Source organism: Triturus cristatus, chromosome 4_1, assembly GCF_964204655.1.
Source record: "Triturus cristatus chromosome 4_1, aTriCri1.1, whole genome shotgun sequence".
Classification (NCBI taxonomy): domain Eukaryota; kingdom Metazoa; phylum Chordata; class Amphibia; order Caudata; family Salamandridae; genus Triturus; species Triturus cristatus.
Genome location: NC_140585.1, coordinates 1,182,084,126 through 1,182,156,214, shown reverse-complemented (window position 1 = coordinate 1,182,156,214; position 72,089 = coordinate 1,182,084,126). Strand labels below are relative to the sequence as shown.

Here is a 72,089-nt window from a genome sequence, read left to right as displayed (position 1 = left end):
AATCTGCTGGCATAGAGTTCCATAGTTTCCGCACTAAATGCGTAAATGATCTTCATCCACATCTGGATTTCCCAATACTGGTGGTTTGGGCCAGGTGCTCTGAGGAGGATCTTAGGGCTCTTTCTGGTATACAGGGTGTGATCAAGGTCCTTAGTACGGTTGGTTCTTTTCCATTTAGGGCCCTGTGTGAGATGCACAGCGTTTTAAACTTGATCCTGGCCTGCACTGGCAGCCAATCGAGTGATCTCAGAGCCTGATTTGTGTCTTGGTGTGTTTCTAAGTAGTCTGGCTGCCGCATTTTATACGACCTGTAGTCTATTCAGCACATACTCCAGTGAACACAGGAAGAGAGAGTTTCTGTAATTGAGGCGCAAGACCACCAGAGCTTGCATCACGATTCTCTGGGCCTCCTCTGAGATGAGGTCCATGATTTTTCAGAGCATCCTCAGGGTCCGAAACAGGTGGCTGCTAGTTTCATGGCTTGGAACTCCATTGTGAGGGTGCAGTCTTGCCACACTCCTAGGTTTTTTATGGAGTTCTTATGCCCCTGGGGTGTCCTAGTTCTTTTGTCCAGTTCATAGTGTCTTGCGGTGTCAACTTGTTGCCTAGGAATATTAGTTCTGTTTGTCCCCCATTAAGTTTTAACCTGCTGCGTGTCATCCATCTGGCTACCTTTTCCATATAGAGAGACACTAAATTATGCTTAGAGTCAGAGCCCTCTGTTACTGAGAATATCAGTTTTGTGTCATCTGCATATGTTATGATTGACAACCCAAGTTCCTGGACAGTTTTGGCCAGAGGTTGCAGGTACAGGTTGAACAGTGTGGGGCTGAGGGAGGAGCCCTGTGGCAACCCACACGTGACCTTGAAGTTGTCCGAGAAGTGTCCGCACTCTGTGATTTGGAAGTATCTGTCCTTCAAAAATGATACTATCCACCTTGACACTTGGCCTTGGATCCTTGCTCTCTCTAACCTGAGAGTGAGTGTCTCGAGATCCACCGTGTCGAATGCTGCGTTCAGGTCGAGCAGCAGGATGGCGGCATCACCCTCTTGGTCAACAATTCTCTTCAGTTTATCTGTGACAAGCAGTAGGGCAGATTCGGTGCTGTGTGCTGGCCTGAAGCCCATTTGAGTCTGGTGAAGAATCTCATTCTCCTCTAAGAACTGAGACAGCTTTTTCAGCCATTTTTCCCAAAATGGGAAGGAGTGATATGGGGTGGAAATTCCCTAGATCTTTTGGGTCTAAGGGCCTTATGTAGGTGGGCTTGCATTTACCACTTCATAAATACCGAATCATACCAATTCGGTATTTATGAAGTGGTAAATGCTATGTAGGTAATGAGTCGGTAATTATTACCGATTCGTTAAAATTCGGTAATTACCGAATCGGTATTTACCGATTCGGTAATGAGGCATACCTTCCCATTGATGGGAAGGTATGCCTCATTACCGAATCGGTAAATACCGATTCGGTAATGGGGGGAACACATGCAAGGGTGGCAGGGTGTCACAATGACACCCTGTTGCACCCCTGAAACGGCCATGTGTGCACATGTGGCACACATACATGCCCTAAGGGCATGTATGTCTGCCACATTGCACACTTGTAGGCGCTTTGAAATGCATTTCCACATCCATTCTTCATTTACCACCAAGTATTAGTTGGTGGTAAATACCGACTCCAAACATCACCCACACACTCCCCCTACATCTCATTTCTGTATTCGGAATTTACCGAATCGGTAAAATTACCGAATCGGTAATTTTACCGATTCGGTAAATTCCGAATACAGAAATTGTCCCCCTACATACCAAAAGCCTAAATACCGGTCGGTAACGGTATAATTACCGAAAATCGGCCGTTACCGACCGGTATTTGGCTACCTACATGAGGCCCTAAATGAGGCTTTTTGAGCAAAGGGCGAACTATGGCTTGTTTCCAGGATTTCGTCACTAACCCTTGTCTGAGGGAAAGGTTAAGTAACTCTGTGGCTGTTGTCGGGATGGTATCTCCCCCCCTGTAATAGGATGTGGGGGGGAATGGGATCTACCAGGGACCCTGATTTAATGCCTTGTAAGATCTTAGTTTGTAGTGTTTCTGTTCATTTCTGGAAAAGCATTTATTGTAGGTCTCGCTGTGGGCTCAGCAGCTGACTTGTTTCCATGAGGGTCTTGTTTTTGAAAAAAGCTGCCATTTTGTTGCATCTCTCCTTAGAGGAAGAATTTGGGGAGGCCTCCGGTTCTATTTATGTGAGGGATTTCACCACTTTAAAAAGTTCTCTGGAAGAGTTAGTGGATGTCTTTATTTTTTCCTTGAATTATCTAACTTGAGCTATGTTGATCTCATTATGGTAGTGTCTGATCTCTTTTTTGTATTGTCCCTTTAAGGTGATATCATGTGATTTCCTCCAGGTTCTTTCGTTTTTTTACAGGTTCTTTTTAGGGAGGCCAGATGACTATTAAACCATTTTTTCCTTTGTAGTTGGTTTGTTCCTATTCTCACTTTATTGCCACAGTGCTCTACCGATTTCGTAAGCCATTCGTCCCAGATTGCATCTGCACCCTCCCTGGAACGGAAACAAGCATCCTAGGACCAGTTTCGGGGTTTCACCCCTCTTCATCCAGGATAGCTTGATTCCAGTGGCACAGTGAGCCCAGGACCCACGTCTGGGCATACCTGGCGCACTTAGGGCGAGAAAGCAAAAGACACACAATTAGTGGACGGAATGCAGAACAAATCAAAACATTCACCCCAGTCAAGAGATCTGGGTTAAATCCATCATTTTTTTGCTCACCATGCCACCCCAGTTTAGTCCTGGCCATATGCAAATCAGTCTTGACCCTGTGCCTCATGGAAACAGTTCAGCCCGAACTGCCAAGCCAGGTCCTCCCTGGACCGGGAACAAGCATCCTAGGACCGGTTTCAGGGTTTCACCCCTCTTCAGCCAGGATAGCTTGATTCCAGTGGCACAGTGAGCCCAGGACCCACGTCTGGGCATACCTGGCACACTTAGTGCGCAAAAGACACTCAGTTATGAATAAAGCATCCAGCTGCTCTTCCTCAATTAAGCATCTTATCTCGATTTTATGTGCTGGGATGGACCTACAATTTATGAATCCCATTTTCCAACTAGCTTTTTCCTTTAAGTTCATCGGGGGCCCTATGAGCGGTCATTTTCCTCCCTTATTGACCATCTACAGTGAGCACATATGGCCTTGTTGCCTATCAGGTTTTGCAGCGTGATTGAGTGCTTACATAGGGGGCTGGGAGCTGGTCTCAGCTCTATCATGTCTAGCACTGTGTATCTTATTGCCCCCTGGGCGTCTGGTTGAAAATGGGCAGGATTTGTGGTCCCTTGGCCCCGGCCAGATGCGGACGGGCGCAGACGGGCTTGCCTTAGGCGGGCCCACTACACGCGTCTGCTGCATGTCCGCACCTGCATCCAACTAAGTAGGTAGCCGGTCCGCACAACTAGAGGGCTACCTGCTCCACGTCCCCCGCCGGAAATGCCAAAACGGAAGTGGGAAGGTGGAACGTGCTCTCTACCTTCCGCACAAATGGCACATCAGCTGCGACGGACCAGAGTAGGGAGGACGTGAATGCTGAGAAGTAGGTAGGTGTTTGCAAAAAGTCCTGAATAACTGTGTATTAAAATACCAATGTTGGTTGCTAAAATCACTTTAAACAATTTAAGAGTCACCTTCGCGACTGGCTATGGTGTCAAGATGCCGGCAGACTCTGCTCCTGTCCGCTGCGCAGCCGCATCTGCATCCGACTAAGTAGGTAGCCGGTCCCCACAACTAGAGCGATACCTGCTCCCCTTCCCGCGCTGGAAATGCCCTTACCTCCTCTGTGACGTTAATAAGGGCTGTTTCTGTACTATGCCCAAGTCTAAAATCAAACTAATTTGGGCCAAGAATATGTTTTTTGTGGATGAATTAAGCTAGCTGTGTATTCATTGTTTTCTCCATAATATTTTCCGGGAGTGGAAGACAGGAAGTGGGGCGATAGCTCATGGGGTCAGCCGGATTCAGGCTAGGCTTATTTGTTAGGGGAATGATGGATGCTTTTTTCCAGATAGATGGCCTCCGTTGTAGACCAGGCCCCTTGTTCTGTGTGTGTGTGCACCTTCCACATCTCTCCATAGTCTATTGTGGTGCCACTGTCCCTGTGCTGCCACTTGCTTCCAGTGGGAAACAGCGAACACATCGCATGCGATATATCGCATGCCATTACAATGCGGTCATTACAACGACTGTGTTGTTATATCACAAACCATTACATTGCAAGTCGTTACGACGACTTGCTGTATGGGGCAGAAGGTGTTGGATCTATAATCCAACACCTTCCCTGCTGTTGCACAAACTGGAGTAGGAATAGTAAATTATACTATTCCTAAGTCCAGTGCGGCCCCTACAGCAAGTTATTGTAATGACTTGTGATGTAATGGTTCATGATGTAATAACGCGGTCATTGTAACAACCGCGATGTAATGGTATGCGATGTATCACATGCGTAGTAAAGAGATGTATTCCTTCCATTGCAACCCCTGCCCTCTTCCTCATACCCCTCCGTTCTCTGAGAGCATGCAGCTTACCACCTCTCTCCCTGGTGTCTTTTGCGCCGTTCATTGCTGACTTTGCCCCTGATCCTTTAACCCTGTCTCACCATTCTCCATGTGCCCCTGTACTGCCACTTCCCACCATTACTGTCAGTGCCCCCTGCCTACCACCCCCCTTGTTCTCATGTGCATGCCACTGTTCCCTCACTTTCTTGGTTATTGTGCTGCCACTGCCCCTCCCATCAGCCCTCCATTTATATAGCTATCCCTTTCCCCAGTTCTTTCACCATGTGCATACTATTGCCTCCTCCCTCCCTGGTCTGTTATGCTGCCACTGCCCCTTCTTCCTGCCCTCCAAGTTGCCCTTACCACCCTCACTCATGCCCTGCCATTGTCTGTGTGTGCCTGTGTCACCTACCTCCTTAGACAGATTTACTCCAACTGCTGCTGTAGTGTCATTGCCCTAATTTGCTCTCCCTGTTGCCCTCCTCTGCCTCCCATTTTCCATGTGTGTGCCCCTGCCACCTTCCTTCCTGGCCTATTGTGGAGCCACTGCCCCTGTCCTCTCATACTGCCAGTACCCCCTCTCACTCCCCCTCTTTGGACTTGTGCATGGTTCTGCCTGTTCCCTTCATGTCTATTGTGTTGGTGCTGTGCTGCTACTGTCCTCCATTGATGTCATACCCCGTGCCTGCAGCCCCGACCCCGGTCTCCTTTTTCAAGTCCATGCACCCTCCCTCCCTAGTCCATTTGGCTGTCCCAGCTCCAGTACTGCAAATGAACTCTGCTGCTGCTCCTGCCCCCTCCACCCTGGCCCCGGTCTCAAGGTAGATGCCCGTGACCCCTCCATCTCTGGTCTGTTTCACTGTCACTGCTCTCTGTTTCTGCCTCAACACCTGCCTCACTTCCCCATCTCCCCTGTTATCCAAGTCCATGCCGGAGCCTCCTCCCTCCTTGGTTCTTTGCACTGCTGCTGCACCTGTGTTGCTACTGCCCTCTGTTGCTGTCTGTGTCCCTGCCCCATACACCCTACCCCCATTTTTCATGTGCATGCCCCTAACCATTCCCTCCATGGTCTGCAAACATGCCCTTGTTGCTTCACCAGTCCCCAATGCCCTCTCGACTCTCTTCTTCTCCCTGTGCATGCCCCTGTCCCCTCTCTTTCTAGTCTTTTGTGCAGCCACTGCCATCTATAGCTGCCCGTGCCAACCTCCCCTCATTCATCATGTGTGTGCGCCTCCCCCTCCTTCCCTGGTCAAATGTGCTACAACTACCCTGAGGCTGTCCCCTCTTCTAGTCTGTAATTCTCCATGTGTGTGCCTCTGCCCCCTCCCTTGCTGCTGTGCTGTGCTGCCACTGGCTCAGTACCCAACTGCTCTCTATTCTTGCCACTTCCTCCTCCCTATGACCCCCGTTCTTTGTGCACATCTCCCTGCAAACTCTCTCCCTACTCTGTTATACTGCAATTGCCCTATGTTGCGGCCAATGCCCCTTCCGCTCCCCATCCCCGTGCCTCTGTTCTCTGTGTGCGTAGCCCTGCCGCTGTCTTCCCTGGTCCCACAATCCCCACCTTTCTTCTCCACGTGGATGCCCGTGCCCCCCACCCTTCCTAGTCTTTTATGCTATCTCTGACCAAGTCATTAGATTTCCTTTACGTCTTAAATGCTCAGTAATGGGCACTATAATATCATGGCACCCATGAAATGACTATACACACTGAAATACAGCCCTAAATCTTATGAACCTCCATGACAGAATAGTTTAACCTCAGGACCACGCGGTCGTACCAATTCCTTTTTTTGCATTTTGTTTACACTGGATTCTAATGAGGTTCTCTGGTGGCAGCAGGAGCAGTACTATGCCGCTAAAGAGCCTGAGGAGAACTCAGCATTTTAAATTGTACTTACCTGCTGTATGCCACAGGTTACAAGCTGAAAGTCATCATTGATAATGTGACTCAGCCCGTGGGTCGATTAAGAGACAGCATGGCCTGATTTGGCTGTGAGACAGTGAGACAGTGGTAGGAACATACAGCTTGCTATATCTGGGTGGTTTAGAATGTGAGATGCCAAGATGGCTGCAAGGCTTGTTTTTTTTTCTTCCAAACCCATCATGGTGATCTCGGCTGAGTGCTATGTGTCTTGCCAATCTTCACACCCCCCGACGACTCCTTTTCTAGACTGTTGTGCAGCCACTGCCAAGGTGGCTAACTGCCCTCCTTTGCTGCCCCTCCCTCTGCCCCTTGATTCCCCAATTTGCATGCCCCTACCCCCACATTCTCTGGTCTGTTGTGCTGCCACTGTCCCTGTGCTGTCACTGTCCTCTAATACTGCCCTTGCCTCTTAACTCCCTGCCCCTTGGCCCCAGCTCTCTTTGTGTGTACCCCGTTTCCTCCCTTCCTGGTCCGTTACACGGCCACTGCTCCTGCTCCTCTGCTGCCAGAGCCCTCCCTTGCTAACACCGACCCTGCACCCTCCCCATTCTCAGTGTCCATGTAATTGCCCACTCCCTCCCAGGTCTGTGGTTCTGCCACTGCCCCTGTCCTGAGTAGTCCTCATTTGCTGTCCCTGGCCCCAGCCCTCGCCCCATGTCCATTGGCAGCCACTGTCTCTGTGCTGTCACTGCCTGCGGTTGCCATCCCCGCCCCTACCCTTTCACCGTGTGCATTCCCCTGCACCCTCCTTTGTCTGTTGTGCATCCACAGTCCCAATGCATAAGTGCCCTCTCATGCCCCTCCCTCCACACACTGTTCTCCGGGTGCATGCCCCTGCTCCCTCCTTCGCTGGGCTGTGGTGCTGCCATTGCCCTACATTGATGCCCCCTGCCCTCCTCCCTCCAACTCATTCTGTGTGTTCATGCCCCTGCTACCCTGGTCTGTTGTGCTGGCACTGCCTTAGTGCTACTGCCCTCTGCTGCCCCTGCCCCCTCCATTTCTAGTCTATTGTGCTACCGCTGGCCCTGTGCTGTACTGACCTAATTTGCTCTCCCTGCTGACTCCCTGGTCGCCAAGTGTGTTCCCCTGCCCCATCTCTCCCTGGTCTGTATAACTGCCATTGCCCCTGTGCTACCAATGCCCTCCATTGCTGCTACAACCACCGCCTTCATTACCATGCCCCATGTTATCCGTGTGCATGCCCCTGCCACATCCCTCCCTAGTTCACTGTTCTGCCACTGTCTTCCATTTCTGCCCTTGTGACTTACCCCTTCCCCCTTGACCCCCAGTTACCCTTCCATGTGCCCCTCCTTCCTGCCTCTGTCCCTGTTCCATTGCGCTGCTGCTCCATCTGGTGTGTCACTGCCCCTCCCCCTCCACCCTGCCCCCATTCTCCATGTGCATGCCTTACCCACTCCCTCCCTGTTTTGTTGTGCTGCCACTGCCCCTGTGATGAATTGTACTCCTTTGCTGCCCCGCCACCCTTCCTCCCTGTCCTCTGTGTGCATATGCATGCCCACTCCTTTCCTGGTCCATTATGCTGCCACTGCCCAACACCTGCCCCTGCCCTCTGTCACTGCTCCTGCCTCAATCCCTGGCCCCCGTTCTCCATGTGTGTGCTCATTTTCCCATCCACCCTGGTCTGTTAAGCTGCCACTGTGCTTCCCCTGTCCCCCTTTGGTACCTCCCACTCGTTTTGATTGTGTTACTATTGTGCTGTACTCTGGTTGTTGGTTTGTGTCCTGGGAAGATATTATGGGTTTGTTCTTTTGCTAATTGTATTTGCATTACTGTGTGTGCTTTGTTGCACTCAACACTTACTTTAGAAATGTTATAAATGCTGTTATATTTCAAGGGACAAGCTGCACATTCCTTTAAAGTTCTATTGGCCATCAACCACTTTTTAAAGAGACAGTACAAACCCTCCATCATTTTGGCTGTTTGAAAAACCGTTCTGATTGAAACTGTGGCAGAAATGTATCTTAAATTAGAATCTTCAGTGCATACTTTATATAATATAACCAACCCACAACTTTCTGCTTTTGAGATCCATGCAGGGCCACATGTTTTAAATGCCATCCTGCTGACATAGTCGTCCATCCTCCCAAAGTTGATAAATACCATTCTGCCAAACCTGCTCAATTATACAAACAGATGTTTTGTATTTTTTATTCAGTAACAATAAAGGCCTTCTCCTCCTTTGTACCCTGGATCTGTAAGAGCATTGCCGTGTGCATGAGCATTACCCAAAACTGCACCAATTTCTAAAACAGCTGATGACACAATTCTTTGAAGTAATCTACATTAAAATACAGTCACTGTAAACTTCCACTCATAGAAACTAGCCCCGCTACCAATAACGCATTGAGAGTATCTTTGCCTTTGTAATTGAACAGGGGATTGCTGCCTTTCGGCTAGATTCATGCTGTTCAAATACCACCTATATGCAGTGCTTAATTTGAGGTGATGGTTGCAGGTGAGGCCCACCATCACTCACCTTCTGAGACCCAGGCTTATATTTCATTATTAGACTTTGACCCAGAAGAAGATAGAGAAAGGGAGAAAAGAGAGAAGGAAGAAGGAAGAGAAAGGATGAAAAAGAATGACATAGAGAGAAAGCGAGAATTAAAAAAAATCCTGCAAGAATGAGATAAAGGGGCAAGGAATGTAGAGTAGTGGATGAAGGAAGCATGAGGGAATATCAAGACTGAAATTCTTTGGTATTCCGCATCCCTGGCGCTCGGTAGCACCATCCATGTGCGTCTAACCAAAACTGTGGGCCTGGGAACTTTATCTTTTACAAATTAAGCACTGCCTACGTACACATATACTTACATAAACACATAAATACATAAATGACTCGAACTAGACAGAATGCAAACCTAGCAGAATAAAGTAAGGGCATATTTCAATTTAAGAAGTGTGATTAAATTACTTCTGTTGCTTCTCTCACCGTGGTTTTTCATCCTCCGACATTAGTAAGTAGTGGGACACCGGTACGGGGATTTGTTGAGGATAGGGATTGGACGAAATTTAAGCGGCGCATGGGACCGTTAGTAAGATCTGATGTGGGAGATGAAGAGAAACAGGTAATAGCCAATCAGGCTGCACAGTGGGCCCGTAATCCTATTTATAATGTAGAGGATGTCTGGGCGTCTATGAGAGATTTTAAGCTCATTATATAGCAGCATGCTCTTAAATACATGTCCGCTTCTTTGATTGGTCTTTGGCAACAGTACTTTGAAGCGGAAGCACCTCACATTTTATATGACATTAGAGATCAAGTCTTTGCTAATGTCACAACAATAATAGCTTATGGGGAAGAATACATGAGAAAAGTCCCAGGTCGGTGTCCCAGTTTCCAATGAGAGAGGTTCATCCTATATATTACCCAGGCATCCCAGAGATACCAGAGTTAACGGATGGGAGAGGTAATGTTACTCGAGCGGCAGGAGCAGCCCGGTTTCAAGAACAATGGGTTTATACTCTGTGGAAAAGAAGTGAGGTTTTATCTCTTAAGACTCATTTGCCAGATCCTAGAAAAAATCCTACAGCTTAGTATAAAGAATTGACTGAATCTGCTTCTTCGACGGTAATGACTCTCACTGATATGGAAATGTTTTTCGGTCTTCTTGTTCTGGTTGCTATTTGGAGAAAGGTCCATACTTCGGATCATGTTCCGGAGTTGGGTGGTACATGGGATCAAATTAAGGCATGGGACCATGAAAGAAAGCCAGGTGATAAGCCCCGAGCGGAAATTTCAGCTTTGCCAGGCCGCATTATTACGTATATGCATTCTCTTATTCAGCCGAGAAAGGTAGACTGGGATAAATTGTCGGCTTGTCGACAAAAAAAGAAGAGAGTGTGTCTGATTTCTTCACCCATTTTGAAGATACGTTTTTGGATTACAGTGGGCAGGATTTGTCTATTGAGGGAGGTGTTCGGTTGTTTGTTAATAGAATTGTTTCTAATTTGCTTCCTGAAATTGCGACTCGATTGCAGGTTTCTGAAAGTACTCACTCTACCTCTTCTCCCTCTGTTATTTTGAATATGGCACAGTATTATGAGCATAGGGATAATGAGGAAAAGGAGAGGACAGAGAAAAGGCATAAGGATTTGTAGACGAAGATGTTGTTACAACAGGCTTTATGGGTGAATGGGAGAGGACGTGGGGGTCCTGCCCAACAGCTTCCACACTCTAGTAGACAGCCAACAACCACACCTTTGGGTCCGAATCAGTGTGCGTACTGAAAAGAGGAGGGACATTGGCTTAGCGAGTGTCCTGTGCTTTTGCAGAAGGTAGAGGTCCAGAGAGGACGAGGTTCCTTTGGACGGGGTCATGAAGCTGGTGTGGCTGATAGGGCACAGAACACTGCATCCTCAAAGGGTCGTTCTGATAATAATTATTTTGATGACCCTCATATTACCAGTATTACCATGATGATTATGACATGGAGGAAGTGACAGGAATGTCTTACCAGTTATGATGCCTGTAGACCAGCGTGGTCCTTATGTAACAGCAGAACTGCAAGGTTCGACTACTGAATTTTTGGTGGACACAGGTGTGACAAAAAGTTCTGGTTCTTGAAATATGGTCCCTGGGGTGGCTCTGTCTGGCCATAATAATGTTTCGATAGGTCTTTCTGGTGTACCGGTTGTAAGCCCCATTTCAAGACCCCTTGCGTTTACTATTGGTCCTTTCACTGTGAATTCGCCATTCTTGTTGACATCCAACTGTGGTGAAAATTTGATGGGTCTGAATTTGTTGAAGAAATTGCATGCTACTACTTATTGTTCCCCGGCAGGTGTTTATAGGACAATGTGACCAGATGTAGTACGTGCTAAACAGTGTTTCTCCAAAGATGCGCCTCTTCCTGTTGAATTTGCTGATGTGCCACCCACTTTGTGGGCGACAGGTGATACAGACTTGGGACTGCTGCAGACACCTCCAGTCTCGATACAGGTTAAAAGTGGTGCTATTTTGCCCCGTATCCCTAAGTTTAAAATACCACAGGCAGGAGAGCGAGCCCTATTGCAAATTATTCAGGATTTGATTAAGAAGTGAGTGGTTGAAGAGACGACTACCAATATTTGTAATAGCCCTATCCTTTCAATTCTTAAATGGACACCCTTAGGTTCCCTTGATGAGCATGAAGATGTTTACAGTTTTGTGATTGATTTGTGCAAAGTTAATAAAATAGTCGTTCCTCAGTTTCCAGTGGTCCCTGACATCACTACTCTTTTGACAATAATTCCTTCTACTGCTAAATTCTTCTCTTTCATTAACTTGAAAAATGCATTTATAGTATTCCTATTCATCCAGATAGCAGGTACTTGTTTGGGTTCACACTAGCCGGCAGAAGCTTTAGGTTCTGTCGAGCTCCTCAGGGAGAGTCCAAGTATTTACAGTCAGGCTTTTAAGTCCGAATTGGATTCCCTTTCGCTTTCAGCAGGTAATGCATTGGTGCAGTATGTTGACAATCTTCTCATTGCTTCTGACTCAGAACAGGGTTGTCGAGCTAGTACAGTTAAATTGTTGTTGCATTTGGCTCAACATGGACATAAGGTGTCTCTTTCCAAATTTCAATATTGTCGACAGAAGGTCACCTATTTAGGTCACCTACTGTCGAAGGAGGGTAGTAGATTGACCCCGGTGTGCATCAGTACCATTGTTAAAATGCCCATCCCACAAACTCAGAAACATGTGCATGCTTTTATAGGTATCACTTCCTAGTGCCGGCAGTGGATACCTAACTACTCTTTATTAATCAAACCCTTGCTTGCACTAACCACTAAAGACGTGCACAAGCCCCTACCTTGGACGCCTGAATATCAGCAGTCTTCTAAGCAATTGAAAACTGCGCTTTGTTCAGCTCCAGTACTTGGCACCCCTGACTATAACAAACCGTTTGTGTTGTTCGTCCATGAGATGGCTGGTTGCGCACTTTCTGTGTTAACGCAACAATTTGGAGATAAGCAACAGCCGTGTGCGTATTTCTCTGCTGTTCTTGACCCTGTTGCACAAGCTCTCCCGAGCTGTGTAAGAGCGGTCACAGCCGTGGTAGTCTCCATAAGATAATCAGTTGGACTCGTACTTGACACTGATCTCACAGTCATGGTACCCCATGCTGTGGATACACTTTTGAATAAGACTAAGACACAGTACCTCATCAGTGCACATCTGATTGGCTATAAATTAACATTGTTTGCTAAACACATCATGATCAAAAGATGTGCCAATCTGAATCCAGCCACGTTACTGCCCCTCTCTTCTGAGAATGATGAGGTTGATAAACATGACTATATCTTCTGGATGGAAGAAAAGACGAAAGGACGGGTAGACTTGACTGATGTTCCCTTATCTGACCCACAAGGGGCACTATATGTTGATGGCTCTTGTTTTAAATGACCAGATAGCACTACAACTGCTGCGTACACTATCACCACTCTGCGTACAGTAGTTGAGACATCACGAGTTCCCTGTCAATCGGCCCAAGCTGCTGAGCTTGTTGCCTTACTACGAGCTTGCGAATTGAGTGAGGGACTGGTTGTCAATATTTACACTGAAAGCCGGTATGCCTTTGGAGTTGCACATAACTTTGGGCGACTCTGGGCTGAGAAAGGGTTTCTTACTTCGCATGGCACAAAATTCAGCATGGGCACCTTATATTGAGGCGTTTGTCTGCTTTGACACTCCGTAAGGAATTAGCCATAGTAAAATGTAATGCCCATTGGAAAGTCACTGATGATGTAGGTAGGGGAAATGCTTTTGTAGATCAGATAGCTAAGGAAACAGCCTGGACTAAAATGAAAAGAATGTTCGTAGCCGGTCCCGCTAGGTGGGTGCCTGAAGTTAATATGTGTGAGGATACACTTGAGAATGTGAAAGATATACAAAGTGAGGCCATGACAGAGGAATTAGCAATGTGGCAAGAAAGTACAGCACATCTGAAAGATTACGGTTGCTGGATTGATAGCAGAGATGGATGTTGCCAGATGCATGTGTTCTTCCTGTAGTCACGATGGCCCATGGCCCAGCCCATATTAGTGCTAAGGGTATTTGCAAGTTGTTAGACCCTGTGTAGGAGAGTAGGATCTGCTTCACATGGGCACCCCCACTTTTTACTGGTGTTTCACTGTTTTTCGACCTTAGTCTGGCTGTGGCCCTGCTAATCAGGACCACAGCCTAGCTACTTCCTCTCTAAAATGGTTTCCATGTACATTAGGTACATATCTAATTGGATTCTGGAGTGCCTTATAAGCCCCTAGTATATGGTACACTATGTGCCTAGGGCATAGGTACCTCAGAGGCCTACCAGGGGCTGCAGCATGTATTATGCCACCCCTGGGAAGCACTCCAAAATGACACCACAGGTCTGCTACTGCAGCCTGAGTAAGGGTGTGCTTACACACCTTACTGTGGTATAGGCTACCTATATCACTACCTTATACAGACACATGTAAACCTATAAGCCACTCCTATGGCAGGCCTTGACAATCCTGAAGGCAGAGTGCTTGGTTTTATGTGAGAGGATGCCCAAGCATGAGCTGAGCCCCTCTGCAGCATTCGGAAATACTTCCTTATGGCTGTTCTGTGATACAGCCATACTATATACTCTTAAGTGCATTAGAACCTAGCGGTAAATGCTAACTTTGGAATGGCTGCATCAAAACATGTAGTGTTTGGTGTCAAACGCTTTGGCATACTACCCCCCCCCCCCGCCAGTCGTGGTGGCGGGGTAGCATTCCACCCTTCTAGAGCGAGAGACATGTTCACACTGGCTAAACCCATTTAAAACTTTCCAAAGCCCTGGCATCACAAAATGGATGCCAATGCCACAGACACGGGTCTGGCCTCCTGCTGCTGAGGGAAACTCCGGCAGGGGAGGCCTGGACAATAGGTTTCCTGTCCATGAGCACCTCCTGCACCGAAGATTGTTGGCCTCCACTCCACAAGTGACCCGTGGGCCAGCTTCAAGTGCGACCACTTGAGGCTACTTCGCGATCACTAGCCTGTTGGCTAGCAGGTCCCCACGAAGGCAACTCCTTTTCTAATTGGGCGTTCCTGGTCGCTCCAGATGTGCCCTGACTTACCCTTGCTGGGTGAGTCCCTCAGACCTTGATGGTCTGCACCGCAGTCCTTTCTCTGCATTCCTGTGACTTGCCGTTGCCAAGGCTTGTTGGGTCCTTTTTGGTCGCCGACACCGCAGCACTCGACAGACTTCATGGGATAGCTCGAATCCGGCTCGTGGACTTCGTCGACACCTCCTGGACCTCGTAGCTGAAGAGTCAAGACACCCATCAACTCACCTGAAGCACCCGACATATGTGGGCATTGGTCCATCCTGCACTAGGTCACTGGCAAGTGACCCAGACTCTGTCCCCTCTGCTTTCAGGTTCCTTACATCCTAGATCCAGGCTTGGATCTCTCCGGGGACTTCTCCTCTTCACGGCAGCAGCAGTTCTTAGCAGGCGTCCAGCGATTCTAGAGGCAATAGGCCTAGTGTCTATTCCAGTTGTAGTCCAGTTGTAGTTCTTATACCACTTTTTTAGTATATGGTTTGGTACACCCCTAGGGCCCAAACGTGTATTTGTGCTTTGACTGATGCTTGATCACTTGTAACTTTAGTACTTCGAACTCCAGTCTCATAAAGAGACTAGAGGGGTGTGTTTAACCTTAAATACATATATTTTGAATATATACCTGGTGTGGTTGTCTTTTCATTTGATCATTCAAGAGATTATAGACTGGTAAAACAAGCTGCTTTACATTCCTTCAAGACTCAGCCTGAAGGCTGCTCTCCATAGCTACCACTAGGATAGCTTTCAATAAAGGTTGTCTTTAACCTATCACCATAAGGGGTTGTTTGGACTTATACAAGGTGCCCACTAGAACTAGCGGACATCATATATCAGGCCAACTTCTCACATTGGTGTGCAGCGTGTGGGATTCCAGCTTGCTATTGTTTTACCAGATAATCTCAATTGAATTGATCAACTGAAGACCACTAAAGGTACCTGAGGTACATACAATATCAAGTTTAGCTACAGTAAGTTCTTTTTTTTTAGAATGTTTTTATTGGTTTTATTTCAACAATCAGTCAAGCTTAAGCAATATAAGAAAACAAAGAAAATTGAGGACCTTTTGCATAATGGGTATACTACAGGAAAAAGAAAAAAAAAAGAAACATGGTACATCAGATCCAATTGGTGATTGGATTCCATATTTTTAAGCCTAACATTTTTTTCCTTATCCCCTTAAGTTTATACATAGCTATTTCAATATGATAGCTATACAATAGTTTACATTGCCACTGATGAAAAGTTGGGGGTTCATTATCAATCCAGCGGGAGGTGATGCAGAACCGAAAGACAGACATACAAATAAAAAGAAATGCTTCTTCAGCCCTAGATCTTATCCCAGATTGATCAGTTTGAATACCAAAAATTACCAATTCGGGCGATAATTTAACGACAATACCTAAAGTATGATTGATAAAATATTCAATATCGATAATAAAGCGAGAAAGTTTGTTACATCTGAAGAACATATGAATAGAGTCCGCATCCTCCTCCGCACAACGATTACATCTTGAGTCTCCCCCAACCTTCCATTTAGCTATCTTAACAGGGGAGTAATAAAGATCAAAAATAGACATAAAGTGTTGGCTTTGAAGGGATCCGTTGAAAAGTACTTTCATAGATATTTCAATTGAGCTAGCTATATCAATATTTGATAAATCTAACTTCCTTTGCCACCTGTTCTCGACTAAAGAAAGATCATCTTCAATTAAATTAGTTGTCATTTGATAGACTGGGCCAACTTTCTTTGTTTTCCTTAAGGCCTCCAGTATCTTATTAGCGTTCATACAGGAATGCGTAAGTAGGCCTTTTGATGTTAGAAAACTCCGAATCTGAAGATATTTAAAGAAATGATGTTGTAATAGGCGAAATTGGTTCTGCAGGGCAATGAATGAGGAAAATTGGGAGTCTTGATATAAATCACCAAGAATCTGTATACCTAATGAAGACCAAACTCTTATAATTTGATCGTGAAACACAGATGGTAACGCAGGATTATTGAGCAGAGGAGAATAATAGCTAATTGAACCCAGACCAAGAATTTTTCCCTTAAATTGTCGCCAGATTGCAGCACATGCTATAATAATCTTGAATTTGGTTTTTTTGTAATAACTGGGTTCAATAATTTTAACTAAACATTGAGGGGCCATTTCACCTAATAAAAGTTCATAAACAGATGGATAGAGGTAATTTTCAGTGATAATATCTGGAAAAATAAGTATACCCATAGATCTTATAGAAATGAGCCAATAATACAGCCGGAAATTTGGGACTCCCCAGCCTCCTTTCAGCCTAGATAGGTAACACCACTTAAGCGCTCGACGAGAGCGACGATCCCCCCACAGAAATCTAGAAATCATCCTATCAATTTTCGTAAAGTAGAAAGCAGGAAACAAAAGAGGTATTGTTCGAAATAAGTATAAAAACTTGGGAAAATTAAGCATTTTGATTATATTGACTCGGCCATACAGAGAGAAATGTAAATTATTTAATCTCTCTAGAGTTTTATTAGAAGAGTTCAAGACAGGCTCAATATTCAATCGTACGATCTCGTCAACCCTGGGAGATATAGTAATCCCTAGATATTGGGCCTGAGCATCAAATACTAATTCATTGGAACGGCCAAAATCAGAACGAATTAGTTGAGTTTTAGCCACATTTAACTTGTAGCCGGATAAGAGGCCAAATTCTTCTGCAAGAGAAATAATTTTAGGTAAAGCACGTCTTATATCTGTAGTGGTAACAGCTACGTCGTCTGCGTATGCAAAAACTTTAAATACATTAGCATTGATTTGTACAGGCATGATATCCAGGGCGGAAGAGAGATTGCAAAGATATGGTTCGAGGTATAAAGCAAACAGGAGAGGTGAACAAGGACAACCTTGTCTGGTCCCCCTTGTTATTATAAAACCCCTAGATAGAGAGTTAGTAATTCTAATGACAGCTTTAGGATGAGTATATAAAGATTTTACAGCATTGATAAATACATTGGGAAAACCCATCCCGGGCATAACAGACCATAAGAACTCCCAGGAGACCCTGTCGAACGCTTTTTCAGCGTCAAACAGGGCCACCGCAGCTGGTGATTCAAAAGTTTGAGCCCAATCTAATATGGCTATTATCTTTTTAACATGGTCGGTAGTATCTCTTTTCGATATAAAACCGTGTTGTCTAGGGGAAACAAGAGTCGACATTAAGGGATTAAGTCTATTGGCGAGAATTTTAGAATAAATCTTACTATCGGTAGAAATAAGAGAAATGGGTCGATACGAGCCAAGTTCTTCGCTGTTTTTGCCTTTTTTTTTGAAGATTACAATAGTGGCATGGGACCAAGAGTCCGGTGAGTTGCCTGTAAAAGCAGAGCAGAAAATCTTAATCAACTCCAGCTTTAAGATTCCTTTAAATTTGAGATAGAATTCTAAAGGAATAGAATCCGGGCCCATGGCTTTTCCAACCGCGAGACCATTAATAGCTAGTTCAATCTCTTCCCATGTAATTGGGGTGCTAAGACATTCAAAAAAATCTGATGGCATTCTAGAAACATCGATCTGGTCAAGAAAATTTGTGATCTCAGAGCCAGACACTATCTCAGATTGGTGGTATAGCTGTTGATAAAATTCATTGAATGCTGCTAATATATCGGCTTTAGCAGTTTTAAACTCACCATGAAGATCTTGGATTTTATAGATCTCATTAGCCAAGGATCTTTGACGTAATCTTTGGGCCAAGACCTTCCCAGTTTGCTCACTGAGTTCATAACTTTCAGTCCGATATTGGTTGTGTTGTAGAGCAACATGATCAGCTATATAAGCATACACCAAGCTGCGTTTAATCGAGAGATTTTGTTGGGCTTCCTCTATGTCTTGGTTCAATTTAATATTATCCGCAAGTCGTTTCTCTGCTTTCAAAACCAAATTACAATCGCTTTTAAATTTATTGCGCTTATTCTTTAATTGAAAGTTAGCAAATTTTAAAGTCTCACCCTGTACAACTGATTTAAACGTATCCCATACTATTGGAATTGAGGCCGTGTCATTATTTAAATTAAAAAACTCCTGAATGACATTAGACATAAATTTAACATAATCAGGTTGTAGAAGTAAGTTCCGTTGGAACGTCCAGGTTGGTTTCTGTGTTTGACCAACTGACGGCAGACTAAGCTTTAGACAGAGAGGATTATGATCAGATAGCAATCTGGGCGAGACTTCAATCTCAATTTTATCCAAAAAAAACTGGGATTAAAAAAAAGTAATCAATACGAACACACTTCATATGTGGGGCAGAAAAAAAAGTATACCCAGGCTCGTTAGGGTGAGTCATATACCAAGCATCGAATAGAGCATTATCTAACAATAGAGACCTTAACGCCCGAAAGGACCGTGGTTTCAAACCACTATATCTTAATTTTTGTTGAATATTGCAATCAGCGTCAGAGTGGATATTAAAATCCCTACAGAAAATAATAGGAGTATCGTTAAGCGCTAACTCTTGATTTAAATAGTTAAATAATTCGGAATCATCAAGATTGGGACCATAAATTGAATAAAGTAAGAATCTACATTGAAAGACAAGGAGTTCTGCCCTTGCCCATCTGCCCCAGTTATCGGCAGAAGTTTTAAGGACTGTGCCCAGATTCCGGCGCATAAGTATGGCTACGCCCCGTTTAATTCCTGTCTGCCTAGAAGCAATAAGCAATTCAAATCCAGGAAACTTGAGCAAATCTTTTTTCTCCCAGGATAAATGTGTCTCTTGGAGACAAAGTATGTCAATCTGTAATAAATAAATCATTCTAATCAAGATAGCCCTTTTTTGGGGTCATTAAGCCCATTGATATTAAGTGTACAGATTTTAATTATCTTCTGCATTGAAAAAAGTAAAAAAAAGACAGTATAAAGGTTATGGAATTATGCAGATTATATTCTGACACGAAAAGTTTCCTGTGATATTGAGAATCAGATAAGACACAGTGGCATACCAAAACTTTACCAAATACTGAATTAATAGACAGCCAATCTAAATTGGGCTCCATAAACAAAAAAAGTCCTATATAGCAACCTTGCTCAGCTCTGACTGATGTTGAATTACACCCCCACCACCCCCACCACCATCACCACCACCACCACCACCACCCCCACCACCCCAGCAAACCCTCCCCTAACAGAATCCCCCCACCCCAACCCACCTTATGAGGCACAGGGACAACCAGTCCCTGGGATCAGCGAGTGCCATCCCGCCCCCCTCCCGGAAGACCCAAAGAGAAAAAAAAGGAGTTCAAAAAGTCCAAGTTATCCAGCCAAAAAGAACCGTCTCAAAAACAGTACCAAATTGACAATTTGGCCGAGAAAAAAAAAAAAAAGAAAGAAAAAAAAAGAAACTAGTACATGATAAACCTGAAAAATACAAGAAAGAGAAATACACAAAAGCAGTGCTAAGATAAAGTTAAGATGCGGTTATATAGAGTCCAAATATTCCTTGGCCAAAATTTCAGAAACAAAAAATCTTGTTTGATTCTTGAAAATAACTTTGAGTTTAGCTGGATTTTGTAGGTAGACAGTAGCGCCTTTTTCTTGGAAGCCAGCAATTAATTGTCGTAGCTGCCATCGCTTGGTAACAGTTGATTGACAAAAATCCGGCCTGGCAAAGAAGCAGCAGCCGCTAGCAGAGCGTTTTTTGTTGGGTCTGGCCAAATCAGAAATAGCTTCTCGGGCCAAAAAATTGTTAAATCTAACCAGAATAGCTCTTGGATATTCTCCATCTTTGGACTTGGGTTTGCTTTGAAATGGAAACCGGTGGGCACGTTCAATCACTAGAGGCCAGTCCCAAGAGGTGAGTTCCGGGAATGCAGAAGAAAAAAGATCACAGATAAATTTTCGAGTATCTGTTCCCCCAAGATTCTCGGGGATACCTAAAATACGTAAGTTATTCCTCCTCGAATGGTTTTCCAATTCGGCAAGCTTAGAGCTGACATCATCCCGTTGAGCCTTAACCAGGACAAGTTCTTTTTTGTGAATAGCAACTTCATCTTCCAGAGAAGAAATCCTGGTTTCAGCCTCTGACATTCTAACAGTTATATCAGTGCAGAATTTAGTAAAGTGACGAACAGCGTTTTTTACTTTTTGACAAGTCCCTTGTGTGCGGGCTATCTCCATTTTAGTGTCAGATCTGTGAGCCAGCATTTTTTGGTAAATCATAGAAAGAGTCACCGCCGAAGAGGAGTCAGAAGAAGGTTCTTCGCAAATGACTTGCTCGTTTGATGGATCAGGCTGTACAGAAAGGGAACCCTCGGGACCATTAGATCTGTTCCTGTATGTGGATGATCGCCTGATCCTGTGTTTCTTAACAGTTATGCCGGAACCTGGAGAGGTTTCGCTTGCCCCCGTCTCATCACCCAAACTGCCTTCCTCAGGATAATCGGCCCAGTCCTTGTCAAAGCTTTCGTCGGATGTTAAATCGGACATTGAGAAAAATTTCTCCGTAGGCTCTAGGGTGATATCTTGATAAGATTTTTCAGTGGCGATTGACGCTGATGACTCTGTGGGTTTCATAGGATTGATAAAGGAGTATCCATTATCGCTTAGTGGTTCCAGGGGGGTTTCGGAGCCACCAGGAATATTCACGGTATTAGAAACTACAAGTCCCAGAATGCTATGTACTGGAGAGCCAGATATCGTTACAGAGTCATGAGCTGAGATCATGGCTAATTCAGGATCAGAGTTTAATGCGCTGTCATTAACATGTATAGCAATATTGCCATCTTCTTTTTCTTTTTCAATTGATGTGGGAGAAATAGTTGTAGTCAAAAAGGATTGTTTACTAGTATTTTTGGCAGTATGCTTCTCAAAGAGTTCAGGTACAGTTTGAATGACTCCCTTAATAAAAGACGCTCCCCGTTTTTTTGACTCACCAGCTTTGGCGATCCCATGTAGAGGATTAGCAGATTCGAGCTCCTCCGTCTCGTTAGTTGGAGCATATTTACTCTTGCCGCTCCGGGTGTTCGGGGGTTTCGCTGACAGATTAACATTTTTTGGCGGCATAATGTAGGACCGCAAACCAAAGTGGGACTCCAGATGTCTACCCCACAGAAACCAGGGTGGGGAACGCCGGGCAAAGCAGCGGAGCCAGGGGAGCTGAAGAAGAACAAGCCGCATAGGATAACATTTTGAAACAATCCGAGAATCCGAGAATCAACGATACAAAGTATCAGACAGCGGGGATACAGCTCAACGTCAACTCAGCATCAGCGAGGAAAGGGAGCCAGCCAGCCGAGCACCACAAGCCGGAAAGAGCCCAGACGGCGGAGTGAATACAGCTAAGGTAGAATGGCGTTTTTCTTGCATTAAAGACTCTTGAAACTTAGCCCGAACCCTTTTAGCCTTGCAGAAGCCACAAATCAATCGGTCAGTCCTTCACGACGCCGTTTCTCCTCGGGTCAGGGAGTGGAGGGAGCGGAGACAACTCACACCGCTGCACTAGCGGCCGCCATCTTGCCTCCTAGGTCAGTCAGCTACAGTAAGTTCTACCGAACTTAGAGTTGATTGATTGATTGATAAGGGATTTGTATTGCGCTACTTTTCCCAAGGGCGTCAAGGCACAGATGATGGAAAACAATCAGTCAAATAGCAGGAAAGAGACATTAGGGATAGGCCTCAGAGAAGAGCAGAGTTTTAAGTGCTCGACGAAACAAAATAAGGGATTCCTGATTCCTAAGGTCAGGGGGAAGCTCATTCGAAAGTCTGGGGGCAAGGGCGAAAAAGGCCCTGCCTCCCCACCTTGCTTTCGCAACGCGGGGGACGGTTAACAACTTCAGACTAGTGGATCGCAGGGCCCTGCCTGGGGTGTAGTAGGACAAGAGAGACCTGATGCCCTCGGCCCCTGCGTCATGAAGAGCCCGATGAGTAAGGGCCAGAGCTTTGAATTTTATCCTGGCATACACCGGTAGCCAGTGAAGATGTTTCCTGATCGTGGTTCCAGAGGAGCGCCTAGGGGCATTAACAACGAACCTTGCTGCCGCGTTCTGAACCACTTGCAACCGATGGACCAATTTGTTGTTCATCCCGAGGTAGAGGGCATTACAATAGTCCAGGCGCGAAGATAAAAGGGCAACCGAGACTAGTTTCCGGGCGTCGGGCGTGAGGTAGTGGGTGAGCTTTCTCAACACCCTTAGAACCCCACAGCAGGTGGAGACAGTCCTATTCACCTGCTTGTCAAAGGTGAGAGAGGTGTCGAATAGGACTCCCAAATTACGGGCAGCCAGGGATGGCTGGGGGCAGACTCCCAGAGTCGATGGCCACCAGTCGGCTGACCACACCTTGTTGTTGCTCCCGAACACCAGAATCTCCGTCTTTTCCCCATTCAATTTTAGGAAGCTAGATGTCATCCAGCCTGCCACGGCCTCCATACAGTTCCTAAAATTTAGGGCTGTAGATCCAATAGATTGTGACAGGGAGACCATAATTTGGGTGTCATCGGCGTACGAGAGTACTTCCAGACCAAAAGATCTAACAAGCCTAGCAAGTGGGGCCACATAAACGTTGAAAAGAGTCGGGCTCAGAGAAGAGCCCTGCGGGACCCCACAATGCAAGGGCTTGGCAGTGGAGAGGAAGTCACCCAATTTGACCCTTTGCTCCCTGTTATTGAGAAAGGAGGTAAGCAGACTGAGGGCCAGACCTTCCACCCCCATCTCACTGAGACGGGAGGCCAAGATGGTGGGGGACAGGGTGTCAAAAGCCGCGGTGAGGTCGAGCAGGATCAGCAGCGTAGTCTGACCCCTATCAACCTTGGTGCGGATGTTGCTAACCACCACCGTAAGGGCTGACTCAGTGCTGTGCTCCTTTCTGAAACCATGCTGAGATGGATCAAGCAGGCGGGTTTTATCAAGAAAGGAGCTGAGATGGAAATTCAGATGAGCCTCCAACATCTTGGCCGGGGCAGGAAGGAGAGAGATGGGGCGAAAGTTTTTTAAGGCCTCAGGGTGGTCTTCTTCAGAAGGGGCTTTACAATAGCTGTTTTCCAGGAGGATGGGAAAATCCCACTGGATATGGCCCTATTCATGACTGCCAGCATGGGGGGCATTAAGGTAGCCTTACAATTTTTCAAGATTTTAAGCGGGCAGGGGTCAAGAGGCAAACCTGATTTAAGGGAGTCCAAAAGTCTCTCTAAGTCCAAGGCCGTAAGGGGAGGAAAACTGGAATAGGTGTCCGCAGGGAGAACAGTATTCCCAAAGTCCGAGGAGAAAGGCCGTGTAAGATTATCTGCCTGGAGGGCTGTGTGAATATTTAAAATTTTAGTGTGAAAAAAGGAGGAGATCTGATCACAGAGTTCTTGTGAGGGAACTATAGGGTCTGGGTGATGAATAAGAGATAAGGTGTCCACAATTTTAAACAAGTCTCCAGGGGAGGTAAGAGAGGAGGTAAGGTTGGAGAAATAGGATTGCTTTTCAACCAGCACCGCCGCTTTATAGATCTTAAGAAGCTTTCTATGTTTGGTCCGGCCTTCGGCATCGGGCTGGGATCTCCAAAGCCTTTCTTGCCTCCTGCATACCTGCCTCTGAGTTCTAAGGGAGTCAGAATACCAAGGGGCCATAGGGCGTTTCCTAGCACAGTATACTGATTTAAGAGTTGTCTGTTAAGGGATAGCACACCCTTTCTACAACTCAAGAGAGTTTAGTAGGCCACACTAGTGTAGGTAGTGCAATACACCACACCACATTTGTAATGTCTAACCAGCCAAGAACCAGTGGGTCCCTACCAGGAACCAGTGAGCTCCTTCCCTATAAATATGAGGATCTCTCCTTTGCTCAGCTTAGGGCCTTATGTACCATTAGGAAGCTGAAGACAGGCAAAAGCCCATCCACCCAGCATCTCACAAAGATACTGAAACTGGATGATATCACAAGTCCTAGTGGGCCTGTAGATGGAGACAGTGTGGGTGGGGCAGCACCTGAGGGTGGGTCCAGGGGTGGAAACTCCCCTGACCCTAACTCAAATGCTGACCAGACTGGTGACAATGACCAGACTCTGATGAACACAGACCATCAGGATGAGGATGAGGATGATGACAATAATGCCACTTCCTTCATTCCTCCTGGTAGGCCTGAACACAGGGTTAGAAAGGATAGATCTCTGTCAAGGGGATCTATTCAGTCTAACTCCTCTATTGGAACCTCTGTTTCTTCTCGCAGAGGGAGGAAAATCTCCCAGGAGAGAAGAGAAAGACTGCTGAAGTATGAGCAAGACAAGTTCAACCTCAGAAAGCAGCAGATGGCCTTAGATAGGGAAGCCCTGGAGCTCTACAGGGCTGGTAAAAAGGAGGGACTAGATTCCCTTGGTGGCAGCAATTTCCCTAGAGATAGGGAGAGGTCTTATGACCATAGAAACCTAAGTAAGATTGTCCCTCCCTACCAGAGTGGGCATGACCTCCACAAATGGATAACTGCCTTGGAGAAGGCCTGTAAAGTACATAAGGTCCCTCAAGGTCAGTGGGCAGCAATCGTATGGCTCTCCTTTGCAGACAAAGGTAGAGACCAGCTCCTCACTGTAAGAGAATAGGATGCTGATGACTACAAAGTCTTGAAAAGTGCTCTGATATATGGTTTTGGCCTAACCACTGAACAATACCGGTTAAAGTTCAGAGATACCCAAAAGGCACAAAATCAGGACTGGGTTGACTTTGTTGACTGTGCTTCTAAGGCTCTGGAAGGTTGATTATTGGACAGTAAAGTGTGTGACTTCATAGGATTGTACAATCTGATAATGAGGGAGCAGATTCTTAATAACTGTCAAAATCAGCTGTTGCACCAGTACCTGGTAGACTCGGATCTGACCTCTCCCCAAGAATTGGGAAAGAAGGCAGACAAATGGGTCAAAACTAGGGTGAGGCAGAAAGTACAGAACCAAGGTGATGACCCTAAGAAGCAAGATTCCAAAAACTCTGATAAGGGTGGGGACAAGGGTAAAGACCAGAAGTCTTCACAAGGGCCCTAAACATATTCTTCGGGGGGATTCACAGGCTAACAAAGGGAAAGGCCAAAAGAAGCCCTGGTGCAAAATCTATAAGCAGAAAACTCACTGGACTAGTGACTGCACCAAGGCTAAAGAAAATACTCCAACCACCACCAATGCCCCTAAGGCACTTGTTCCCCCTAGTATACTTACAATTGGTGGTGGGAAGACACATAATAAGGGTGTAGTAGGGTTGACCCTGGGTTCTGAGATGGACTCTGACCTAGTCAGAGTTCCAACTCAGGCTGTGCTTGTCAGTGATGGGGGCATGGATATGTCCCCCTTTGTGTGCCCCAGTAACCTGGGCAAATACAGACAGCAGCCTTTAATTAATGGAGTAGAAGCTTGGGCATTCAGGTACACAGGAGCAAGTGTCACAGTGGTGACAAAAGATCTTGTGGATCCTGGGCAGATTATACTTGGTGAAATGTACCAAGTGACCAATGCTAGCAATGTCAGAACAGACCATTCTCTGGAAGTTGTTAACTTCTCCTGGGGAGGGTTAACTTGCCTTAAGAAGGTTGTGGTAAGTGCGGACCTACCAGTACAGTGCTTGCTTGGCAATGACCTGGAAACTTCAGCTTGGGCTGAAGTGGAGCTCAGGACACATGCAGAAATCTTAGGGATCACTGCACATGTCTTTGCTCTGACTAGGTCACAGGCAAAAATGTCGAAAGCTGGACAGGCCCTGGATTCTGGAATAATGGACCAGGTGCCTCACAAGAGGAGGAGCAGTAGGGTTAAGGCAGAGCCTTCCCACCTGACTCAGGATACTGATCAGTCTCCTCAGGGAGATGATCTTGAGCCTGCAGAAGGAACTGTCCCAGAGGAGCTTGAACCTGACCAGGTTGAGTTCTTGGGGACAGGGGGCCCTTCCAGGTCTGATCTGAGCCAGGAGCAGAAAACCTGCCCCTCTCTTGAAACCCTCAGACAGCAAGCTGCTGATGAGGCTGTTGGGAATGCTAGTGGCACACATAAAGTTTATTGGGATGATGGACTCCTATACTCAGAGAGTAGAGACCCCAAGCCTGGTGCATCCAGGAGGTTGGTTATAAGTTTAGGGGTTTCCTATTGACACTAGCCGATGATATTCCCCTAGCAGGACACTTAGGCCAGAACAAGACTTGGGACAGAATTGTTCCTCACTTTCACTGGCCCCACATGTCTGAAGACACAAAGGAGTTTTGTCGCTCCTGTGTAACCTGCCAAGCCAGTGGCAAAGCAGGTGGCACTACAAAGGCCCCTCTGATACCACTACCTGTGGTGGGGGTTCCCTTTGAGAGGGTTGGGATTGACATTGTTGGTCCCATGGATCCTCAAACAGCATCTGGGCACAGATTTATACTGGTGGTAGTGGATCATGCCACCAGGTATCCAGAAGCAATTCCCCTAAGGACTACTACAGCACCTGTAGTGGCAAGAGCTCTCTTGAGTGTGTTCTCAAGAGTAGGTTCTCCTAAGGAGGTAGTATCTGACAGAGATGGAAGCTTTATGTCTAGTTACTTAACTGCTATGTGGAAGGAGTGTGGAGTGAATAACAAATTCACCACACCCTATCACCCACAATGCAATGGTTTAGTTGAGAGATTCAACAAAACCTTAAAGGGCATGATCAAAGGACTCCCAGAGAAGCTTAGGCGAAAATGGGACCTGCTCTTGCCCTGCCTTTTATTTGCATACAGGGAGGTGCCTCGGAAGGGGGTTGACTACAGCCCATTTGAACTTCTGTTTGGTCACCCTGTCAGGGGTCCATTGTGTTTGGTGAAGGAAGGATGGGAGTTACCTCTCAAGGCCCCAAAGCAAGACATAGTGGACTATGTACTTGGTCTCCGCTCCCGGATGGCTGAGTACATGAAAAAGGCAAACAAAAACCTTGAGGCTAGCAAAAAAGCCTGGCATGACCAAAAGGCTGTACTGACTGTTTATCAGCCAGGACAGAAAGTGTGGGTGTTGGAGCCTGTGGCCCCAGCAGCTCTCCAGGACAAGTGGAGAGGGCCCCACACTATTGTTGAACAGAAAGGGGAGGTTACCTACTTGTTAGACCTTGGAACCCCTAGGAGTCCCCCTAGGGTTCTCCATGTCAACAGGCTAAAGCCATATGTGGACAGGGCTGACATGGGCTTGCTCATGGCAACTGATGAGGGACAGGAGGAAGAGAGTGACCCACTCCCTGATCTCCTCTCACAGAACCCTGATGATGGGTCAGTTGATGGTGTAGCCTTGCTAGGCAGCCTCACTGCCCAGTAGCAAACTGATTGCAGACAGGTTCTCAATCAGTTCAGACACATGTTCTCACTGACTCCAAGTCAGACAACCTGGTGCACTCATGAAGTGGACACTGGGGACAGTCTGCCTATTAAAAATAAGATTATAGGCAACCTGACCATGTCAGGGACTGTTTCAGGACAGAAGTCCAGAAAATGTTGGATTTGGGTGTGATGGAACCCTCAGATAGCCCTTGGGCTAGTCCAGTGGTCCTTGTGCCAAAATCTCACACCAGTGGTGCGAAAAGAGAGATGAGGTTGTGTGTGGACTACAGGGGTCTCAATGCAGTCACTAGGACTGATGCCCATCCAATACCAAGGGCAGATGAGCTTATAGATGCTTTGGCCTCAGTCAAGTACCTTAGCACATTTGACTTGACAGCTGGCTACTGGCAGATCAGACTAGCTGATGATGCAAAGCCAAAGACAGCATTTTCTACCCCTAGTGGGCACTAACAATTTGTGGTAATGCCCTTTGGTTTGAAGAATACACCTGCCACTTTCCAAAGGTTGGTGAATACAGTTCTCACAGGCCTGGAAGCCTTTAGTGCAGCATATTTAGATGATATTGCTGTCTTTAGCTCCACCTGGGAGGATCACCTGGTCCTCCTAAGGAATGTTTTGGAGGCCCTGCAAAAAGCAGGCCTAACTATCAAGGCTACTAAGTGCCAGATAGGGCAGAGTCAGGTTGTGCACCTGGGCCACCTTGTAGGTGGAGGCCAGGTTCTACCATTGCAGAGCAAGATCCAGACCATAATGGAATGGACTGCTCCAACTACCCAGACTCAGGTGAGAGCCTTACTTAGGCCTGACTGGGTACTATAGGAGATTTGTCAAAGGGTATGGATCAATAGTGACACCCTTGATTGACTTAACTTCTAAGAAAATGCCCAAAAAGGTTCAGTGGACAGCCAGCTGTTAAAAGGCATTTGATGACCTGAAGCAGGCCATGTGTACTGCTCCCATTCTACAGAGTCCTGACTACTCCAAAAAGTTCATTGTTCAAACTGATGCATCTGAATTGGCGGTTGGAGCTGTACTGTCACAATTGAATGAAGAAGGTCAGGATCAGCCAGTAGCTTTCATAAGCAGAAGGCTGACCCCTAGAGAGAAACGTTGGTCAGCCATTGAGAGGGAGGCCTTTGCTGTGGTTTGGGCTCTGATGAAGTTGAGGCCATACTTGTTTGGTACTCACTTACTTGTTCAGACTGACCATAAGCCCGTTTTATGGCTAAAACAAATGAAGGGTGAAAACCCCAAACTGCTGAGATGGTCCATTTCCCTACAGGGGATGGACTTTACAGTGGAACATAGACCTGGGAGTAACCATGCCAATGCAGATGGACTCTCTAGGTATTTCAACTTAGAACATGAAGACTCAACTGGTCAAGGTTAGTTTAATGTCCCTGCGTTTAGGGGGGGGGGGGGGTTGTGAAGGAGAGTAGGATCTGTTTCACATGGCTACCCTCACTTTTTGCTGGTGTTTCACTGTTTTTCGACCTTAGTCTGGCTGTGGCCCTGCTAATCAGGACCACAGCATAGCTGCTTCCTCTCAAAAATGGTTTCCATGTACATTAGGTACATATCTAATTGGATTCTGGAGTGCCTTATAAGCCCCTGGTATATATGGTATACTATGTATCTAGGGCATAGGTACCTCAGAGGCCTACCAGGGGCTACAGGATGTATTATGCCACCCCTGGGAAGCACTCCAAAATGACACCAAAAGTCTTCTACTGCAGCCTGGGTAAGGGTGTGCTTATACCACTTACTGTGGTATAGGCTACCTATATCACTAACTTATACAGACACATATAAACCTATAAGCCACTCCTATGGCAGGCCTTGACAATCCTGAAGGCAGAGTGCTTGGTTTTCTGTGAGAGGGTGCCCAAGCATGAGCTGAGCCCCTCTGCAGCATTCGGAAATACTTCCTTATGGCTGTTCTGTGATACAGCCATACCATATACTCTTAAGTGTATTATAACCTCACTGTAAATGCTAACTTTGGAATGGCTGCATCAAAACATGTTGTCTTTGGTGTCAAACGCTTTGGAATACTACCCCCCGCCAGTCCTGGTGGCAGGGGTAGCATTCCACCCTTCTAGAGGGAGAGACATGTTCACACTGGCTAAACCCGATTAAAACTTTCCAAAGCCATGCCACTGCCACAGACACGGGTCTGGCCTCCTGCTGCTGAGGGAAACTCCAGCAGGGGAGGCCTGGACAATAGGTTTCCTGTCACAGGGAGGTGTAACCACCTCCCCAGACAGGCAGATGTGTACTGGGGCAGGGTGGGTGCATTCAGAGAATGCTTTTGAGACTCTGCCTGGGGCACATAAGGTGTCTCTGTGCATAGCCCAGTTCAAACCGGTTGCAGGGGCACTCACCCCCTGCTCTGGCGTGAAACTGGACAAAGGGGAAGGGGTGGGGCCTTAGAGTTAGTCCATCCCCTAAACTTAGTATAAGTATATGAATCCAGTCCCTAGGACTTTAGATTACCCTGGACGAAACTCTGAAACATATATCCTGGACCTTCGACTTTCTATTTCGACTAGAAGACGGAAGAAATCTCCCTTGGGGTCAAGGAGGGACTCCCCTGGTTGGCAGGCACCAAAGAAGCAACTGACCATTCTGCAATTCTGAAGCTCCCACCGGACACCAAAGGCTCTGCATACCCAGAGGTGGATTTCCAGACTTCCCCGAGGCTACCCTGAGTCCACATCAAAGCTGAAGCCCGTGGCTATCGTGGGTGACGTGGAACCGTGAACCCTGTACACCGTGAACTTTTGCAGCAACACTATCTTCCTGGTCATCCTCGAAGTTGTGCTTTGGGCTCCGAGTAGCCCCAGCCTTGAGCACCTTCTGCACCGGAGATTGTTGGCCTCCACTCCACAAGTGACCCGTGGGCCAGCTTCAAGTGTGACCACTTGAGGCTCCTTTGCAATCACTAGTCCGTTAGCTAGCAGGTCCCCACGAACGCAACTCCTTTTCTAATTGGGCGTTCCTGGTTGCTCCAGATGTGCCCTGACTTACCCTCGCTGGGTGAGTCCCTCAGAGCTTGCTGGTCTGCACCGCAGTCCTTTCTCTGCATTCCTGTGACTTGCCGTTACAGATTATCACAATACATATTATTGTCACAAGCTGGATATCCCTTTCCCTGTGGCTTCCTGTAATATAAACAAGGACCAGAATACACCAATCCAAACTCACCCCTTACCTCTACAAATTGGGCACAATTTTGTTCCGCAAACTGACGGAAAGAAATACTTTGCTCCTATATTCCAGCTACCACCCACGGGGCTTACAGGATGGATTACCGTATGGGCAATTTTTGCGCATATGACATAATTGTAAATGGCGAAAAGATTATTTTCGCGAGGCTGGCATCCTTTCTGAAAAATTGACTAACAGAGGTTATCTTAAACATCTTGTTAAAAGAGCACTCAAACGTGCATGGTATAGCCATAGGGAGATTATCCTTGCCCCATCTACCAAACGGGAAAATACATGCATTCCATTTGTTTCCACCTACAGCCCCTGTAGCAACAAGGTTGGCACAATAATCAAAAAGAACTGGACACTGCTTCGCTCCTTGACACCTTTTTCTGAACCACCAATGTTGTCTTATAAAAGAGGTAATAATCTCGCAGACAAATTGGTTCATGCCATTACATGGCGGCACATGGAAAAGAAAGACCCATCTATTACTACACTATGGGGCCTACCGCCCATTGTTGGCCATTTTAAATGTCAAAATTGTAATGTTTGCGAACTCACCAATAACACCAAGGTTTTTGTTACTTGTGAGCGCACATACCAACTTAAGCATTTTTCAAACTGTCGTACCAAAAACGTGATTTATGCGATTCGCTGCCCATGTGACCTATTATACATAGGGCAAACGACACAAATGGTGAAAGAACGCATTTCTCAACACAAGAGTCGCATCAGATGCAATATAACTACGGCCCCAATGGTAACACACTACAAAGAAAACAATCATTCGGAAACTGAGATGACTTGGCAAGTCATAGACTGTCCATCCCTACCGCTTCGTGGTGAGAATTTGCAACTTCTACTCAATAAATCTGAATGCCATTGGATTGCACGTTGCAATTCTGTCACTAAAGGCTTGAATTCTCTTGATGAATGGAACACTGTTACCAGTACAATGTAGATCTTGTGCAAGAGTAATATACTATAATTTGCATTTAATCCAGTTATTGTGTTTTGGTTTCCCCTGCGCATAATGTCATGATGTGAATAAGACCTGGTTTTGTATCCCTGTTTTCTATCTTTGTAATTCCCCCTTTTTAGGTCTCGGCTAGCGAAGGCTGCGCTTGCGCAGTCTCGCTTGCGAGAGATAATGACTTGGAGTAGAGGGGCTTGAACCCGCCCCTCTTCTCCCCTGTTCTCCATTGGCTGGCCTCTTGAATGCTGGCCAGCCATTGGAGAAGAGGTCCGTCACTCCGAACAGGCCCCGTCCTTTTCGGATTCGGGGGCGTGTTTTTTTCAAGAAGTCTAATTATCTCCTCCAGCCAATGGCAAGAGGAGAACACGCCCCCGAATCCGAAAACGACACTGCGTTTCTCCGAGGCATTTCTGCTTCGCCTCGGAGAAAGGCAGTGGTGTGCTTGTCCTCTCAGCTCCATAACAGGTTTGTGAATCCAGCCGGGCACCTCCTCCGCATTGCAAAGCTGCGATTGGCACAGCGCTGGCCGGCTGCCACCTGGCTGCTAAGAGCCGCTGCCTCTAATCCCCGGGAGCCCTCTTCCCAAGGAAAGAAACAACTTTATTGTTAGATCATCAGTAAACCTAATGCGTGCATGTTTATCTTGTACTCCCATGACTGCGTTGACGCCTTTGTAGACTAGGCTGCGCACGATTTTTGGTGGTCGGAGGCCATTGCGTCAACAATTGACCTAGCGAGGTACGTCTTTAACTGTAACCCACACACTGCGTTGCCCCGCTGATTCCTGCCCAAAACTTAGTTTGTGTGTGCAGCAGCATTATGACAATAATTCATCTGCGGTGCTAGCTAATTTAACGTTACCCCGCATTATAGCTTTTTCTCGCTGATACGTGACGAAGACTTCGGTCCCGTTTATTTTTTCGTGTGCGCGGCGGCCATGCTTGTTTAAGGTGTATCAATTTAAGACTACGAACATGGTGTCCTACTTGTACGGCCATTCGGAGATCGGTTTACAGAAACGAGGTTCAAGAAAGTAGGCAAGAGATTCTATTCATTTTAAAACTAAATAAAAAAAGTACGATAGCATATAGGCAGTTTAGCAGGCAGCAGCACTGTCCTAAAATAACGAATACCAGATATAGACCGATTACCCGTCATCTAATCAAAACAGTTTTTGCTGTGAGACCGGGTGAGCTGACCTGTGAGCTCAATGTTTAAATGCACCCTACAATCTTTATCTAGATATACATAAGTTACATTTCCCTTTTTAACTTGAACGAATCCTCTTATCTATCTAGATCGAGTATTTCGGGGCTGTTTGAGATGGTATTTGAATTTTGACATTAAAGGGTGTAAGCATGTATTATGTACTCTTAAACCACGTCCTTTTCATTTAATCCCAAATGGTTATTTTACCTGCTACGCATACATGCCAACATTTCAGAAGAGCAAAGTGGGAGATATTTTAGAAAAAAAACGGGAGAATGGGGCCTTGAATCGGGTTACTGGCATGTATGGGCTTTGGAAGCGTGCTGCTTCAGGATCGGACATTTGAAACGCAAATGCACGTTTTTTTTCTTCATGGAGCGCAATGGCAGGCAGAGAGGGGGTGATGCAAGAAAGTGTTTGCACTGGCCTGGCAGTGCATACACCCCGCCCCCCCACCCCGTGTGTGGCAGCCCGGGCTGAAAGAGCGTCCCGGGCACCACACAGCGCCCCTGGGTACTTCACAGGTCTTTTAAAGACCATTCGATTGTTAATGAGGCTTTGTTGATTTTTAACCCCTTCTAGAGCCCCTGCACCCCACTCTAACTATTGCTGGAAGAATTAGCACCTTACACAACACCAAGCCCTGTCAGCTGAAACCCCGAGGAATCGGGTTTCTGGACGCTTGAATCGGGACGCGGGAGACTAGTTTTCAAATCGGTAGTCTCCCGCCTGAATCGGGAGGGTTGGCATGTCTGCTGCTACGGGCCTACGACACAGTTGAGCGGGATACGCAGTGTGATAACGTCTTAAGTTGGGCTGAAAGGTGTAGGCCACGCTTACTGGGGGAAACCACTTGGGTGTACTGAAATCTTTTTCTTTATGTGAATCATGTCTTTGAGTCCCAATGAGTGACAGACGCATGCATCGCACACTGTAGAACAGATATTTATTCTTTGAAGCATGCTCCATTGGTTAGTCACTTGCTCAGCTAGCTCAACGCTCGAGGATGAGACTTTTGTGGTGGCATACCTATGGGTTATTGTTCTCAGTCATGGTACCATATTATGTCCTGTCACTATCAGTTGCATGCAGATTGAGGTATTTACACATTATGGGGCAGATTTATGAGCCCCTTGCGCCACTTTTGCGTCACTTTTCCCATGTTAAAAGTGACGCAAAAGTGGCGCAAGGGGCTCATAAATCTGTCCCTATGAGTGCTTGTCTGATGTAGATGGGGTGAATACATTTACTGTAGTTAAAGGCATAGTAATGCTCAGAAAGCAGCTTGCAGCTACAGCAGAGATTTTAATTGACCCACAATAGTTTTTTTTCGATCAAGCCCTGTTTGTGGAGCAGTCTTAGGCTATTGTTTGAGAGTTGATGCTGTGTGGTTGTGTCTACTGTTCATCATTGCTGTCTTAGTGAATTGTTGGCACTGTCCGTGGTTCGTTGGCAGTATCAATGCTGGGTACTGTTGTTTGTCACTGGTGTCTCAAGTATTCAAGTATGGTTGTGCTTCAAATTAATAACTCCAGTTTCTCCATGTAAGTATTTGACTCTCTCATGGTAGTGAGTTTGAGCAGTGAAGGCTTTATGTTCAGAGGTTAATTGATTAGAAATGCAGATTCAAACGAAGCAATAAATAACACACTCACAATGGAATGTCCCGTTCAAACTATCAGCTTGTGAAGAGCAGCTTTACAGTTGAGTAAAATCTATCAGTTAAAATTCAGTACTGTGGAAGAAATTTGCTCCTTAAGTACTTGATATTTTAAATAACAAAAGTTTGTCTCGCTCATATTATCTTTCCCTCCCCCCGCCCCCACAGGAACCCTTATCCTGCCTCAGAAACCTTTCAGTTAATCTGTCAATTGTTATTAGTCATTTATTTTTTAAATGCTTAATTTTTAGTGATAAATGCAAAGATCTAGAAACAACGGTGCCACTTCTGCTTTGGCTTCCAAGATCAATGTGTATGTGTCTAGATCTATGTGTGTGTGTGTGTGGTTCTGTATGTGTGTGCGTGTGGCTGTGTGTGTATGTGGCTCTGTGTATAAATGTGTGGCTCTGTGTGTGTGTGACTTTGTGTGTGGGGCTCTGTGTAAGTGTGGGGGGCTGTGTGTGTGTGTGTGGGAGGCTCTATGTGTGTGCCTCTGTGTGTGTTGCTCTGTGTGGGTGGCTTTTTTGTAGGTGGCTCTATGCGTGGGTGGCTCTGTGTGTGGGTGGCTCTATTTTTGTGTGGGTTGCTCTATGTGAATAGCTCTGTGTAGGTGGCTCTGTGTGTGTGGGTGGCTCTGTGTGTGTGGGTGGCTTTGTGTGTGTGGCTCTGTGTGTAGGTGCAAATGCAATAGGTCTCGCATTTGAGAGAGATTAAGCTATTGACATTGTAAATAACAATGGTGTTTCTTTAAATGTTTTACAAATAAAACCATAAACAAAAATAATGTCATGAGCAGTGCCAATAGCTTTAACTTTAACAATGCCGAGACCATTGCATTGTAAATGCTTGTTTCAAATTGTCATTCTTTCCAAACTGGTGTAGGTATTCCAAACAGATAACACTGTACCTTTTGATAATTGTTGTCCACTCTATTTTCCAATTTTTAAATGTACTGGTCCAAGTTGTCCAGATGTAAATCGATGATCAAATACTGTAATTATTACCTTTACGTATATGCGTGCTATAATTCGCCCTTGCTTTCTATTGTGATTTCAATCCCGTGCCTCTCTCCTTAGGTACTTGATTGAACCATTTTGTGGTTATCATTACACATCTTTAATTTAAACATGGACAATACGGTTGGATATCCAATGTGGTGTTTGTTTACTGCATTTTTTCGAAATATTTTTTTCAAAATATAGCTTTATTGAATATGCTGACATGCCAATCGGAAGTATATGTATTCTATGCACTGATCGGGTGTCCCTTTTCCTTTTCTCTTTAAACTTTGGCCGATTTCTTTTTGCCTTGGTAATTGTCCCTTTCTGTCCTTTCCCCTATCACATGTTCCTTCGAGACACTCGGTCCCCGCTTTTGTGCTCTAGTCCTTTAATTAGGTTTCTGGCCATCACGGTTCTGTGACCGGCCCTAGTCGTCAGGACCTGATTCCTTTGTCCTTTCTTCATTTTTGCATCATTCCCGCTCCTCCCCCGTATTTGGATTCAGTCCCCCTGGGGCATTTTGTCCCCGTTTTTTCCACGTTCTAGTTTTTCCATGGAGACTTTTCCTCGGAACTATTTCCTGAAACACTTGGATTTCCGCCATACTGCGGATTTCTACCCAGTCGCTTGGATTACTGCCAGTGCGCATATCTGTTACATTGTAATTAACGAATCTTGATCTCCACTCCGTGTTCCTGCTTCATTTTCTGGTAGGTGCCATTAGAAATTGGTCTGTCGGACTGTCCCGATGTTTTAAAATAATTTTTCGTCATAATCCCCATTCTTTTTCCCATCCTGCAGGTCACTTCCTCCACTTGCGTGTACCCTCATCCCTTCTTCTCTTTTCCCTCTTCTTGAAGCTGGACTACGTGTTGGTAAGTCCCCATTCTCTCAGTTTTTCTCCGCCCTTGCCCTCTTTTCCTTTCATCCTGAATTTTGGCCCTGACGTTGTCCAATTGTTTCTCCTTAGGAGTTTGTCCCTGAAATTAGACCTACCTGTGGAAATCGTTATTCTCTGAACCCCATTTATTGATATCAGGTACCCTACACACCCACCCCCCCCTTTTTATTTCACTTCTTCCCTCCTTTCTTTCTTTACACTATTATCTTGGGTGTATTGTATTGATTTTCTTCCTATCTCCTTATATCTATAGAGCACTTTTAAAGAGTTATGTAACCATCGTCCTGATGATGACCTTGAGTGATTGTTTAATGGTCAACTTCGAAATGGAGAAATCATGTCTATGAATGCATAATAATTTTGTTGACTTACACTATTGTATTGACTGTTTTGTGCCGCTGGTCGTTGTTTTTTCACAACAGTTGTCACTGCGCCGTTTATTCACCCTACACTTTCAGTGCACTTTGGTTGATATGGTTACTGCAATTTAATTTGTATTTATGTGCTCCTATGTGTGGAATAACATCCTTTCATTCTCCTTGGTCTCCCTTGTCCTTCCTTGTGCTATAGGATTGATTACTTATTGAACAGTCCCTTTATTTGAATTACCTGTTGAGACATTGTTTATTGTTGCCATATATTACCCGGTCTCAATTGGGTATACGGGTGTACTCCTGTTTTTGTTTGACTTGACAATCCTGAAGGCAGAGTGCTTGGTTTTATGTGAGAGGGTGCCCAAGCATGAGCTGAACCCCTCTGCAGCATTCGGAAATACTTCCTTATGGCTGTTCTGTGATACAGCCATACCATATACTCTTAAGTGCATTATAACCTCACGGTAAATGCTAACTTTGGAATGGCTGCATCAAAACATGTTGTGTTTGGTGTCAAACGCTTTGGAATACTACCCCCCGCCAGTCCTGGTGGCAGGGGTAGCATTCCACCCTTCTAGAGTGAGAGACATGTTCATCCCCTAAACTTAGTATAAGTATAGGAATCCAGTCCCTATGACTTTAGATTACCCTGGACGAAACTCTGAAACATATATCCTGGACCTTCGACTTTCTATTTCGACTAGAAGACGGAAGACATCTCCCTTGGGGTCAAGGAGGGACTCCCCTGGTTGGCAGGCACCAAAGAAGCAACTGACCAGTCTGCAATTCTGAAGCTCCCACCGGACACCAAAGGCTCTGCATCCCCAGAGGTGGATTTCCAGACTTCCCCGAGGCTACCCTGAGTCCACATCAAAGCTGAAGCCCGTGGCTATCGTGGGTGACGTGGAACCGTGAACCCTGTACACCGTGAACTTTTGCAGCAACACTATCTTCCTGGTCATCCTCAAAGTTGTGCTTTGGGCTCCGAGTAGCCCCAGCCTTGAGCACCTTCTGCACCGAAGATTGTTGGCCTCCACTCCACAAGTGACCCGTGGGCCAGCTTCAAGTGTGACCACTTGAGGCTCCTTTGCAATCACTAGTCCGTTAGCTAGCAGGTCCCCACGAACACAACTCCTTTTCTAATTGGGCGTTCCTGGTTGCTCCAGATGTGCCCTGACTTACCCTCGCTGGGTGAGTCCCTCAGAGCTTGCTGGTCTGCACCGCAGTCCTTTCTATGCATTCCTGTGACTTGCCGTTGCCAAGGCTTGTTGGGTCCTTTATGGTCGCCGACACCGCAACACTCGACGGACTTCATGGGACAGCTCAAATTCGGCTCATGGACTTCGTCAACACCTCCTGGACCTCTTGGCTGAAGAGTCAAGACACCCATCAACTCACCTGAAGCACCCAACATCTGTGGGCATTGGTCCATCCTGCCCTAGGTCACTGGCAAGTGACTCAGACTCTGTCCCCTCTGCTTTCAGGTTCCTTACATCCTAAATCCAGGCTTGGATCTCTCCGGACACTTCTCCTCTTCACGGCATCAGCAGTTCTTTGCAGGCTTCCATTGAAATGGACGACGCGACCCGACACCAAAAGACACCTATGCACCCGGCATCCCTGGGTGAGGTAACTCGAGTACTCCGGTGCTCTCATGGGTGCTAGCCCTAGAACTTCTTAAGTCCAAAAGGGTTTGGTCCTGACTCGATTAGAAGTGTCCCTAATGTTTCCACACTGCATACAGCTCCGGTGGGTACCCTGTGTCACTACCTTGGGTGGTTCCTTGGGGTCCCAGCGATTCTAGAGGCAATAGGCCTAGTGCCTATTCCAGTCGTGGTTCTTGTACCACTTTTTCAGTATATGGTTTGGTACGCCCCTAGGACCCAAACATGTATTTGTGCTTTTACTGATGCTTGATCACTTGTAACTTTAGTATTTCAAACTCCAGTCTCATAATGAGACTAGAGGGGTGTGTTTAACCTTAAATACATATATTTTTAATATATACCTGATGTGGTTGTCTTTTCATTTGATCATTCAAGATATTATAGACTGGTAAAACAAGCTGCTTTACATTCCTTGAACACTTAGCCTGAAGGCTGCTCTCCATAGCTTCCCCTAGGATAGCTTTCAATAAAGGTTGTCTTTAACCTATCACCATAAGGGGTTGTTTGGACTGAGACAAGGTGCCCACTAGAACTAGTGGACATCATATATCAGGCCACCTTTTCACACCCTGTATGGCAGAGTGATAATATTTCAAAAACAGCTGCACATCTAGTGAAGTACTGTATGGTGTGCATGATGCCCAATCCTGGAAAACGTACCCCTACACCACCTGGTAATTTCCCACCACCCACTTTTCCTTTGGAGGTGCTTCAGATGGATTATATAGAACTAGACAGATGCAATAATTTGAAGCATGTTCTGGTGGTTTTCTGTGCATTCAGAAATGGGTTAAGGCTTATTCCACTAAAGACAATACAGCCATTACAACTGCAAAGGTACTCCTGAAGGAGTTCTTTCCTCGTTTTGGCTTGTCCCGTTTGATCTGGAGTGATAACGGAAGTCATTTTAATGTCAAAGTGATTCAGTTAATTTGTGATGGTTTGCACCTAAAGCAGAGGTTCCATGCTGCCAACCACCCACATTCAGCAGGTTTGGTTGTAAAGTACAATGGTACTCTCAAACTGAAATTGGGTAAAATACAGGAGACAACAGGGTTACAGTGGCCAGATGCTTTAACATTAGCTCTTGTGTCGACAAGAACAACAGTCCATTCTAGGACAGGATTGTCACCCTAAGAGGTTGTGTTTGGACACCCGGCAAATGTCTGGTACGTCCTGCGCTCTCGGCGGTTTTCCGATATTGAGTACCCGTTGTTGGTTGACTATCATGCTCAGTTGACTGAAGGTTTGCGTTCTATTCACCAACAGGTCCGGGAAGCGCTGCCAGCTACACCACAGAGGCCCGGACATGATATTCAGCCTGGCGACTTCGTGCTGGTGAGGAAATTCCAGTGGAAGAAGAGTTTGGACTGGAGCCATGGTGGAAGGGACTGGAGCAGGTCCTACTGGCTACATGCACAGCTGTCTAAGTCGCGGCCAAAAGAACAGGGTGCACGCAACTCATTGTCGCAGGATACCTCTAACCTTGCCCTACGATCAATGGGTGAGGGATGGAATAGGGGACTTCGAGTGTGAGACGGTGCCTCAGTTTGTCCCCTTTAGTGACACAAAGCTGACCTGGACCAAAGCGGATGAGGAAAATGAAGAAATGCTGAATGCAGCAGTTCCTCCTGAAATACGGGCTATCTAAGAGCCCCTTTTCATTGATCCCTCTGTGCCTGAAGTCACTAGGTACAATCTACGCCCTTGGCTGAAGAACAGTGCACCAAAGGAGAAGTCAGATTAGTTAAGATGGAATGTGTAATTTACGGTGTACTTTGCTATAGTACCAACTGAGTTAGTTTAGGGTGATGTGAGATTTGTGCACTGTTTGAACATTGGACAGGATAGATCGAAAGTATCCCCTTGGGGGTACATTATCCTGGTCGACGTGGGCATACGAGCCTAGGAAAGAGCAAGCTCCACCGCCGGTGTTCAAGAGCGCCAACGTTTTGATGGACAATAGGAGCCTGTACCAGTGAGGCTCTGACGGACATTGGGAACTTGTATATTCCTCTTGCTGGCATTTTTCCCCCTTACTTTATCATTTGCTATGCACCTCTTTGGCAGAATGGTAGCATATGAGGAGCAGCCAGTGATTCCCCTTGTTCGTATATGCATATTTTGGTCTACCATGAAAAAGATATTATGTGCTCTTCTTGTGATAGTACTGCTATTGATTCTGGTTGGGGTGTACTAAACATAAGGTTGTTTCTCAAATACGCACAAAAAAAGCAGCCAGAGTAAAGTATTTCTAGACACACATAAAAGATTTTTGGGCAAAGGTACAGCTTGTTATTCCACCGAATCTGTCACAAGTTTATGGACTGCTTTCCCATTGTCACTCGTCAATTATACGTATACCCGCCCAGCCCAATTTGTAGAGGTAAGGGGTGAGTTTGGATTGGTGTATTCTGGTCCTTGTTTATATTCCAGGAAGCCACAGGGAAAGGGATATCCAGCTTGTGACAATAATATGTATTGTGATAATCTGTATATGAGAGAGCAGAACATTACGTTAGTGGGCTGGCATTACCAAGATTTAATGGTCACCCGGAAAGCTGGTTATTATCCTGCATGTTGCCCGACAGTAAACAGTACTGACACATTGTTGTGTGTCAATTGGAATGATATTGTTTAAAAATACGATGTCTTTAGTGAAAAAGAAGGATCTGAGTATTTTTGGAATGAACACCAGTATGCTTCTGTAGATTATCAAGGTCCACTCTATGCACATCCAGGATTTTAATTTCTGTCTAATGGTACTTATTCAAATGTTTATAACGGTACAGATGATGTTGCTCCAGGGATGATGCTCCCTCTAGGTGTGCCTTGTAAGTACAGTAAGCCAAATATAAGATGGGTAAAAAGAACGTTGACTGCAGAGTTCTGTGATGGAGTGACAGATTTGGAAGTCAATAATTATAGTATTGGTATCACCTTGGGTATATTCTTTCCTCCATTATTACCTTTGGTGGTACTGAAATGGATAGGGGTGAAAAAGCTAGAGAATATTTTGGATGTAAGTTGCAGACACTGTTTAACTCCACAGTAGCTGCTTTGCGTGACATCACCACCCAATTGGAAAGTATGCAGAAATATTCTGAGCAAACTAGATATGATATAAGAGAGGTGGTGTGTGCGTGGTAGTAGGAGACCAGTGTGTAGTCGGGATCACATATATGTTAAGAATATTTCCAAACACATTTTAGACAACAAATATTAAAGGAATGGAGAGTGGGAACTGGAGTTGGTCACTTCTTGGTGGATGGGGTTGGATCCTTGAAAAGGTGATTTATTTCATTGTGATTTTGATTTCTTGCTGTGTCTAGGTCCAGTGTCTTCCCTTATGTTCTTATTGCACCACCTTTCTCGCTCCTAAGAGAATATCGATTCATGATACTAATGCTACAAATATGATTCAAAAGGAGGTAGAAGACCTCATTCAAATAGATGAGGGTATTTTGAGACTTCTTCCCTCCTTACTGTTTCCCTTCCCAAAGCTGAAAATATGGAGTGCTCCTAAACTAATTTATTCATGATTTATTGCATAACATGTCTTTTTGCTATCACACAAAATGTTTAGCTCATGCTAAAAGGAGTGTCTGTTGGAATAGAAAAATATGTTTAGCATTGTTTTACGGAAGTTAGTATTCGCTGTGCCATTATGTGTATGAGCGCCATTTTGTATCATGATCAAAATGAATTAATTCTTAGCCATTTCTGAGAAACACCCTTCTCTTGGTTATGTTTCTTTGGAGCTGAGTTTTGCTACACTAATGAATGCACTGTTCTTATTAGCGCATACCTTTCCTTTAGATGTAAGCCTTCTCCCACTTGGCTAGTGGTGATCATGCAGAGTGGCCTTGAATAGTAGATAATGTGTGACTGGCCTCAGAATCAAAACTTACTCCTTTGTAATTTACTGTCCAGCTGCATCTCTCTGGATAATTCCATGGTGGGGGTGCTTTCATTGGTTTCGAAGTGTACATAATGTATCGGTATTCTTGCTGATGTCAGTCCGTCTGCAGCACTCCTAGCGACTGGGCAGACAGGGCTCCGCTCTGAATGTACTTTGAATAAACTGTCATTGGTTTGTATTCTCTACTGTCTGACCGACTCTTCATTTGGAGCAGAAGGCTGTGAGGGGGTTGTGAGTCACCCGGATGACCTGAATCGGGTCACTTCCTTCACAGGAGTCGCAAGAGGACCTCCAGCAGCTCACCCAAGTCAGAGGCCCACGATGCAGGAGATGCAGGGAGGACTCTGTTCTCCACGAAGTGAGGTGCTGTAGGCTGGAGCTTCTTGTAGCCTGCAGATCTCTGGAGTGCAGTGCCAACAAGCCTTGGCAACAGCAAGTTGATGCAATGCACAGGGGTTTGGTCCCAGCAGCACAGACTAGGAATACTGTTCTCCAAATTGGTAAGACAGGTCAGGCCTCTAGGGAGCCACATAACCACCACCTGTGTTGCTGAGCCTTTGGATGTCCATGGGACGTCAGGAACAGCAGATCGGTCAGCTTCATTGCGTTGCCTACAGATACAGGCGAGTGTCTTATTCACTCCATTGGAGATTTCTTTGGGTGTCCTTGATGCCCACCGGTCTTTTGGAGAACTCGGATGAAGCACAGCACAGATGATGTAGAAGACTTGAAGAACAGCGAGACCAGGGGCAGCAGGGGAGCCCTTAAATACCCTAAGGAAAGGGTTGGGATGACTCAGGAGTCTCTCCCAGAAGAGGAGATGGATAGAGGGAAAACACTCCCCCGTCCTTTGTCCAGTTTTGTGCCTGAGTGGGAGCCAAGGTTTCTGAACTGGGTAAAACTGGAGTACGCAAGGAGGGCACTATCTGTGCCCTGGAAAGCAGTCTGGTAGCACTGGTTAGCGCCCCCACCCCAGCCCAATACACTAAGTCTTGACCGGGAAGTGGTCACATCTCCCTGTGACAGGAAATCTATTGTTCTACCTTTCCTTGCTTGAAGTGGCCCAGCAGCATGAGGGCTGATTTGTGTCTGTCGTCCACAGAAACACTAGCTTGCTTGCAAACCCTGAAAGGCTGTTACCCAGAGTAAAGGGGGTCCCCTATGCGGCCCCCCAGTACATGAGATCATACTTCCAACACTGGAATCAGTGTTAGGGTATGATTCCAACATGTTTGATACCTAACATGAATTTATAAAGATAGGGATGCACACCTTTCTTATGCGTTGCATTTTTCATGTTTTTTGCAAGAGGTTCGGATGGCCCAGCTTAAACATTAGAAACTGTGAAAATCGGCAAAATCACTCCACGTTTGGAGGAATAAGGTTGAAATTAAGATGAATTAAAAAAGTTGATTATTTGGAATACTATGGATTACATGGAAAAGTTTGAATGACCAGATGATGACTCAGTAGGTGACTTCGGCTGTGCGTTTGGCCGGGTAGATGGTGGCCCCGAGCTGTAATTGTGATACCTAACATGACCATGTTCTGTGCAACCACGCCAAGAAATTGCTATGGTTCCCTGACAGAAGCAACTGTAGATAATTTTGTTAAGCTCCCAGGTTCTGAGGGGTAATGGGTTACCCCATTGTTTACAATTGATTATATAGTTAGGCATCTTGTTATTACTGATGTCCACTATATGTCTTAAAATGGCTGACCACACTTACAAACCTGGAGAATCAACTCCGGGGTTTGTAGGTATGTCCTGCTCATGCAGGGGCACCCTCACATGTATAACCAAACACCTCGTCCTCAGGACTGAATAGCCTGCCATAGGGGTAACTTATAGGTTTTAAGTACAGTGACCTCAGATATATGGAAACTTATACCTGTTGTGACAGGTGCAAGCATCAACTTACACAGGTTGTAATGGCAGGCCTGCAGTCACAGTTTAAGTGGCACAATACATGTTTAGCCCATGATAGACCCCTGGTGTACCTATGCCCTGGGTACCTCTGTACCATATACTGGGGAGGTACAAAAGTACTTACCAGCACCATTTTGGGAGACATAGCACACTTGCTGGGGTACTTCTTAGCAAGTTCCCAGCAGGCTAGTTCAAAACCACACTGACACCAGGCAAAAAGTTTGGGTAACCATGAAAGCAGATCCTACTTTCCTACAGGGGTCTAGGTTTTTCACATTTAAGTAAGAGAAACTCTTCCCACTCAAGGAGTCCTTGTTCCCTCCAAACTATGAGTATTTCAGTGTATCTCTTATTGGCTGCGGCTACTTCAGAGTTGTTGATATGCTGTAACATTCTGTGTCCGCCAATTGCCTCCAGATAAAAAAAAATCCAATGCACGAGTAGTTCTGGCTAAAGACAGCAAACCTTAAGTACATTAAACCAGAAAAACACACACAAAAGGGAGTAAATATAAATATGTGCGTCGTATTATTCAGTCAGAGTTTACAGAACCCAATGGAGTCTGGATATTAAGCTGTAATATTTATATATGGTCACCTGGTATTTCCCTACAGCAATATAGAAGCAGTAGGAGTGTTCTAAGAACTTCGTGGATAACTGATCTATTTTACACTTAGACTTCGATGTGACATTGGTGTAAAGGAATACATTAACCCTGATGAAGTCCTCTCGGAGGACAAAACGTGTTTGCCGGGCTGTTTCTTTGATGTATTGAAGAATAATAAAGAGAATTGTTATGAGGCTTCATAAGATGGCTCCCATGTTATTTTGATATTGGAGAAGAGTAAATTGATATTGACACTATTGAACTATGTGCACTTCGTGAATGGAGGAGAGAAGAAACAAAGAGACAAAACTCTACAGTACCATTTTTGGACTCGTGAGGCACTCCCTTTTGTGTGTTTTCCCTCTTCCAAATACACCTGTTTATTAAGCACAACAATATACCCCCTTTATCCAATTAGCAGATAACCACACTCAGATCAGATTTAAGATTCTCAAGCGCAAGGGGATATCCACATTTTTAATAACTGCAAGCCATGCAGTATCAGCTGTCTCCAGTCTCCCTATTCCGAATTCCACCAGATACTTTGAAATCAAAAAATGCACCAGTTGCAATACTGATTTCTGCATCTATTGCCTCATCTGTCCGTGTAACCTTTTATACATTGGTAGCACGATTCACAAGGCTTTGAAGCATATACTTGAACATCTCATAACAATCAGACACAACAACCAGCAATACCCAGTCACAAGACACTTTTTTGAGGTACATTTTGGTAAAGAAAAACTTCTATGCTTTGAGGTTTTGGATACAGTTGTACTGACCAGTAGGGGAGACGATAGGGTCAAGACACTCCGGCAACTGGAATCAAAATTAATTCTTGATTTCCATTATGTAACCCTGCATGGCTTGAATTTTGATGAAGAATTGGCGGTACATTTACAATAGAGCTCACTATTATTGATGTCTGGCCTTCCTTGTAGCTTCTTGGAAGTGTTTCATGTTTTCTTGGGTTTTAACTGCACTGCAATTTTGTCTCTTTTTCACCCAGTTTCCCGCAAACTATATTACGGGGTGCTGCAACCTAGACTGCACTTCTGATATGATGAATAATTTATAGCCTGCACTGGCACTTTATTCACATGGCATCTGTCGCTTCAACCCATGTGATCACGGTACATCTTAGAACCCTGCACTTACACAGTCTTATTTGCACTTTTTGAATATGGTCTAACTACTAATGAAGCTAGGATACTGCCCAATTGGGCAAGACTCAGTATTGGGCTCACTATGATGCAACCTGGTGTTGGCCGTTATTTGGATGTGCATCCTGAACCTAGCATGACACAGCTCACGTGAGCTAGAGTGTGGTATGCAGTTTGTATGATACCGATAGTATTTGCCTTTACTTTGACCGGTGATTCAGTGTTGACACATTATATGTGGTCTCGACCTATTCCAATAGCCCAAACACCTTGCACTATTGGGCAGGTGGAAAGTGGCGTAGTGGTCACCTTTTGCCTAGACTCAACCTGCTATCTGCATGTCTTGACCAGCCACTTTTGAGCATTTATTTTGTAGGAAGTTGATCCATATCTGTGGGATTGAGGCAGCCTGTGTGAGATTAAGGCACTAGCCTATTGGACGTATTCAGCAGGGATGGCATATTGTTGTTATTCCAAGTTGACCAGGAACCGCGTGACATGATATAGATGCGCCATTGGTGGGGGCACTGCGCGTGTTATATATATATATCTTTTGGTTGCTTTACTGAGACATTACGCTTTGCAAACTGTGGGGCAAATCAGACTGGTATGACGATTGGAATTATTTAGATTTATGCCAGTACAAACAACAGTTATATGCCTGCTATTTAAACTGGGGGCAATGATGGTGCTGTGAGTTACCAGAGCACTTTTAGTATCCCCTTGCCTGTCTCCCCCTCTAAAGACTTGAAGAACCAGCAGGGCCCTTTGACTGAAGTTGCCGATGGAGGACCTTTACTTAGCACTGAGGATTCTGGTGTAAGTAATGTGCCCCTACCTGAGGATCGGGCATTGGCTCGCCATTCATTAGGGTCAAAACAACTACTGTTGTCTAACAGAATGCTGAGGGCTAATCAGATTGAAGGCCCACAAGAGGGTACTGCTGTTCTAGATTTAACCTCAATATACCATACAAGGGGGAATCATGACACAATAAATAGGGGAAATATTCTCAAATTGGTCCACACCTTACAAGGCTTTTCTCAAGTAACTTCAAATGACTTGCTTAGTATAAGATTTCACCAACGGGGGATATGCATGGGAGGGAGCAGATATTACCACTATGAAATAGCAAAGCAATGGGGGACGTGGCTAACCACCTAAGATGGCGGACGCACTCCGGTGAGACTCCGGACCTCAGGGGGAATTATCCTCATAGTCGCTGAACCGGGGGCTCATTATATCACTGCAGGCACGAGAGGGTTGCCGTTGCGGCCTCTGGAAGAGATCCTGTAGTCCCTGTAAAACTGGGAGGTGCTGGTGGCCCGGCTGCTACACTCGGCTGTGACTGCGGGGCTTGCGGCCTACCCAGGGAGTACGTTGGAGCCGGTGAGCCGCGCCTGAGGCCCGCACCCTGCAGCCTGGACACTGTGCAGGTCGCCGTGGACACCGGATGATACCAACTGGTGGGTGGATGGAGCCAGTATCGTAGAGCTGCCATGCTGGGGAATGCCACGGTGGGGCCGGATCGCCAGTGCACCCGACCTGTGCCAGAGGGTGACTGCTGAGGAACGGTGAGGGGGCGCTTTGTGGCTGGCCCTGTGGAAGCGGCGGTGGCTAACAGCACTGAGGCCCCTGCCAAGTGGAGGCTCGCTGGGGCGGGGCCCGTGTGGCGGTGGGACTGGACTCGCAGAGCGGCGGATGGCGGTCTGAGGGCAGAGGACGGCGTCTAGTAGTGTTACGTGGAGCTGTGCAGGGGCCTGTCTCTTCCCCCCCTCTGCCATGCTGATGCTATTACTTTGTGGGGGGAGACGATAGTGGACCCCCCCTTGGATGCTGTGGCTGCCTGCTGTATGAGGGGTGTGAGGAACGCACCAACATATGCCCACGGCCTCGCCCTGCGTGTTGTCCTGAACTGCCCCTTGCACACGCTCGAGATTGAATACGGGCGGCAGAGTGGGAACATCCGGGGCCTCGGGAACGGCGGAGAGAGCGAAGCGTTGGCGCAGCCTTGTGGAGCGGTAGGGCTGCTACAGGGGGTCGCGGTGGGCCCCTGGAGGTGGTCTTTCCTGGGTATTGTGGTTGTTGGAGCGCAGAATGGCAGAGGACCGCGGACAGACCTGAGTGAAGCTGCGCTTGGAGGGCTCACTGCACGAATGCACCTCAGACCACTGGACCCACCGACGTAAGCCACTGAGGCTATCACCGACCAGTGGCGAAGTAGGGTGAGTGACACACAGAAGACCTCACTCATTGCATGTAGGGGATCACCTGGCAGACTTAAGGGGCAACACTGCCTACCTCCACTGGACTGCATCAAAATATCAATATATCAAAAGCAGTCAGTATGATATACACCTACAAGCCCACGTTTATCATAGTGTTGCATTGCATTTGCACCACACAAAGGGGTGCAAGAGCAACACAACTCTAAAGTCAGATTTATCAAGCCATGCAAGGCAAGGCCAATTTGCGTGACCCTGCATGGGTTGATACATATGGAGTAACGCAAGGCAGCGCGAATCACTGGCTTGCGTTATTCTGCCCCAAGGAGGCATTCCATGGGTGGAACATGGGATTTGTCACATTCCCAAATTTAACCATTAGAGGTACACCTGGGAATGCGTCAAAATGCTACACCTCTCCAGGGGAGGCGAAACAATGAGAAATATCTTTATTTCTCCTCGTTTTTTTCTGCAGAACACATAGTAAGAAGAAAATGCCTCTCAGGATTGTTTTTGTGCAGGAAGGTGTCCCTTCCTGTACAAACACAATCGTGCTTACAATGGAGGCACCCATACAACATGGTTCAAGGGTGCCTGCATTGGAGCTAGGCAGCCAAAAGTGTGCCAACGCAAGGAAAGGACCGGAATTCGCCACTTGATGTTAAATACGACGCAGTCCTTCCCTTTCACGTAGTGCAGCAGGGTACCTCGCTGTTGCTGCATTGCACTGAGTGAAAGAATGATAAACATGCCTCACAGTGTGTGTGTGCCCTAAGTTAGCCAGGTATTGTCACACTGCTAGCCCTGCTGTCTAATATCTCTCTTCAGTCTCTCTAATACCTGATGTCACTGCTAAGACCTAATGTATCCCATCACTGCCATGTTTATAGGCCTTGTATTTGAGGTTGACATTGAAGGGCCATGGTAACCTGGCCCAGAGAAAAGCAGAATAAAAGAATCTGACAGCACTGAATATTCACCAGGTGAGTCACTCTTGCCTTGAAGATGCTCCTCACATGTGACTTGTCTGCCAAAGTCCAAGGGACCTTTTCGAGGCACCAACCTACTGGTATTGTCAGAACCAACTGAAAAATCACTGAACTACTAGCTTTGCTTCGTGCCCTACAACATTAGAATGTACACAATAGAGATGCAAATAATAGATCATGCCTTCAAAATTTGGCATAGTCTATTCCTCCCCACCACTGGACTTGGCTGATATCACTTTCCTTCATCACAGGTGTTAGAGAAGTGAGCACAAGACCTACTAACCTGTCATCTACCCATACCTACCTAAGGTACCTAGACAAAAGCATATATATGGGAAATGTTTTTTAAGTGTAAATTGTAATTGTATAAAATATCTAAATCACCATAATTTGTACATGATTTTGTATAAGCTCCCAACCCATTCTATGAATGTCCTCTCCGGCTAGATTAACATTATATAAATACCAAAACATATATCCTTTCAGACAAACATGCATAAATAAGGTATCTTCTTTTTGTCTACCTCCTTTTTTGTTTGGCAACCAGTTCGCTGTTTCCATGTGATAGACCCGATGGGTACTACGAGATATCTTTTTTATGAATCAGGAGATAAGCAATCTGGGAACAGATCAAAACACACGCCCATACGCCAAATTTGTTAATGCAATTTCATTATTATCATACCCGCCATGTATGGCCAGCATTATTGGATTGGGAACTGTCTGAGCCCCTGGAAAGTTCTACTCTTATTTATTTGCAGCAAACACATACACCTAGACACGCAATATCGATGCTGTATGCACGTGCGCGGGAGATGAAGGGGCATATGTACAAGCCTCTATCGCCACGGGAACGTCTCTTTTTGGGGCCTTACAATATGTACAAGGTAGTGTTAAGACACTTAACGTGGCTTAACGCTGCCTTGTACATAAGGCACTCTTTCACACTATGTTTAGCGTGAAAGGGGGTGCATTGGGTGCTGCGGTGGGCGTTCCACCGCAACACTCATTGTATTTGACGCTGCCCCCTATGTACAAGGGTGGCATACATAGGAGGCAGCACCAAAATTAAGTTGGCGAAACGAGAAGAAATGCATTATTTCTCCTCTTTTTTGCTTCTCCATGTGTGCTGCCTTGTGCAGCACACATGGAAAAAGCAAAATGCCATGGTTTGTTTGTGTACAGGAAGGTGTCCCTTCCTGTATATAAACAAACCTTTAAAAAATGTAATCTTGTAACTTTCATGTGTGCTACATGAAGCAGCACACACAAAAGTTACAAAGTGGCATTTTAGGATTGTTTATGTGCAGGAAGGGACACCTTCCTACACATAACCAATCCTCCCCTGCAGGCAGACACCCTTGCACTCTGGTGCAAGGGTGGCTGCATTGGCGCTAAGTTGTTAAACTTAGCGCCATCGCAGGGGGAAACGCAAGGCTGCACCACATTCTTGTAAATAGAGTGCAGCCTTGCATTTCCAGGAGGCTAACGACACGCTCCGCCACTTCATTGTACATATCCCCCGAAGTGTCTCAGGACTTCTAAGGCTTGTACTGAATGGCAGACCGACCTGGCTATAGAAATTACTGAGAGACAGTAGCTTTATTGCAGCTCAGTGATCTGTACTGTTTCCCAGAATAGTCGTTATCGATTAATACATTTTAAAAAAAAACAATTCTGTATATTATACTCTATTCGACTGTACCAATATGGCTTGAGAGAGAATTGAGTGAGGATGTCCTTGCGGTGGCGCGGAAGATGCCAGTTTTGCTCACGTGGAATGGTATTGTGCGGGTGTGCACCTTTTTTGGGACGCAATATTTAAAGTCCTGGGTGATATTGCAGGTGAGGCACTGGCTTATTCTCCTTTGCTGGCACTGCTAGGCTATGACTGCGATGTTTTGAGGTCCTATTGAAAATTAGTGGTGCTATGTCTATTGCTAACATGGCGCAGAGTTGCAATGCACTGGCTGAAGGGACCTTTATCAACAGTCGCGATGTGGCATACTGCAACACACACTCTGATGATGATGATGCCATTATGCTGCCTCGTAGTCACCCAATATATATATGGGCCCCATATCGGACATATTTGCTCAGTGTGGGTTCCAATACTGCAGGGTAGGGGAATTGGGATCTTACGATATGACTGTATTGCATCTGTTGTAGCTCAGATGTTCTCCTTCTGTTGTTTAATGGAGATATGGAAGATATTGCCTTGTCTGGGGAGCGGAGGCGACTGTTGCTATATGTGTCCATGGTATCATGTTCTCTATTGTGATTGGCTGGTGTCAATTGTTTTTTATTGAATAACTGATTCAGAATAATTGCATCAAATATATTGTTTGAGAGTCTGTTCAGTATGCTTCCTTCATTTTTCTTTTTTCTATTTATTTTTTAACATGTCTTCTGGTCAATACCTATTGTACATTTTTTCCCCACTCACTGCCTGCTTGAAATTATGTCATGTATGTCTTACAAGTTTGCCCTGTATTTCACATGAATATTATGTGATGCTCCTTTGTTAATGTGCATAAAAGGAAAATAAATTGAAAAAAAATCCAGCCTTTAAACATCAGATGATTTCAAATTCATGACACGCCAGTGAGTTTTACAAATTTACCAGATATGACTGTCAATATAAAGCATCAAATGATTCAAAGTTCATATTCTCCAGGTAATTTACACATTTTCTCATTTGAATTAAATGCAATAAATAACTTACTACAGGATTACATACCAATAATTCATCCTGTTTACTAAGATGTAAAAATGCTGACATAATTTATAATGTTCCTAGATATAAAAAGTGGTTTTAAAAAATGCTTTCTCGGGTCAAAAGCCTTCTCAATGCATGTCATATTCATTGGAAGATGGGTCATAATAATTTTAATGTATATATTAATCAATTCAAATGTATACGATATGTTTTTCATTGTGGGCCATATTAATTTCAACCCATGTCACATTCATTTAAGCGTAGATCATATCGATTTTAACAACTTTCATATTTATTTTAAAGTGTTTCATAATTTCAATACATCTTGTATTCATTTCAACCTATGCCATACTAATTTCAAATTTTATTTTCCTCTCAATGCATTCCATATTCATTTCAATGCATGTTACATTAATTTTAGAATGTGTCGCAATCATTTTAGAGAGTTCCATATTGATTTAAGAAAGCGTTATATTTGTTTCAATGTGACTTACATTTATTTCAACATGTTTCATGTAAATATTCTTGTTTGTTATAGTACTTTTAATATGTGTCATATTCATTTCAAAATGAGTCATTCATTTCAATGTGAATCATATTCATTTCAATAGCAGTCATACTCACTACAATAGGTCTAATATTAATTTCAAGGTATGTCATATTCTTTTCAACTCCCATGACGTTCATTAAAAAATATGATACATTTATTTCAACATGTATCATGTTCATTTCATTGAAGGTTATATTCTCTTTAAAGCATCATATTCATTTCAACATGTGTTGTACTCCTTTTAAGACGTCAGTCACTTCAGTGAATATCATATTATTTTGAATGCAAGTTATATTCTTTTCAGTGCTTGCCATAGCCTTTTCAGTAAGAACCATATTTCTTTCAGTTTGTTTGACATATATTTTAGTATACGTTCTATTCAATTTAGTATATGTTTTATTGATACCATTCACTAAGTAATGTGTTTTTTCTGTATCTTGTTTGTTTATCTACATGGTATATTTATACTGCCAACTATCATATTCATGAAATATGTTATATTCATTTATATGTGATTAAATTCCTTTTGCTATATGCTATGCATTTCAGGAGGTGTCATTTTTTAGCTCTAATTTTGACACAAGTTGCTTACATAGCTGCTCTGATCTCTTTGACACACCTTCTTTGAAATTGCTGAGGGTTATTTATTGTTTTTTGTTGAGAATATTTGTTTGAAAACATTTAGGCCCATCTTTAGCATAGTAATTTGTTGCCCTTGCGCCATGCAAGGGGACGGAAGGGCGAAGCAACACTAAAGTCAGATTTATCAATCCACGCAAGGCCACCTTGGTGGTACTGCATGGCTTGATAAATCTGGAGTAAAGCAAGGAAGTGCAAATCGAGGCCTTGTGTTACTCTGACCCAGGGAGAAATTCCATGTGTTGAGTGTGGCAGTTGCCATGCATCCACCCATGGAGTTTGGTGCATTCAGATTTACCATTAGTGGTAGACCTGGGAATGCGTCAAAATGCCATACCTTCCCAGGGGAGGCGTAATGAGAAACATCTTTATTTCTCCTTGTTGCATTCTGCAGCACACATAGAAAGAGGGAAATGCCTCTCTGGATTGTTTTTGTGCATAAAGGTGCCCCTTCCTGCACAAAAACAATTCCAACAATATTCTGTACCCCGAGTCCTAGAATATTTGTGAAAAGGTGCTAGTTACTGATGTGAGGCATGTTAGAGGTAGCACTATTCTGCCTTTCTTCCCTAACTAAAAACATGTTTTGTGTATTTAATTTAACAAAATCCTCTTTGTTTTTGTTAAATACCCTTATGCATCATTCTTAACCCCTTCGATGCTTGTGACGGAGCGGTTCCATCATCCGCGTCGGTCGCGCTGTGCGCATGACGGAACCGCTCCGTCACGGCCCCGCCCGCGCACGGAACATTCAGCGCAGCGCGGAAATCCGCGCCGCGCTGAAGGGGTTAAAGGAATTTAAACAAAAGGTAAATTATACTTCAAAGTGTCAAGAAAACAAAAAGAAAAGTAACTTTTGGGGAAAAATAAATTAATTCTTGGCCATACCAGGTTGATCTCGCAACAGAACAAGAGGTAAGGCAACTCTGTATACATTGCACATTCTAATTTATATTTTGAAATACATGTAATGTACATCTTGATTATGCACAATTAGGTTACGCAATGTTTCTTCTATAACTTTTAACACACTGAGGAACAGAAATCCATCTAGGAAAGTAAACGGACATCAAATAAAGACACAAACATATTGGGTCTTCTATGAGAATCGTGGACAAACCTTTCAGTTGGTTTTGAATCATACAGATTTGATAAGCTAAATCTAATTGGTAAAACCAGATTATGATACCTCTCTTTGGAGAGGACTACGTAAGGGAGGAAGGATGATAAGGACTGGTTAAGATTGCTATGGGTGGTAAAGAATAGTTAAGGCATTATCGGAGACGAAGATTATATGAGATGGCTCTGGATGGCAAGGAAAGTTTAAGAAGGTACTAAGGAATAATGAAGTGTTACAACAGTTCTGAGATGTAAGGATTGGTTGACAATGTTCTGGGTGGTATGGGTTGCTTGTTGTGGTTGTGACTAGTAATTTTAGGTAAGCATGGTTTAAGAAGCATGGATTTGGTACAGGGGTTTTATGGGAAGGAGTGATTAACAAGACTAAGTTGTATTTGTTTGTTAAAAGGCCTCTGAATAGTATAATGATTAATAGGGCTCTGGTGTTAAAGGATGAGTTCGGAATAGCACACAGAAAGGTTAACAAGAGCTCTAAGTGGAGTCACTTAGTGGTGTGAATTTCTCAAAGGGTACAGGTAAATGGCTTGGGATGACCCAGTTTCAGGCATCATTTGAGAGGGGGTGTGAACAGAGCTGTGTGCTACAGATGGTTGTGTCTTAAGGGTTCTGACATGTTGGAGAATATGTTAGGCTTCATGAAGAGAGTCCTGGACTTTGATTATCTATACAAAGACTCTGGGACACATGGTTTGACAGAGATCTCCTTATCAAGCCACTTTTTAAACTTTATTCTTTCAATATCTGATTGTACAGCAGTGCACTTTGGCATAGTATTACAATTTTAGAATTACAAATTAAAAACAGAGCTTTTCATGAAGAAGATATTACTTTTTTTTTGTTTTACAGCAAATAACTAAGTGGTTAAGGATTCCTTCTGCCCATTGTGTGAGAAGGATTGGCTAAAATAAAATGTAAACATTTATGATTGCTGAGTTGGTCATACAAAGAAATGGGAACACTGTGCAAATGGATTTAGCATGGCTCGTGTGAAGGAGGTTTCCATTTGTCTCATTGTAAAAGGACAGCACAACACCATCATAGTCCAGATGAATCCCAAAATGACAAGGGAGATTCTTAAACTTCAGTTGGCTAAGATGCTTGAAGGCACCACCGGACTTGGTCCGCATCCACTGAAGCACCCAGAAGTGCTCTTTTGGGTCAATATTGACTTTACCCTTACTTTCTCCATTCTCTTCAGGTACCCCAACAATCCAACTGCCAGGTTAGGAGGTGCTGCATTGGATAATGATGACCAACACATTCCAGTAATGTTTTTTCGGAGATGAACACTGGTGATGTGAGGAGACAAGAATGGAATTGAACCGATCAGGGTTGTCTTCAACCTTGTGCTGCAGCTTGTAATATCGGACACCTTGGCCATCCTCTGTAATGAAAAGATGAGGGTTTGCTGTCATCCAATTAAAGTACAAAGATTCTGAATAAAGCACATAAAGAGATCAGTGTGACAATTTTTGTTTATACCAGTCAATTTTCTACCTACTTTAATAACTGCCCAAGTAAAAGTTTAAATAAGACTACCGAAGTATACCCTCTTTTCCAAGCCAAGGAACAAGGACTTAGGTTTGATGTTAACAATGGTCTTCATCGGAAGAGATTCCCCTCTCATTGTACTAAAAGACCCTTTGTAAGAAGCTATTTTAGACCACAGCTTCCACAGTGACTGCCTTTTATTTCTGAGGCTGAATGTGACTGATGTTTTTCGTGCATTTGAAATTGTATCTGTGTTGTAGTATTCACCCATTGCAACCTAAATTTGCAATAAAACTAGTTGTTAAATGAATTGACCCTTTTAGTTGTGGCTTGACAGCACAGCTGTCAACTGACCTAATGTGATCAACAGAAAATCAGCTTAAAGAAGCATTGCTGAAAGAGTTGGCATTGGTTCTGCCTACACATTGGACTGGACAGATCGGGTAAGCGGGGTGGAGGACTGGCCATTGCATCGCGCCTCCCGTATCATATTAAGACTCTAGATACTATCTCTTCCCCCAATCTTGAGTTGTTGATATTTAGGGTATCACGGGGCCAAGTCATCGAATGGATGGGTGCCCTAGTGTATCACCCCCCTGGAGGCAATAAGAGAGAATTTTGCTGTACTCTGTTGGAAAGGCTGGCCCCGTACACGCTTCAAGCAGATGGGCTCCTGCTGTTTGGGGACTTTAACCATCATATGGAGGCACCTTCCAGCAGGGAATCTGCCTGTCTGATAGCGGCGATGGAGGCTCTTGATCTCTCCCCTAGAGCCACTGGTGCCACCCATGAGGCGGGTCATATGCTGGACACTATTTTTACTAACATCAAGGAGGTGGTGGTGGAATCCCCGCAGAGGATGGGCTGGACTGATCACTCAGCTCTTAACTTCTCGTGGGTATCTATAAAATCTTCTAGCCCCCCTCATAGTCACAGAGACCTTCGCAGACCCTGGAAAAAGGTGACACCGGCTGCCTTTAGTGGGGCCTTTGTCTCTTCCACATTTGAGGAGGACGATGATGGTGATATGGCTTTAGATTGATTCGAAGTTGCCATAACCAACGCCTTAGACTCCAATGCTCCTTTTAAGAGGGTAAAGATCCAGGCAAGGGCTGCACCCGCTCCTTGGTACTCAGACAGTCTTAGGAGAGAGAAAGCCTCCTGTAGGGCCAAGGAGAGAAGATGGGGAAGGTCCAAGCTGGAGCAAGATGAACTGCGCTATCGAACCGCACGTAGACCCTACCTGAATAGTTGCAATTCAGCTAGGAGATTGTATTTGGGTGCCCGTATCATGGAAGCTAAAAAATCATCCCAGGAACTCTTTATCATCCTAAAGGAGTTCACTAATCCTAGAGCCGATAATCCGCTCCCACCGCCTACACAGGAACTATGTGAGAGCCTAGGGAGCCACTTTATCAACAAAATCGTTGTGATCTATCGTACCTTTGGCTCTGAGGAGGGCGCTCATGGTAAGGCCTCTATTTTTGGGTGCCAGAGTCAGTCTCCCTAATGTTACGAGGGAAGAAGTTTGCTCCCTATTAGCGCGAGCAAAATCCGGCTCTCCATCAGATTTAATGCCGCTCGCTGTTATGTCAGCGTTATCTCCAGTCCTTGCCAAGGCCCTCACAAACGTCTGCAATATCTCACTTGCAACCGCCACTGTTCCGCGTAAGTGGAAAAATGCGCGCATAAAACCCCTTCTGAAAAAGGCGCTAGCGGATCCTAGTGATCTTCAGAATTTTAGACCGATTTCTCTTTTGCCGTGTGGTGCAAAAATTATGGAAGCCTTGGTTAACAGACATATCTACCATTTCCTGGAGCAGAACAACATATTGGATGCCTCCCAGTCGGGCTTCCATGCCTCACATAGCACTGAGGCAGCACTGTTGGAAGTAATAGACACCATAAGGATGTCCTTGGAAAGGGATGTCCCTGTTATGTTGGTGCTGCTGGATCTGTCGGCTGCCTTTGACACCATCTCCCATCGGATCCTTTTGGCCCGGTTGCGAGAGATTGGTGTCGGAGGCAGGGCCCTTACATGGCTCCAGAACTTTCTGGCGGACAGAAATAAACGTGTTCAGCTTTGGTCATTCATCTCTCAAACCACTAGCGTTGACAAAGGAGTTCCCCAGGGCTCCGTTTTGAGCCCTATTTTGTTTAACATATATGTGGCTCCCCTGGCCTCAATCATTAGAAATTGTGGGTTTGAAACCATATCTTATGCCGATGATACCCAGGTGATAGTCCCCATCGAGAACAGCCCTGCGGTCACCAGACTTAAATTTAGACATTGTATGATTAGCATTGCGAAGTGGATGAAGAAGAGCTTCCTCCAGCTCAACTCCTCAAAGACCGAAATCGTCCTATATGGCAAGGCGAAGGAGATGTGGACCCCTGATTGGTGGCCATCTGAGCTAGGAGACGCACCCGCCCCCAGAGGTTGGGCTTAGAATCTGGGCATAAAAATTGACAACAACCTATCAATGGATGAGCAGGTAAAATCAGTGGCAGGCACCTGCTTTGGAACCATGCGAATGCTCAGAAGGATTTTTCCATAAATTCCGTTTATGGCCAGACAGTCCCTTATCCAGTCACTTTTGATTAGTCAACTGGATTATGGTAATTCACTGCTGGTTGGGATGAGGGAGGATTTGGCCGCTAAATTACAGGTGGTCCAAAATACGGCGGCCCGTCTTGTCCTTAACAAGCCGGCATGGACCCCCTCGCTACCCCTCCTGCGCCAACTACACTGGCTTCCCATCAAAAAGAGGTCTACTTTTAAACTGTTATGACTAGTTTATAAGTCCCTTCATGGGTTGGGCCCTGCCTACCTGACGAAGAAGCTTGAATTGTATCATCCTACACGACTGCTGAGATCCAGCAGCCGGAATCTGCTTTGTGTTCGCAGAGTCAGGAAGGCTAGGATGGGTGGCCGGGCTTTTTCGTACCTGGCTCCCACTCTGTGGAATTCCTTGCCAGACGAGATCCGTGCCTGTACCAATTTCTGTCATTTCAAAAAGCTGCTCAAGACCTATTTATTCTAATGTCTCCTCCACAACATGGTGCTCTTCTCTCATGCGCCGAGAGATCCCCCTGGGATGATTCGTTGCGCAATACAAATGACTAAATAAATAAATAAATAAACATTGATCTTCCTTCCTACTGGAGGTGACTGGGCAAAATGTGTGTACATTACCAAGAAAGAGTTGTTGTATTGCAGATCATATGCAATATGGTACCCTTGGGCTGGTTATGGTGATAAGCCAATGAACAAGGTAATAAGCATGACTTGTTCATTACAAAAAGTAATGCCAGGTGCCATAGGTCTGATCTGTTTGTCATGAAAAGTTGTGACACAGGGAGTAGGTCCAAATTATTGATTGAGGAAAGCATATGTTAAATCTAATAGGCTTTTATGGAACTACTTGCGAAACACCAATACCAAGTTGCTTTACTCTGTGAACTGCGAGAAAAATATAATAGGAACTAACACGGAAAGCTTTTACATTGTGAACACTAAAAAAGGTACCAGTGGAAGGGGCCCTACTTTATGAATTTCCTGACATACACAATAGGAACGGGTATTATATTGTGAAATCTGATAAATGCATTGTGGAACATGGTCACTTCTTTCTTCTCTGGAAAATAAATTAGAAAGGGATTTTACATGGTCATTTCCAGGACAAATCTTATGTGACCCCATCATACAGCGCCACTTGTTGAGTTTGCACTTTTCACTCTCTGCCAAATACAATAAGAAGGGAATTTATATTGGTAACTGTGTGACAAATACATTAAGATGGGGATAAATACATATCACCCTGCCATGGTCTCGCACTGGAAAATGCCCGATATCTGCAGTTAGATATTTAAAGTTCATGTCAGTGTATGCTTTGAACAAAAGGCGACGGAGAAATGCTTGCAATTTATCTAACTACTGGGAATTGTTCGGGGTAGTATTCCAACCCATTGTTCTATTGCCCACAATGGTATCTTAGGTTAGACTCAAGCATATGCAAATAAGCTTTGGTCTTGCTCATAAGGGACACTTCAGCCCAAACTGCTAAGCCAGATTCTCTCTGAACTGGAACACAAACAATCCAAGACCATTTTTGGCCTGATTGGGCCTCCTCAGCTTGGTTTCAGTGACACTGTGAGCAAGGCACCCACATGTGATCACACCCTTGGCTACTTAGGGTGTTACATTAAACACACAAAAGGTGAACGGAGGAATGCTTGCAATTTGTCTAACTACTGGCCTTTACTCAAGGTAACAAAATCCAGCCAATGCCTTTTTGCCAACCATACTATGCTGTATATATTTTGAGTATTCCTAAACGTGTATGGGATTCTTTAGGCAGAGACTGCATTGTCATGTTCATTTATTTTCACAATGACAATATCACATTGCTTTACAGTGTATTAAATCTGGTGGCAAGTAGCCCTCTCATTTTACACTTCAAACCTGTTTGAAGTGTATGTAAAATGACTGTTGGGTTAAAAGTTTTGATTGTTTTCCAATATGCCAGTAATGATGCATTGCTAGCTTTTAAGATTAAAGTCTGCTGGAGCACAAATTGGCACACAGTACCTCAAAACTATGAGATCAGACTACATTTACAAGGTTTAGTTGCACACTTTGATATTTCTTTAGGGTGCGTGATTTGTGTCCTGTTGAGTCTGCAAAGCTTCTAAGGAGGGATTCCAATTTGGAATTCCACCTAAAATCTTGTAATATATTTAAAAATATATATATTTATGAGTTAACAGTCATTCACAACATCGTTTCATGAACATCATACAGAATACAGAATAGTACACATACTTCTATCTACTAGGCCTAACTCACAGGCTGCCCCCCTGCCCTATTCCCCACTTTAAATGTTACAAGTCTTGGAGTTGTATACATTTTTAACATCACCCCGTTTAATCAATTCCCATTCAGTATCCCCTATACGCTTTCCTTGTCCCATTTCTTGGGGCATCTTGAGGCTTTATATATTACTTTCTCAGCACCGGAGCACCAAGCAAGTTCCTCTTGCCATTCCCTTACGTCTGGAGGTCTGTTCACACCCCATTTGTTCGCTATATTCCTTTTCGCCCCGGTAGCAGCTATTCTAAGCCAGATGATTGTGTACTTGGGCCACTTTACTTTGCCCGTCACACATAATAGGCGCCATCATGGTCGGCGATGTAAGACGCAACTTGTGTCACCTCCTTCCAGAAGTTATGGACGAAACTACACTCCCAGATAATGTGAAAAAAGGATCCGATTCCTCCACACCCCCTTGCACTATACCTAGATATACCATGGCCCAGTCGAAGCAGTAGTGAGCATGAGGCATAGGACCATAGGACCTCTGAAGTATACTTAGCTAAATGAGATGGAATTGAGCTTTTATCGCAACTTCCCTTGGACTTTGTATTGCCTCCTCCCAATCCTCATCCTCTAGAAGCCATTTCCCACTCTCCCTTTAGGGAGTCTATTGGATTGGGCGAGTTGTACATTTTTTTCCTGTATGTTAGTGAGGTGGCCTTTGTCATCATTGGATCCATTAACAATCTGTCCTACAGAGGCGAATTGTCCGGAAGAGTCTCACCCTTTCTAATATGTTGGAGTAGGGCATGGCCTAGTTGAATATATTTGAATCTTCTTGTGTCTACCATGTCATATTCCATTTTTAGGTTGTCGAAGGTGATCTGTGCCTGCCCTCTTCATATATCCTCTAAATTATCAATTCCTAGCATTTCCCATTTTTTTTAACCCTTTCAGGGCCCTCACTTCAATTAATTGGTGGCTGTTCCACAGTGGAGTTTTCCCATCAGTCTTCCCTCAAAAACCTGTATGTTTTGACGCTTCCCACCATACATGCACTACTATCTGCGCGTGCCAAGGGAGCTGTTGTTCTTTGCCTCTGCAATATAGTGCTGCCACATATCCCTTGTCTCCCATAGCCCATCGATCTGCCCTGAAGGCTGGGTCATTGAGGACTGTAAATGCCCAGTCATTTACCACTGTCAGCTGTAAAGCCCAATAATATTTCTGGATGTCAGGGACTGCAAGCCCTCCTTCATAAACTCACCGCTGTAACTTACACAATGCAATCCTGGAGTTGCCTCCGTTCCATAATAGTTTTCTCAGTTTCATGTTTATTCCCTGGAACACTGTCTTGGGTATTATATATGGGGTGTTTTGTAAAACATATATTAGCCTTGGTAAAGACATACTTTTAAAGAGCAGCGTTCTGCCTATCAAGGACTCCGGTAGGTTCCTCAAGTGCTCCGTGTCATTTTTTAGTCGCTGTATTTGGGGCATAATTTGTCCGGTAAACAGTCCTCCTCTCAGTCGCTTCCCCTTTCCATGTTAGGTAAGGCCGCCCTTTTTAAGATGATGTCCCTACCCTGATTCCTGTACGCCCGACAGAATTTCATGGATCCGATACCCGCGTCATATTTCCGGGAGGTCGAGGGCCTCCAACGGGACCTACTGTGGAACGGTAAACCTTGCATCGCTCTCAGCAAACTTTCCCTGAACTGGTACGACGGAGGCATCAGCCTCCCAGATATAAAGTTGTATCATTGGGCGTCTCATCTGTCCTTCATTAACCACTGCACCTATGCCCAATCTTGCGACCCGGAATATAACATGGACAGGTGGCTCCTCTCTGGAGGGACCTTCAGTAGAGCCCTTTACTCTAGGCCCCGGCGCTATCCACTTATGGGCCCCACCTAACATGCAGTACACGTCTGGCATGCAGCCACCAAACGCCTAGGCTGGAGACGAAAACTAACGCTCGCAACACTGCTATGGGATTCTGAGCAACTGGGTGACCTGTGGAGGAGTAAGGGATTCGACAAATAGGATCTCATAGGTATTGCATGCATAAGGGATTTGTGGGACAAGTCTGATATTAAGTCTTTTGCAGCGCTGCAGCAACAATATAACCTAGCCAAGTCAGAGCGCTTCCGATACACACAGGTTCGACACGCACTTCGCACACACTTACAGCCCGGGACCACACTGCCGGAATCATCCCCACTGGAGGATAGAGTGCTGGATGGTCATCTCCCTGACAGCACCATTTCCTTGATATATAAAAAACTGATCAACAACATCTCGGACCCTCTCCAGGCCCTCCGAGAGAAGTGTACTGGGGATGGCATAGAAATAGACGACGAGGAATAGCAGGAGGCATTCTCCTCTCCCAGAGTAGTAGCAATACCAGCTCGTCTCCGCCTTGTCCAACTAAAACTTCTCCACCGTATTTATGTAACGGGGCCCCAATTGGTACGAATGGGAAGGGTAGAGGCTGGCGCCTGCAGGCAGGGCTGTGGCCAGCTGGGAACCTTTTTTCACATACTTTGGGAATGTACACAGATCCAACCCTACTGGCGTGACATTCACGATATCATCAATACTGTTCTGTCTGTGCAGCTTCGTGTGGAGGCCCGTAGGTGTCTCTTAAACATCTGGGAACCAACTGATTTAAATGTTTGCTTGACGCAGTGGGTTACATTGGGATTGGGGCTAATGCTGGCCAAGAGGAATATCACAGCACATGATTGGGAAAAAGACTTGGACTGGGCAAGGTTCAGAGAAAAGACTTATATGTATCACATGGATGTCCCCAAAAATGGTCTAGTATATGGGGCCTGTGGAACTCCTATCGTGGAGAAATATGTCAGCCTCCCTTGGCCCCTACAATGGATGACCCCGCATCACCCTAAACCTTCCATCATGCATGATTGTATTTTGTAATTTACCTACTGTACCGCTGAAGCCTATTGCATTGCTCCCTCTGTATTGTCATTGCATTGCTGATGTTTGTTCTTTCTTAATAAAAAAAAGTTTACAAAGAAAAAAAAAACCTCCTCGCTCATGGATATCTGGATACTGAGGTAGGTAAACTTGGTCTTGACTATCAGTGGTGTCTTGTCCATCAGTTTCTGCAGGACAACTCCCCTTAGGGGGAAGATGAGGGATTTATCCCAGTTTATTGTGTAGCCTGAGTAACTGCCAAACAAATGGAATATATTTAGTGACCTGTGCACTGATCTATATGGATTAACCAAATATAATAATATGTCATCTGCATAAAGGGATATTCTGTCCTCCCAGTTACCCCCTCCCTGTATACCAGATAATATTGGATCGTTGGGGACCACTGCTGCCAAGGGCTCTAGCGCCAGGGCGAATATCATCGGCGAGAGTGGGCAGCCCTGTTGTGTGCCCTTTCTAAGTGGAAAGGAACAGGATACCTCACCATTTACTCTCACCCAGGATTGTGGCTCTTGACATAGAAGTTTTACTCTTGTGCAAAAGCTGGGTCCAAATCCCAGTCTATTCAGCATTGCAAACATAAACTGCCGTTCTATGCTATCAAATGCCATTTGGGCATCCAAGGAAAGTAGTACCGCGTCTTCTGTCTGTCATGTTCTCGTCCTGTCTAGCACCCCATATAACCTCCGGAGGTAAAGTTGTGTGCCCCGTTGGGGCATGAACCCAGATTGGGTCGGATGGACCAATGCGGAGATCACTGTCTTCAGTCTAGTTGCCAGTTGCTTGCCAGCACTTTTGCTTCGGTATTTAACAATGATATTGGCCTATATGATCCACAGTCGTCCGGGGATTTACCTTTTTGGGGGATTACCACTATCGTGGCAGAACGTTGATCTAACGGAAGTCCTCCCCTTTCCCTACAATCTTGATACATAATTTAATAAATAGGGGGCTATTTTGCTTGCTACACTTTAATATAGTTCCACTGGGAGGCCATTTGGGCCAAATCTTGTAATATTTGTCATTTTGTGTGCATTAAAATACTTTTCATTTTTAAAAGAAAAAAGCATTAGTTAGACATGTATTTATTGTGTTTACTGGTCAGTTCTGAGTTTCTTGTCCACAATACATCCGTGTCAGCTTGCATTGATTTGACTCAAGATCCTGCGAGGCAGATTTTACACAGTGAACTCTGATTAGGCAAGTGGAGTAGAAAAGAGAGCTTACATTGTGATATGCAGACAATAGAAAGATGGTTGTACATTGAGGACTCTGTGAGAACTACAATAGAAGAACTTCCCCTTTGTGAACTCCTTGATGAATACCATAGGAAGGGGATAATAAGCGGCCATCATAAATATATCTCTAGGTCCGGTGGTCCTACAGAGGTCTCAAATCTAATGTGTACACTTGGAATTGTATTTTTAGTATTTAGCTGTGAGTGAATTAAAGTACTATTTAATTTACTATAAGTAAACATGCGGGCATTATTGAAAAATTATTATACACTTTTCTTTATCCCTTTAACATTTATTTCATCCCTTTTATTTCTCTTATTTGTTCCTTTAGCTTACTTTTTAATAGTTATGGTGTTGATATTCGTTTTCTGATACAACAAAGGGGTAGTAATACTGACTTTCCTTCTTAAATATCTGGAATATCTTGCTTCAGACGTTGTATTTTTAATGACTTTCGAAGCTGACGTAGATAAAAATGGAGGTTTGGGTTTTTGGGAAATAACCTTATACATGAACCTCCATTAGGAAATCACTGGCTCTTGGCTCACTCCCAGTCCCTGCGACAGTAACCAACAATGTTGGTATTATGAGCAAGGTGGATCTTACCTTCTGGCTGCTCTCAACAAGATCTACTGTATGGTACTCCTTTTGAAGAGGTAAAGAAATTACTTCCTTGCTTCTTAAAGGGAGAAGGTTGATGAACTTGGCAGCTATCTCATCCTGTTTAGATTATAGGAATACAATCTTGATTGGCTTACCTAAGTACCTTATCTGGCATCTTCCGATTCTGTAACATGCCATTGCCATGTATGTTACTTACTTTACCTCAGCGTGCTTCTGTTAAAACTCAGTTGGACTCCCTCCACAGTCACTGGTGAACAAAATGATATTTTTTAAGACACTTTCCATGGTGCCAAAGGAACCTGCTGACACCTCTACTGAGTAGCTCAGCTCTGAGCTTTAACCCTACATACCATCCCATATGTTTCATGCCTCTTCGTATACACTCTTGTTTGGGCCCATATTCCATTGCAGAATATCAGGCAGATGCTCTTTCTTGGTTCTCACTCTTATTCTCAGTACACCAGATGAAGTTAGTACATCCATGTGAGAGATGCACCTGTGAGAATTCATTGTACATGCAACATGTTATTGCCAGACCTATAGGCTTTACCAGTGCTTATTTTACAGTCAATTAAGTTGAGTGATTAAATAGCATTATGTTGTCCCTAGTATGCAGTTAGAATTATTAGCTTGTTAAATTGGTATTCCTGGTTTTACTGAACTTTCTAAAGCTAGTTTTTCTAAATTGAAACTTGGCAAGCTGTGTAAACTCTGCAAATGTTAAAAACTATTTTTTAAATGCATGAAAGAAATCCTACCAGTAGGGTCTACAGGAAACAAACCACACAGAGACAAGAAATGTCTTAAGCAGCAATTTGTTTCCAGTAATGTTTAACTGCTGGTAAGGGCTTGAAAAGATGACAAAATTGACAATGGTATTCATTGTGAAATTTATCACCTTAACAAAAGCATATATAAAATTTGACACACCCTGGTATTCATTTCAATTCTGTTCAGAGTTCTATGATGGCCAATGCCACCAACTTCGTTGTATGAATGTTATATTTTGCTGATGAAAAGTTTAAAATGTAGAAAATACTTATATCTGTGTTATTTCATCAATTTTAAAACTCAGATTCAATGGGGCCTATTCACAAATTACATTCTGTACTATCTTTAGTAGTACTATAATAGTACTACTAACATACTACAAAATGCTACTCACAAACCTATAAGTATAAATCTCCACCTCTCCTATCTTTCCTATAGGGAGATCATCACACATGTAGGCGTTCTACTTTACCGTGAAAAAGTGTGTAAAAAAACTTTCATTATTTAATTTTAAAATAGTTCAATAAACGTGTTTGAAAGTAATTAGTGCAACATTACGTTTTTAATATAATATATCTAAATTGATTTTAATTAATTCCATGCATCACCCTAAATAATTATTAATAAACATTAAAAATAGAATTGGTTTATTTGTGTTTTTTATGTTAAACCTTACTATATTTAAGATAATTCAACATTTAATTCAAAATAATTTTCAGTGTAACTTTTTTAAATGTGTTCTTTTTTTAAAATACATATATCAAATAATTTACATAAATATTTAAAATAAAAGTATATTTACTCTTTTTTCAATTTAAATACACTCCCTGTTGCAACATATAGCAGAAAAAAAGTGAATTAGATGTTTTTTTAAAATTGTAAAAATATTGTTGTGTAAAATATTATTGTGAATTATGTTTATATATTTATTTTAAATGTAAAAAAAAGAAAAATGTTGCAGTATTTTTAACTTCTTTTAAAAGTAAATATGTAATTCATTTAAATACATTAAATGAATATTATTTTTGAAAGATTTAACAAAAGAATTCCCACCTGTACTAAAAGAGTATATTATTATGATCCATTAATAATTATTAAAAGTGATGTATAGACTTATTAAACCTAATTTCATTATATGTTGCTCAAAATGTATGTTACATTCATTTTCAAATTCAAAAAAAGGTATTAAATAAGTTAAAATATGTTTTCATTTTAGTTTCTAACATTAAAATATATGTATTTACATTTTTAACTATTTCAATTCAATTTAAAACTATGTTTATGGTGTTTTTTATTTTATTCCTCTACCTCAGTGATATTCAAAGTATGGCCCGGGGGCCGCTTGTGGCCCTCCTGACCTTCACAGGCCTGTTGAACAACAGCACTGGGCTGATGTAATTACTTGACTTTAAATGAACTGCTAAGCATTTATTTACCCCTCAATAAAGTTAAGGAAAAAAAGCAAATGTGTCCTGCACCACTGACTTTAGCAACACATTTACTTTTAAAATATCTAGCATCAAACGTGTACAAATATGATAAAAGCCTATTCAAAATTCATAAATGTGTTTTTCATTAACATGCCGATTTCACTTTAGTACATCAGATTATATCAGTGCATTAAGAGTTTTCAAAAATGAATGTAGAAATGCTCATGCCTCCGCCCACCATGACAACACTGCCAATAGCGAACTAAGAGGCAAGTCAATTGTCATATGGACCCTATGGGTGGCTTGGGTTGTTATTCTACATGCACAACATTATAGTTTATTAAATCAAACACAAGGAAATGTTTTGTACAATATCTATTCAGAACCCATGTATTTCAAGGTGCCCTTATATGTGATGATGAAGAAAAAGGAGGCAAAATGAAATAAACCAATTGCCTAGGATCACACAATTTGGTCAAGAGGGGAAGCCAGGATTGATCCCAAGTTTTCTGGTTTCTCATTGGGCAATTCTAGTTCATTCCAATTTAATGAACAAGTTGCTGCCTTTTTACACTTGACTCTCCCAAGCTACCGTTAGCAGGCAGAGAAGGCTTACCCCAAGATGCAGTAGAGAGATAGTGGCTTTGATACGGCATAACATGAGTAAAGTCAAATCTATGACTCTTCTAGAGACTAGGAGCTTAATTTGGAAGGCAGTATGGAATGAAACCCTCAAAATCACTCCAGGATCACACCATGTCAATGCTTCGCTTCCCCTATGCCCACTGTTAGACCTGTCAGCCCTTTGGGTGGTCCCTCCTCTCCATTATTTATTTTGTCCCACTTTTGCCTCAAGCCCTGTTAGTATTTTTCCTTTTTGGGAACCACCAGACTTTTTAGTATTGATGCAGATTCAGGGAGCCATTTTATCTACCCCTGGAACTTCTGTCTGAGGGCCTGGAGCACAAAATGGTGGCCACCTGTGACATCATCAGAACCCACTGGAACCTACTAGAACCTTCTGCAACATTCTGGAGCCCTGTGACAGTTGGAGGCGGTTTAGAATGTTGGGAAGCTAAGACAGAGAGTTGGCAGTTGGAGCTGGCAGTTGGCACCTGACTGGTGAAGGGAGAGCAGCAGAAACCTGAAGGAGGAAGGAGTGAGGCAGCAGGGGTGGAAACTTGTGCCTGGAGTGGGGTCCATAAACCCACCCTTGATACTAGTCCCTACTGACTGAGCCCAGCCTGGAGGCCTGTGTGGGAAGAAACAAGAAAAACCATCTTAAGGACCTGGACAGCAGGAACAGGCCTTAGAAGCAAAGAATAGCAAAGTCCTGACCTGATTATTGGTTTTCCTGGAGTCCGACGTCGAGAAGCCTAGAGACCCGGAGCCCGAGGTGGAGAAGCGGCGCTGACTGGAAAAGCAGACCTCGTACCCGGAGCCACCAGAGGTCGAGAGAGGGCGCCGACGGAGGTCGTAGAGAGTACCAGAGGTCGAGGAGGAAGTCACCCGAGGTCGAGTGAGCGGCGTCGACGGGGGAGTGAAGTCCGCCCTCCGGAGTCGCCGGAGACCGAGGTGAAGCGTGCCGGAGGTCGGGAGTGGAGATCGCACTCCGGAGTTGCCGGAACCTGAGGAGAGGAGTACCGGAGGTCGGGAGTGGAGGTCGCACTCCGGAGTCGCCGGAACCTGAGGAGAGGAGCACCGGAGGTCGGGAGTGGGGATCGCACTCCGGAGCCGCCGGAAGTCGACATCGAGCCAAGGCCGGCCGACGTCATCGAACCTGAGGTCGCCATCGGACCGGAGCCGCCTGAAGTCGACATCGAGCCAAGACTGCCCGACGTCATCGAACCGGAGGACGAGATCGAGCCGAGGCCGCCGACATCGAACCGGAACCGCCTACCGGCGTCGTCAAGAACTGACATTGCGCCGTGGCCGCCGACATCGAACCGGAACCGCCTCACAGCGTCGACACGACTCCAGCGGCGTCGGAGCTTCAGAAAAAGGGCAGTAAGTGGAATAGAGGGCGCCTAAGGCCCTGTGGAATCCTGAGAGACTACCCTAGGGGCTAGAGAGGTGCTGGAACCAGCTTGATTGTGCCAGGGGTGAGCTGAGACTAATTCAGAGGGGTTGTGTAGAGTGAGGGAGCCAGGTCTCTAGAATTCCCCCCCTTGATCTACCTCAGTTTAGGCCTCAGCCTTGTCCAAGCCAGGGAGTAGACACCCTCAAGCCATCCAGCTAACCAATAAATGGTAAATAAAAATTCCTTTACCGGGACTGAATTTGATACAGAAACATTATAAAATAGCTCAATAAAAATGAGAGGCAGAATCCGTGATATTAGAGTTTCGGAATGGGCTTTATTCCAATAATCGATTATAATCGGATGCTTCAAGTTCCATCACCACGGGGGTTCAGGAAGTGAAGTACATACTTTATTGACAGAAAAGTAACTTTTATAGTACATACATTATAATGAAGTGAATACAGTAGGCGTGACAATTGATAAGGACATTGACGTTTGTCTGCGTAACCGAAAATGGGTGTAATAATGAGTAAAAAGGAACATGATTGGTTATGATGTCATGTATAGGTGGATCTATAAGATAATACTTGGCATAGATGCGCGCGCAGCAGTATGACGTGTAATTGACGTGTAACTAGGGGGTGACGAGGACTTGACATTTAGCTCTATATGTGGAGACGAGAAGTCTGGGGGGTCAAGTCAACCTAATCCCAAATCATATCTAACATCCTATGTTTAAAGAACTATGTTATCCACAAAAGAAGGACTCTCGGACAGAATCTATTCTATACTGACTGTGCGTGCGTGTACAAGCGTCTAAGTGTCTACACTGAATGCGAGGGGGTAGGAATATTCCCTAGTAACAGGGCTATGAATTACTTACATGAGGACAGAGAAGATGGGCCTTTTTGCTTGGTAACTGGAAGAATGTTTACTTAAACTACTAGGCAGGAATGCATCGGCTGAGGGAGAGGCAGATAATTCAAAGGTGAAATACAGTTCTTGGCAGAGAATAGGCTGATGTCAGGCTTCGTGAGCCGCGCAGAGAATGAGACAAAGTTCATGGTCACAGATGCAGGCTCGGACTGGAGCTTTCAGAGGCAGAAGGCAAGAGGAGTTTTGATGACAGAATCAGGGCCTACTTGCCTGGACTGTAAAGTGGCATAAGTGAACCATATAAAGCCGGTGGCCTTTCATATTTAGGAATGGAATATCCGGCCTATTCACGGCGGATCTGACAAAGGACATGTTGACGGTGGACGCACATGTATTTGCGTCTTCATAACTGGAACTGGAGGGAACATACATGTACTTGTGACATGCTCATGTAACCGTTGGGGTCCAAGATAGGGGACATAACTGACCAGAAAATCCATATTTCCACATTCCCTCCTTGTCCCCTACTTGCCCTTCAAGAGATATCAATCTTCATCAATCCATTGATCTGTTCATATAGCATCATTTGTTCTTCTTTCTTCTTCCGGGATCTTGAACGTAAATCTTGATGTGGAATGCACGATGTGGCACACAGACCACAAATCGCTGGTCCACATTGTAGACATAGACAGCAACTGAATAGTATGAGAAGGCCAATACCTAGGAAGGATAAAACTCTCCATCCCCAGGCTGATACCGCATTCCAAAACCAACTGGACCAAGTCCAAGTGCCTGGGTTCTGGTGTATCTGGCTTACAATCTTATGAAGGCGAGTGATGGCTTTATATACAGATGGCGAATTTTCTGGTATGAATACGCAGCAGCTTGATCCGATGACCCTACAAGCTCCGCCCCTATCAGCCAGGATGACGTCAAGGACAAGACGATTTTGAAGCACAACAATCCGCATAGCAGACTGCTCTTCCGTTAAATTGCCTAAGGCGGAAATAGTCTCATTCACTACTGCTTCAAGGGTTCTAGTTAATCTACGTATCAGCTTACTATTAGTAACAGTACCTATATAGGGAAAGATGCCTTTATTAAAATCTACATACTTGTCCCAT

The 72,089-nt window shown here is 44.7% G+C and overlaps 1 long non-coding RNA gene across 3 annotated transcripts; it reads left to right on the top strand.

Annotated features, from left to right (window-relative positions):
* Positions 1–36,317: 36,317 nt before the first annotated feature.
* On the top strand, positions 36,318–56,252 carry LOC146856317 (uncharacterized). Of its 3 annotated transcripts, none has more exons than XR_014981464.1 (4): positions 36,318–36,616; positions 36,708–36,781; positions 36,877–36,945; positions 37,061–37,107. It is a non-coding gene; the product is annotated as an uncharacterized LOC146856317 (long non-coding RNA). The 3 variants fall into 3 exon arrangements; XR_014981463.1 differs by lacking the exon at positions 37,061–37,107 and adding an exon at positions 40,118–42,953 and having other exon boundaries at positions 36,320–36,616; XR_014981462.1 differs by lacking the exon at positions 37,061–37,107 and adding an exon at positions 55,931–56,252 and having other exon boundaries at positions 36,321–36,616.
* Positions 56,253–72,089: the final 15,837 nt, after the last annotated feature.